The sequence below is a fragment of the Centroberyx affinis genome, unplaced genomic scaffold (genome assembly GCF_046629955.1).
Source record: "Centroberyx affinis isolate AG114_WGS23_722 - 3 ecotype Tasmania unplaced genomic scaffold, CSIRO-AGI_Caff_v1 ptg002914l_1, whole genome shotgun sequence".
In the NCBI taxonomy this organism is placed as follows: domain Eukaryota; kingdom Metazoa; phylum Chordata; class Actinopteri; order Beryciformes; family Berycidae; genus Centroberyx; species Centroberyx affinis.
This window is the reverse complement of record NW_027281037.1, coordinates 103,489-175,382: the sequence shown is the minus strand read 5'-3', so window position 1 is coordinate 175,382 and position 71,894 is coordinate 103,489. Positions and strand designations below refer to the sequence as shown.

Sequence of the window (71,894 nt, the reverse complement as noted above, 5' to 3'; positions counted from 1 at the left end):
CAATCTAGCAAAGGCCGCACCAGCAGCTTACTTCTAACATACACATGCAATGTTGAATTCACAGCTCACATGAAACTGGTGTTTGCCTAAAAACATTTCATGGTGCTTATGACTGTGACTGGGAGGATGGAGACAAAACAAAGGAAAATGTAGGCCTATATAACAATCAAACAAAAATATCCTTTTGAACTAAAAGCTGAATATGATGTGCATTAATTCCAAGTCAGAGCTAGAGACAGTCCTGTAACTGAAAAGACACAGGTTTCATATCTGCAGCAGCCAATGTGTGTCCATATGCAGCCACACATCCGGTCCAAGTGTCCTTGAGTAAGCCTCAAACCTGTAACTGCTCACTTGTTGTAAGCAGGTACAGATAAGAGCATCAGCTGAAGGCCCACAATTCTAAGGCAAATGTCAGTCCCATAACAGGTTGTATTCTAGGTGTAATACTGAAATTAACAGCAGAGGGAGACACAGATTGTCTGATATGATTTTTTTTACTATCACATACAGAATATACAGAACAGGAGCATGTTTTTTAATTTGTTCTGACTTTCGGGCTTTTGATTTCATTGATTCATGAACTACATGAACAAACACATTTGATCCTTCATAGAAAAGGTCTTATTTCAATCACTCCACATCCTCTCTCTACAGTATGTTGGCCTCACAGGAGTAAGGCTGCAGTATCTGAAGTGTAACAATCAGTTTAATAGCTTTTCTGAACCAGGGGTAGAAAAGGGCATAGATCGCAGGATTTAAACAGGAGTTAACATAGAACAGATAGACCACGAATGCCGCAGATGAAGCACTGACCAAGGTGTTCTGGCCTGCCAGAGAGACACAGTAATATGGACAGAAACATATTAGAAACACAGCTATGACAATACCAAGAGTCCTGGCTGCTTTCCTCTCAGATTTCTTAACAGTCACTGAAACCTGAAGTGTGACAGCTGCAATGTGGGACCGCATGGCACGAGCCTGAGACACAGCCACCACAAATACTCTCATATACAGAACTATGATGACAGTAACGGGAGCAATAAAGCCAATAAAAATGTCAACAGCTCCTGCATTGTCGTTAATAACAACCACACACTCTCCAACGCAGGAATTATACCTGCCTGGTTTTGTTAGCTGATCCATTAGAATTAGACTGCAATACAAAAAAGCACAGCACCAACACAGAAAAACACAGATTTGAACTCTTCCGGGAGTGACTTTGGTGGGGTAACGCAGAGGGTCACAAATAGCCACATAGCGGTCAACTGATATGAGCACCATGTTTCCTACTGAGACAGTGATGATGGTGAAGACAACAAAGTAAGACACACTACACATGAGGTCACCCAGAAACCAACAGCCCCCTGTAAAGAGGATACCAAGCGGCATCGAGAGGCCCGTGAGGAGGTCCGAGACAGCCAGGGAGAGGAGGAGGAGGTTGGTGGGGGTGTGGAGCTGCCTGGAGTGAAACAGGAGCATTATATTCATGAATTTGAATTTGTAGTATATGAATATCAGTAATATATTTTATCACTAGATGTAGCAGATATCAAGCATTATAAAAAGCAGCATACAAAAGCATTATTTAGAAACTTAGTTCTTCTCATCAATGGTACAACAGTTTCTATGTTCTAGGTCATGATCCTTTTCTTTTTGAAAGTCTTGTATATGACAAAATCTATGGCTGCCTGTAGTGGGAGATGGAGATGATGACCAGCAGGTTCACAGCCACAGAGAGCAGAGAGACAGAGGACAACAGAATATTGAGGAGTATGGCTTCGGAGGGAGGATGCATCGGCTTCCTGCAGGAGGTGTTGAGGAGGTGTGGAAAGCAGAGTTCCGCTCCTGCCAAGGTCTCCATCATCAGAGAGAGAGGAGGAGAGGAGAAGCTGCTGAGGTCTGGCAACTTTCTGACCAAAGGTATCTATCATACAGCTGGTTTATCTCCCCCCCCCCCACCCCCACCCATTGTTTCCTTCCTCTCTTTCTCTTAGAGACTGAAATCCCTCCCCTCTCTCTCTGCCTTTCCTCTCCATCTCTATCTTCATCACTCTCTGCTATACTCTGTCTCTCTTCTTCCTCATTTCTCTTATTCCCCCTCGTCTTTTTTCCTCACTCCTCCTTCCTTACACATCCTTTGGCTCTCTCATTACACCCACTCAATCCTTTCTGACCTCACTTTCTCCTCCCTTTCTTTCTTCTTCCTCCTCATCCCCTCTCTTCCTCTGATGTAAAATGTGTCTGACAGAAAGCCTTTCCTTTCCATAAAGTAAAGCTCTGCAGTGGGCTTTGGAGTGGCCTGGTTTTCAAGCTTCTGTATGGCTCTCTCTAAGCCTGCTGCCCTTGACTTCTCCGAGGACCTACGCTCGCTTGAGCTACCATCATTGCTGTCAAAGACTCCCAGGAAGCCATCGACGCACCCGAGAACTGCAAACCCCAGCTTTGCATTGCCTAAGAAGCTCAGAGGCTCAAAGTGGTTGCTACCCAAGGCAATGACCTCACCCCAAGGACTCTAATAAAGAGGGCGATATATATGTCCCCTCTGCCCCCACAGTGCTCATCTACCCTGAGTTGGGCTTACCAGTTTGACCCAGGCCCTCTGTTTTTTGGGCACCACCTAATGGAAGGACAAACTCTAATGGTGAAGACATGCAAATAAGAAATGAGGCATAATTCCTAAATGCCTGGTGTCAGAGCAACCGAATTTCACATACATGTTTGAGAATGGCCCAGATGTGTGTCAGAACACATTTGGTCATGTTGAATATGGCCACAATCAGGACTAATTGGCAATTTTTCAAATGGCAACATGTCAGGCACCATTTTACCTGCATGTTCTTGTCATGGCAGCTGCCTGGCAGCTCGTTTCTCTCCCTCTCTCTCTCTGTCGGTGTGTGGTGGGCGTATAGGTTGGACCTGCATTCCGCAGGTGTGTCCGTCAATCTACCTGACTACTTATTCCCTGCTGTGCCTGCAGTCTTGGTCAGATCGTAGTTTCTAGTGTGCTGTTTGCCAGCCGCTAGACTGTGTAGTAACTGCACCCACACCGTCATTGTCATCACACATCTGGAAAGGCCTTGCATCCTGTGTGAACCTCTTCCCTGATAACGGATCAAGAAAGTGGTTGGAAAGTGGTTGGATCATAAAGGAGGCCACTGACCTCTTGGTAAATCACTCCATTTTCACTCTCCAGAGCTGGTATCAAGGAACAGACCTGGTAAATAACCATAAAACTCCAACAGTCAGCCCTGTTTTTCTTAATCCCCAAAGAGACAGAGAGTCTGAGATGAGAGACATTGGAATGTGTCCAAAATCAGAAGAAATCTTTGATACAGACTCATGAAACCTTGTGGTGGACTCTAATGTATATGTCTAATTTTATGTGTAACTGTGGTGTTTTATATAATAGTTATTTACATTATTCAATTTCTTTATCTTTACATGGGGCTTAGATAGCCATGTTTGATATAAAGTGTTCAGGAATTTGTGCTGAGTTTAATAATGTTAATGTTACGACAGTCAATTATATTGGATAGATCTGGGAACCAAAATTAGGGTTTCATGCATATGTAATGAGCCGTAACACTAGACATGCCAGCCCACGCACACACCCCTCAACCGATCACAACAAAACCAAACACACACATTTCCAATGCGGATTTCATGCACTTTATGTGGTCGCGACACGTGTGCTAACAGAGTCTGACTACAACTTTGTTCCAAAGTTTGTCTCCAAAGAGAGACTCAACTGCATCATCATCACAAGCCTGTTTTATCCTAAACAGTGAAGAGAGCCTTGCTGCCTGCCTATCTGCCTGACAAATACACACACACACCAGTACGTGTCTGTGTGTCCTGCCTGCTACAACCTCGATATCCTGCTGAGTTTAACTCTGAAGAATCATCGGAACCTCCAGAGTGGGTCGGCGTCAGCCTTGAGAGACCCACAGCCCTGTCCAGCAGCCTGCCTGCTCCAGCCTGCGTGCTTCACTCTGTTGCGGCCTGCTGAGATCAACTGAAGAGACGTCGGATCTTCATCCTCCAGCACCTCGTCGAGCCGAGACTCCTCACAGACTCCCGGCCTCAGCGTGCTTCATCTCCCTCCGGACCTCCGCTGGTGTCGTATGTACTGATCATTGTCCGCTGGGCATCATATCATACATCACACATAGCTATTCCATTACATTCACATATCTCACACATATCACACATTTATTACGGCTCCCTATAGTTGTAGTAACCATTCAGTTATTCAAGGATTCCAGATAAGTTTTCCAGATAATTATACTGTCGCCCCTTTATTTCTATCTCGCTGACTCATGTCTTCCACTGCTCATCTTTCATGATTGTGTCTGCTAAAATGTTGGTTTAATTATCAATATTGCATATTCACATGATCATCTATTCCTATTGCCATTGATTCATCACAATTCATAGGTATACCTCTTGTATATACTGAACTATATTCACTTGTATTTACCTGATTATTGAGTGTGCTTTAGTTTAGTAATAAATATATTATTTTGCATAAAGTCACCTCCTGTGCTCATTGCGTGGGTTTAAATTCAAACATGCCGATAATTCACTCCTTCAGATGAGACCTGTTGATGCTGTCTGTTATCTGGTGCCCCGTTCTTAATTCTCATTGAAGCTAACTCTAAATTATATTGATATCAGACACCATTAATACCTATCACCACTACAACTGTTGGTTAGTGACCAATTTAGTAAACGTCTTTACCTTTCAAGCCAAGTTACTCTTGAAGTTCTTGTCATAGCTCTGATTGAGTTTCCTATTGTTCGTTCTAATTCATCGTCTCCTTGTCACAGACTGCCTCCGCTGCCACTCTACCTGAGCCATGCCAGCCACAGCTCCTACAGCCCGACCCAAGCCTGGAGACGCCGCTGCGCACTCTGCCTCAACTGCCGCTCCATGTAAACAGAGCCCCCTTGAAACACCTGCTGTGATACAACTTCTACTGCAATTAAACTTTTACCGTATCCTGTGGGCAGCCTGCCATGTGACACATGTGACTTGTCAAATAAATGTCGGAAGCACAATTCCTGAAGTGATTTGAATTTTTTTTATATTGTGAAGAGATTAGCCCAATGAATCAGACCCATGGAAAGCTATGCAAGTTACGCTTCCCATAAAGTCTGACATCTATGCATTGAAAACAACTGCATAGAGTTACTTTGACTTCTCAGGATGGTGTGTGTGGGTCTTGTCTCTCTCTCACCAATGTATTCAGGATGACAGACAATTTTCTGCTTCTTGTGCATGGAAGCAGAACTTCAAAATAAAAGCCCCCCATACGCTGGGCTTACTCACACCTCATTGCAATAATATAGGCTAATACTTCAATGGTCAGGGCCTATGGGTGGTCTAGCTAGCATAGCATTCCATGGGTCTGACTCACTGGGCTATAGAGAGATGAAACATGAACGGATATATGTTGTTGAAATGTTTTTTTCTTTATCCCCAGGCTCTAAACTATTGGAACAGAAAGGATATGAGTGTAGTTCCGGTCAGAGTTCCGGTTATATACTCTCAACAGGAGGTTGCCCCGAATCAGGATGGATTCGACGAAAGATTTGTCTGACTTCAGCCATTTTCGGTAACCCAGAGACTCCTATATCTTATATCCTGATATAGCATTGCCCTCCTAGACTGTAAGTGTACAAAAAACACTATGATTTCTGAAATCCTCATACGTTCATTAGCAAACATGTCAAAATTGTAATGATATGTCAAAAACTGAGCATACACACAGAAAAATAAAGGTGCGAACCTGAACCTGGAACTAGAAATGGTTCTTCGGAGAGATGCCATAGAAGAACCATTTCCGGTTCTTTAAAGAACCATTTCTGCACTCCTTTGCTTAGACACCCGCATTGTGATTTTGTTTATCTGCCCTTGTATAGCCTCATTTGCAATTGCACAATATATACTATGGAGGGGTTTGGTTATTTTCCACATTTATGCCGTCACCCACCACCCAATAACTAAGAATTAAGGTTCTTTGGGATATTAAAAGTTGAGTGGATCCCCGGATCAGTTTCAGCCTGGCAGGGTACAACAGGAACGTCTGGAATCCCAGCTTCTTCTCTGCCTCGATGGATGTGGAGAATTCGCAATGACGAGTGATCGTGTAGTTGCTGTAGTCTGCCGAGAAGAGAATGTCTTTGCCGCCGAGTTTCAGGGGAGAGCGTCGGGCGGCCTGAAGAATCCGGTCGCGGTCAGAAAACCGTAACATGTTACAGGTGAGCGTTCTGGATGAAAAGGAAGAGTTGTCATGCTGAGGTCCAATACGGTGAGCTCTCATGATTTCAATATTCTGGTCACCCAAAGAAGGAAACCATTTGGGAAGGGATGTGGTTATGTACCAGCAGGTGTTGGAGCCCTCCGTGCCCTCAGGTATCCCTCGGATTCAGATGTCACTGCGGCGACTCCGGTCCTCCAGATCAGCAACCTTTGCTTCCAACTCTGTTATCTTACACCTGTTGTCATTACTGGTCTTCTCTGTGGTGTCCATACGCTTAGAAAGAAATGAAGCGTCTGATCGTAGTTTAGACACATCCTTCGTGCAGGTGGAGATGTCGTGGCGCATTTTGTCAAGTGTATCGTTCAGTTCTGTGAAGTTGGATTCCATGAATTGACGCAGTTCGGCCATGGCTAGCTTGATTGTGCTAGCTACCTTATCCTCCATACCACTGCCGGGTTTGCTCGATGTTTCACTCGAATTCGTGTCGGTTTGCTTGGACATTGTCAAGTCATAGGTCCAGCTGAAGCTGGATATTTTGATGTACTACACAGAAAATTAAAGGTGCAAACTGGAACCAGAAATGGTTCTTCTATGGCATCACTCTGAAGAACCATTTTCGGTTCCAGTTTGCACCTTTAATTTTCTGTGTAGTACATCAAAATATCCAGCTTCAGCTGGACCTATGACTTGACAATGTCAAACGTTCAACCATACTACTGTTGCATCAGACCATAAAGACCATCACATGCAACCTCTTGAGGAAATTTAGATAGAGAAAGAAAAAGAAATAGAAATAGAGCCTTCATGAAGAATTAGAAAAATAAACAAAGTCAATGTGGATGACATGGTGGACTAAAAGGAACTAAACTATAATGTATGAATACTGTTGGTTTTAATTATCGTCAAAAATGCCCATGTACCACAGCATTTTGCCTATGTATCAAGGCATGCACACACACACTCTGCCTGACTCATTAATGCCTATGAGGCTGTATTTGCTTCCAAGCACTGAAACAAACATCCAGTTTTGCGTAATGACTGTGTAGTGTGTATTTCTACTGAAGGAGTCTGCTCACACAACTCCATGATGACAACGCCAGTCTCAGAGGTATCACTCCAATTAGAGGTGTTAAGAAAATAAAGTTCAAACATAAACACATGATACAGTCTCTTCACTTTAAAAACATAAACAAACAAAACACAGCCACCACCCAGCCACAGGAGGACATCAGACAGGAGGGCCAAGTGAAGAGGAAGAGGTGCAAGATCTGCCCAGCTGCCAAAGACAGAAAAGTCAGCTGGGGTTCCCAGTGCACCAGGCCTGTGTGCAAGGAGCACAAACATGTAGTTGTCATTTGTGACATTTGTGAGGCATACATTCGGTCACATTCACCACAGTTCTCTACAGTTCACTACAGTTACACTACAGTTCAATATCAGTGTTATCGGTTATCAGTGATATCTGAATGTTATGTGTGACAAAGTGACAGATATACATATTTAAAATATTAAATGTATTATTGTTTGGTCCAAATCACTGCTAAAATAATTATTTTAACAAAATTATTATTATAGTATGTCTTTATGTTTTCTGCTAAGAGTTCAATATTAATTTCAAGGCCTTGTAACTGCAACTTTATCCTTAAACATATCAGACTAACATTAGGCACATACTTCTGTGAGGTAAGCATTTAACAACTAGAGCAAAAAATAAAACAATAAAAAATTATCCATAACTTGAAGATCTGCAGTCCCTCGAAAGGGGCCTGGTGATCCAAGTGCCCTGCACACTGATGGACTGTTAGTTATTAGGATTGTTGAAATCTATTCTTTTACTGGCTTTTCTCTACATTATGTTATTTCCAAAGGATGCTATCTGCTATCTGTAACGTTATTAAGACAATCTAGACTCAGAAAACATTATCACTTGGACATTAATTTGACATCAATGATAAACTGTAAACTGTAAAAAGAAAATGCTTTATTTTACAGCCCGCTAATTATGGTGTAAGCAGTTTTTAATTATGGGTAACCAATAAAATAACAATGCTGTAGTTACAGGGTAACAAAACAAGAAGTCCCGGATTGAAGGGGTAACAATTTTGTAATTATGAGAGATTTATAAGGTAGTTATGGTATAACTGTTTTCATAATTACTGCATACTTCAAAAATGTATTACAGGGTACAACAATGTAATTGGGGGGACAAAACAAATGTTATCGGTGTTTGTTCCCTGTAAGTACAAGGTGTGTGGGCTGTAAAATAAAGCAGTGCTGAGAGGACACGTGACCTGAAGCCAAGATGGCTGCATAGCTCTGTCGCTCTTGCCCTGTCTTTCCCCAATCATCTAATTAAGCATATTAGTTCAACTTTTTTCTCTGTTTTAAACACAAACATTAAAAAATGCAGTCGCAGAGAAACAAACTGCGGACATCCAAGCAAACCGACACTAATTTGAGTGAAACATCGAGCTATGTGTGTGTGAGAACTTATTGTGGCAATATCCAAACTTGAATTATAATTTATTTATTTTACAATGTGGGTATTTCTCTTCTTCCAATTTCACTTATGTCTTAATCCACAATGTTGCCCTAGTTTAATTAGGTTACTGCAGCAATTTCCTTTTAAACTACTGGACTGTACTTCTGCTATCAGGTTGGATAGCTTATTTCTTACTAGGGGAATGGGCATTGTTGATTGGGCTTAGCCAGCTTTCTCAGTGCGAAGTGTCTGATTGTAAGGGGTTTTACTTGGTTATTTGATATACCACCAATGGTAGTTATGTTTTTGTTTCTGGTGTTACTACTTCTTGTAACTCAGAAGGTGTTATTGTTCACAAGTATGTTTGGTGGCACGGGAATGGGATTGTTTACTTTATGGCCTCAAATGTATTATTTTCTAGCTTGCTTATTAATAGGCAGAATTGTATATAGGGGAGTGTGGCATATACTGTCTACCTGGGCCTTGGCACTTAATTTGATGACCTCAGCCATTTTTTGGCCGAGAACTGGTGCGTTTTACTCTCTCTTGCAGCTGACAGTGTTATTTCCATCATAACTACATTGCAGTTTGTTAGTTTCAATACAAATTGGCTCAATAATCCAGTCAAGCGTACTGCTTGTTTAGACCTTCTACGTAGACATCAAGTGGATGTAGCGTTCATACAGGAATCTCATTTGAGAAGCAATGATGTCTCCCGTTTTAGTAACAGAAACTATTATGTGGCTGCTTCAAGCTCTTTTACATCCAAAACCAGAGGTTCTTTAGTGGTGTTGAGGCGTACCTTGTCACTAACCATCTTGGAAAGCCATGGGGGTGGAGATGGTCGTGTCTCCTACATCAAAACAATCCTTGCTGGAAGAAAGGTGGCATTCGTATCCATTTATGCTCCCAATGATTTTGACCCCGACTTTTTTATATATCTAACAGACCTTTTATCCAATATGCAGGAGTTTTCCCTAATATTGAGAGCGGATATGAATGCCACTGTTAACCCCGCTCTTGATTGTTCAAGCTATCTAAGCCAGCACTCCCAGAATGCTTCTTAAACCACTCTGAATAAACTTATCACAGACCTCAGCCTTGTGGATACATTCCGTGCTCTTAACCCTTCAGTGTGACCCAATACAGTTTCTATTCACATAGACATAGGACTTATTCTTGCCTAAACCAAATAAGGACCCCGCTCTATGTAATAGCTATAGGCCCTTACGCAATTTATGTGCCGAAGTAAACGCATACGCCAAAGTCTTGGCCTCCAGAATTGGGACACATATGACCAAACTTGTGCATCATGACCAAACCGGTTTTATAAAGTCCTGTCTGGCGGGAGACAACATTCGCAGACTACTTCACGTGTTACACTTTTCAAAAGATATTAAAACACCCTGTTCTGTATTGTCGCTTGATGCAGAAAAAGCCTTCAATCGGCTCGAGTGGCAATACCTATGGGAGGTGCTTGAGAAGTTTGGCTAGCAGCAAACAACATGAGGGTCCCGCCAGGGCCGGCCGCTGTCTCCTCTTCTATTTTCTCTTTCTCTAGAACCTCTAGCCAAAAGTATAATACAACATCCCCTTATTGAACCCTTCACTTTTTTTTTTCTTTTTTTTTACACACCATTCTCTGTCCTTATTTGCAGATGATATACTACTGTATGTCAATAATGCCCCCTCCTCAATCCCTCACATTTTGGATGTCTTTGCCCAATTTAGCTCTCTCTGGTTATAAAATCAATTGGTCCAAGTCCCAACTAATGCCTCTTAATCCATCCTTAAAGCCATCTACACTTCCACCTCATATTCCAGTGGTTAAATCTTTCAAGTATCTAGGCGTTGATATCCATCCCTCTTTACAATCTATTTCCATGAAGAACTTCCAAAACATCCTCAGACGAGTAGAGGAAGACTTGGATAGATGGACAAAATTACCTAACTGTTTGTCAGCTCGGGTCTCCATAATCAAAATGGATATTCTCCCCATAAATAAAGTAGTTCCCTCCCCCAATTGGCTATTGGGACAAATTAAACAAAGTCATTTCTAAGTTTGTGTGGGTGTGGTAAACGGCCACGTATTAAGATGTCCACATTGCAAAGAACTAAAAGTGATGGTGGCTTAGCTGTCCCGAATTTTAAATTGTATTTTTGGTCGTATGTGTTGCGTCCTGTGTCAACATGGCTTGACCCCAATGCTCAGGTCTCATGGAGACCAATAGAAGAGAACCTTGCCTCATCGGTTACAGGACCTTGTTTATTCAGCTTTGCCTCCTAAACTTGCTACACGTCAGCTTGGTCCAATTATGTCCTTTTTACTGTCAACATGGCGGTTAGTAGAAAATCATACTCAGACCTCCTTAAAATGGCACACTCATAGCCCCATATTTAATAACTTCAATCTTATTACAGGAGGAGCCCCCTTTCAGTTTTCACAATGGTCTGCAAAAGGTGTTGATACTTTGTCAGATGTATGGGATGATAAAGGTATGAGATCATTGAATGACTTGTGTTCTGTGTATAATGTCCCTAGAAGCTCAATTTTCTTTTACCTTCGGCTCAGGTTAGCAATGCAAACTTATGGGATCCCGTGGGGTGTAGCTTTAACAACTCATTCACTCCATTCTCTACTAGACGTGGGAGGTCGAACTAGAGGCTTAGTATCTAGGATATATTTACTCTTAAATTCTGTCTGCAAACATCTGGCAGTCCATCAAGTCTGGAGTGTGGATCTTGGCTGTTCTGTGGATGACATTTGCTGGTTAACAGTCTGGGACAATTTAGATGGTACTTCCAAAAATCCCAACCACAAACTGATACACTTTATTTTTGCATAGGATGTATCTCACTCCCAGGAAGCTCCATCTGATGAAGTTCATATCCTCTCCTCACTGTGAGCTCTGTCCTAATGGGGACACAGGGACTTTTCTGCACATGTATTGGAATTGTCCAGGGGTAGTGTATTTCTGGAAAATGGTATCTACAATCTTATCTGACCTACTTGATATTGAAGTGCCATATTGTCCAAAGCTGCTCCTATTGAATGATACCTCCTCTTTAGATCTCTCATTTCATCAGACGCTTGCACTTTTTGTTGGTCTGACAGCAGCAAAAAAAATGTTAGCCCTTCGCTGGCAGCCTCCTCATTCTCTTTCCTGGAATCATTGGCTACAATCTTTATTGGTTACAGCATATGGAGATGTCAGCTGCAAGAATGCATAATGCCAAACAATCAACCATCAATGCCTGGGCTTCCTTTACTGACAGAGTGAAAGATCTTCTGTGCACACGCACTAGGTCATAGACCCTATATGATTATTGTTATGCAGATATTCTGATCTACTAAGGCCAATTGTAATGTGGATGGGGTGCCGCCAGGGGTGGGGGGTGGGGGTTAATTGTTGTGTATTTGTTGTGTATGTTGTTGTTAACCATATCAAACAATAAAAAAGTTGATAACAAAATAAAATAAAGCAATGCTTGTTCCCCTCTTGTTCACAGTAATTATAGGGTAAGAACAAGGTTGCCCCACAGTAAATACAGTTTAACAGAAAATCACATATGTCCATCTAACTGCTTTGGTAATCGATGTTAGGACAGGAGATCCTAGACCAGCTGTTTGGTGACATTTCTGTTACATTATCGCATACACAAAAAATATGGAACTTAGACACATAGTAACAGACTTAATTAGATAATTATATAATATAATAATATACAGTATGTTGAGATGAAATATCAAATATGTCAATTTTATAATATAAAATGTAAAATAAAAACCTTCATAATCCTAAATTTGGCTTTTAGGGGGAGTCGTTTCGGTAATGCTTCATATTAAGATCCTTGTAATAAGCGTTAATTAATAGGTAATAAGGTCATAAGTCCTTATAAGGTGCATAATACTGATAATAAGCATCATAAACATGTTTACTGTTAGATTATAAGACATTTACAAGCACTTATAAGAAACTTGTTAACAATTTATAGACTGCTTAAGAACGTTAATAAAAGCCTTATGAGTTTCTTATAATTGTTTATAATAGCATTACAAACACATTTGAGTTTAACTAACTTGCCTATTATGTCATTGTTAAACTTTACTAAGCTTTTTTGTTGCTTTATTAAGATTAGTACATACTTTATTATGCATTTATTAGCAGTTAACTATGCACTTATTAACAGTTAACTATGCTTTTTGCAGGTACCGGATCTAAAGCGAGAACAAGGCCTTATTAAGGTTAATAAATCCTTTATTATGCATTTATTAACAGTTAACTATGCTTTTCGCAGCTCCCCCATCTGGAATTAGCACTACGTGTGGTCAAGGTTGATAAAATGTGAATAAAAAATTACATATACAATGTTTTAGAGGTGAAGCACAAAAAAACACTTTAAGACAGCTATTTTGAAGAGAGGTGGGACTTAGCGCTGACTGCTAAAACTAGGTAGAGCGCAGAGAGAACATGTGGAAGCAGCAGAGAAAGGACTATCCGTCCTGAAAACACCATCATAATATTCCTAACTGGGTTGACAACATGTTAGATCTGTGTGAATGCTGTTAAGGTAAAGCATGACTTTATTATTTTAAAGTCCCACTGAAACGGAAGTTAGAGCGTCTTTAGCTTCTGTACTGTGATGTATTTCCCAGTGAAACGGAATATTTGAGCGGTCTCCAGTTACAAGAGGGATTTAAATCAAATCCTTCGCATTTGATTGGACCGCTAAACAGTGGATATCCAAACACACATCTCTTCCTATCTCTCTCCATATTGCTCTGTCAGCTACGACCAAGAAACGGTGAAGTGCGGTTTTATATGACCGGTGTGGCACGACATATTTTGTTTTACAGGAAGAAAACATGATTGGATTTTGATATAAGAATACAAAGAAATTGATTTTTTTGGTATTTTTTGCATATATTGTTAAATAGGTGCACAATATGACCGGGGATGTGATCTAAAAGGGTTAAAAATGCATTTTTGATTTCATCTCGACTTTAAGTGTGGTACTGTAGCTAAATGTTATGGTTTAAACCTAAAGAAATGCTAATCGCGGCTAGCGTTATTAGCATAGCAATCGCGTTGGCCATTTGTTTATGTGAACGAGATCAGATAGCCTGTAAGCTAATAATAGATTATGATACATCCTTGTGTTATGTACTTGATTTTTAGTTGGATTTTATGCATATAGGAACTGGACTGTTGTACCGCATAGGGAGAGAAAGGAGCAGGAAATCCTCCGTGGGCCAGGAGGACAACACAACTTTTTCCAGCTGTTTCCACATGCTTCGCTTCGGGAGGACAGCGTTTGCCTGTTTGGATCCGCCTGCAGTCGGTCTCACTCGCCATTTTCCTGCATCGCCCTCATCAGGTCTACCATCACAGACTCTGTCATCAAGTCGTGAGGTCTGTGCACTTGCATTGCGTTATTTTTGTTTTTGCCTTGCTCGGAGCAAGTGAAGTGGACGCAATATCATCTTCATCTTAAAGGCCTCTACGCACTCCAGCAACGACTCAGGCCTGCAACGATTATTTAATTTGGACATTTTTATTTATTTTAGTAGGCCTACTATTATTCCAAAGACTGTGTTGTTGAGTGTATGTGTATCCACAATGGCTGTATTTCATTTGAGAATAAGCTAAAGAAAGTAAGATCGGGCAGTTAATTTTAAGGTACACACTTTGCCTCTGTGGAATGTAAAAGATTGATATTGGAATATCTGGGTATTTGCTTTGATAATTGGAAGTTGTTTTTTATTTTCTGTTTTTATATTTCACATCTTGCTAGTTGCATAACTAAAGGCAATTGGTTTGCATTTAAAGTATCTGGTGTTGAGTTGTGGTCATTTTATACAGTCACATATTTCAAAGGGGGGCATTGAGTTCAGGTTAATGGCAGTTAATGTGGCTGCCATTTACGTGAAAATGATGGAAAGTAAAAAATAAAAATGTTTTTAAAGAGCTGTCTTAAAGTGTTTTTTTGTGCTTCACCTCTAAAACATTGTATATGTAATTTTTTATTCACATTTTATCAACCTTGACCACATGTAGTGCTCATTCCAGATGGGGGAGCTGCGAAAAGCATAGTTAACTGTTAATAAGTGAATAATAACAGATTTATTAACCTTAATAAGGCCTTGTTCTCGCTTTAGATCCAGTAGCTGCAAAAAGCATAATTAACTGTTAATAAGTGCATAATAAAGGATTTATTAACCTTAATAAGGCCTTGTTCTCGCTTTAGATCCAGTAGCTGCAAAAAGCATAGTTAACTGTTAATAAGTGCATAGTTAACTGCTAATAAATGCATAATAAAGTATGTACTAATCTTAATAAAGCAACTTAAAAAGCTTAGTAAAGGCTTAACAATGACATAATAGTGTTAGTTAACTCAATAAATGTGTTTGTAATGATTTTATAAACAATTATAAGAAACTCATAAGGCTTTTATTAGCGTTCTTAAGCAGTCTCTAAATTGTTAACAAGTTTCTTATAAGTGCTTATAAATGTCTTATAATCTAACAATAAACGTGTTTATGATGCTATTATTAACACTTATATAGTCTTATTAACACATAATCACAAAATAGTGTTAATAAGCACCTTATAAGGACTTATAAGGGCCTTATTACCTATTAATGAACGCTTATTACAAGGACCTTAATATAAAGCGTTACCGAAGTATAAAGTAGCATCAAATGGAAATACTCAAGTAAAGTACAAGTATCTAAAAATTATACTTAAGTACAGTACTTAAGTAAATGTACTTAGTTACTTTCCACCGCTGCTGTGAATCTAAGTATTACAGGTACATTATATATAGGTTTTCAAGTTGAAGGAGTAATTATACGCACATCACGTAGGTGCAAGGCTATCAGAAGAATTGTGTCAATGAATAAAAGGAGTAACACCTGCACACTCGCTCCATGCCACAAAAGTTTACTGTTGACGTTTCGATCCTACTTGGATCTTCGTCAGTTCAGAAAAGTTTGAAAAATAGAAACCATGCCCATATATATACATCATACACTCCCATATGCTGACAAGCTCTATGGTGGCAGGTGTGGTTAACCATCCAAACCGCCCAGGGTGATAAACATCCAAAAATACTTAAACAAATCAATAAAGTACATAGAAAACAAATACATAGAGCAAAAAACAGTAGTACAAAAGCCATACTTCAAAAATATCAAACATACATGTATATCAGATATATAAACATAATATCACATACAGAATCCCATATATCAAAAAACTACATAACCTACGTTCAAAAAAAAAATGTTTGTATTCAGTTAAGGAAAAGAAGAAATCTTAAATTCATGTAAGAAGTTGGGTCTTAAACCCTTCTATAAAAAGTCAGCTGGATTGAATCACAATAAGGAAAAAATAAGGAAAAAATAAAGAAAAAAAATAAAAATAAAAATAAAATAAATAAATACATAACAATGGAAAAACATACAATACAGGTATGTGTGGCAGGGTCTAGAAAAATACCCATATATGTAGGGAGAGCCATCATGATACTACCACCATTTTTATTTTTTATTTTAGAGAAAATGTTTGATCTCATACTCTTGGTTCAGACCTCTAGGTGTGAGAGTCTGGAGAGTGAAAATATAAAAACTTTCTCTTTGGAGTAAGAGGGTATTTAGATCACCTCCTCTTCTTGGGGTTCTAACGTGCTCGATGCCAATGTATCTGAGAGAGGCCACTGGGTGGTTTGCCTCTCTGAAATGCACTGCCACCGGGTTACGCTGGTCCTGGGTACGGATGCAGCTCCTGTGCTCTGCTATCCTGGTTTTTAGTGCTCTTTGTGTTTTTCCTACAATGCCAAACCACATGGGCATTTTATAAGGTAGATTGCATTTCTTGTAGAACAAGATATAATGCCCCTGACTTTCATTGTTTTTCCTGTTGTCGGGTGGGTGTATGTGGTACATTTATATGTAAAATTGCACTGAGTGCATGAACCACACCAATAATTTCCCGGTGGAAGATCAAGGAAAGTAGTGTTTTTAGCAGGGATGAGATCAGATTTCACCAGCATGTCCCGGGCAGCATTTACCCAACTTCCATTATACCCTCTTTTCTTGAATCTATATTGTAATTCATCTGCTTGTTTCCCATAGTCAGTTTGTTTAGTGCAGATTCTCCTGATACGACTAAACTGGCTGATGGGGAGGCTTTTTTTCTGGTGGAGTGGATGGAATGATTGCTCATATAAGAAAGAACATTTATCGGTTTCTTTTCTATACAGGTCTGTCACCAATGTCCTACCCTCACGTAAAACAAGAATGTCCAAAAAACTGATCTGTTGTACATCATGATTAATGGTGAATTTTATTCATATACATTATATATAGGTCCAAAATCACTGAATTTATCCTTTAATGCACCATGATAAACTCTATCTAACATTCCTAAGTAGGCCTATTGAACAGAAGCATGCATATATAACAGATCTACATAGTCAAGCAGAGGCAGAGAGGTAGCTGCTGCCAGCCTCTTTCTGGCTTCAAAAGAAGAACTTGTTTCTGAAACAAAAAAAAATGTTTTTAGCTTCTTCACAAGATATTCAATATGGGTCTTCAAAGAAAGATTGATTCAAATGCCAAGTATGTGTACCTAGACCCGTTACAATGTTTGGAAAAGCTGGCTGAAGTTTTCTTGGTGTGAGTAAAAAACATTATTTTAGTTGGATGGAAGGGAGTTCAGGCTGGCATGGCTCTACATTACCTGTGCTGCCCCAAGGCTGCAGTTGGTCCTATTCAATGGCACATGCAGACAACAAATGTTTCTCTTTCACCTGAAAAAGGTATTGTGGAAGAAAATAAAAGTCTAACTCTAAATGTTTGCTGTAAGTTTTGTAATGATATTGTACATGATCTGACATGCACATACATCAAAAAGCTTAAGCATTGCTCTGCAAAATAAATCAATTTGAAATTTCAGACCATCTCACACATGTCTATGACGTCACCCTGGGTCCAGCAACCCAAACGATCAGTCTAGCAAAGGCCGCACCAGCAGCTTACTTCTAACATACACATGCAATGTTGAATTCACAGCTCACATGAAACTGGTGTTCGCCTAAAAACCTTTCATGGTGCTTATGGCCGTGACTGGGAGGATGGAGACAAAACACAGGAAAATGTAGGCCTATATAACAATCAAACAAAAATATCCTTTTGAACTAAAAGCTGAATATGATGTGCATTAATTCCAAGTCAGAGCTAGAGACAGTCCTGTAACTGAAAAGACACAGGTTTCATATCTGCAGCAGCCAATGTGTGTCCATATGCAGCCACACATCCTGTCCAAGTGTCCTTGAGTAAGCCTCAAACCTGTAACTGCTCACTTGTTGTAAGCAGGTACAGATAAGTGAAGGCCCACAATTCTAAGGCAAATGTCAGTCCCATAACAGGTTGTATTCTAGGTGTAATACTGAAATTAACAGTAGAGGGAGACACAGATTGTCTGATATGATTTTTTTTTTACTATCACATACAGAATATACAGAACAGGAGCATGTTTTTTAATTTATTCTGACTTTTGGGCTTTTGATTTAATTGATTCATGAACTACATGAACAAACACATTTGATCCTTCATAGAAAAGGTCTTATTTCAATCACTCCACATCCTCTCTCTACAGTATGTTGGCCTCACAGGAGTAAGGCTGCAGTATCTGAAGTGTAACAATCAGTTTAATAGCTTTTCTGAACCAGGGGTAGAAAAGGGCATAGATCACAGGATTTAAACAGGAGTTAACATAGAACAGATAGACCACGAATGCCGCAGATGAAGCACTGACCAAGGTGTTCTGGCCTGCCAGAGAGACACAGTAATATGGACAGAAACATATTAGAAACACAGCTATGACAATACCAAGAGTCTTGGCTGCTTTCCTCTCAGATTTCTTAACAGTCACTGAAACCTGAAGTGTGACAGCTGCAATGTGGGACCGCATGGCACGAGCCTGAGACACAGCCACCACAAATACTCTCATATACAGAACTATGATGATAGTAACTGGAGCAATAAAGCCAATAAAAATGTCAACAGCTCCTGCATTGTCGTTAATAACAACCACACACTCTCCAACGCAGGAATTATACCTGCCTGGTTGTGTTAGTTGATCCATTAGAATTAGACTGCAATACAAAAAAGCACAGCCCCAACACAGAAAAACACAGATTTTAACTCTTCCGGGAGTGACTTTGGTGGGGTAACACAGAGGGTCACAAATAGCCACGTAGCGGTCAACTGATATGAGCACCATATTTCCTATTGAGACAGCGATGATGGTAAAGACAACAAAGTAAGACACACTACACATGAGGTCACCCAGAAACCAACAGCCCCCTGTAAAGAGGATACCAAGCGGCATCGAGAGGCCCGTGAGGAGGTCCGAGACAGCCAGGGAGAGGAGGAGGAGGTTGGTGGGGGTGTGGAGCTGCCTGGAGTGAAACAGGAGCATTATATTCATGAATTTGAATTTGTAGTATATGAATATCAGTAATATATTTTATCACTAGATGTAGCAGATATCAAGCATTATAAAAAGCAGCATACAAAAGCATTATTTAGAAACTTAGTTCTTCTCATCAATGGTACGACAGTTTCTATGTTCTAGGTCATGATCCTTTTCTTTTTGAAAGTCTTGTATATGACAAAATCTATGGCTGCCTGTAGTGGGAGATGGAGATGATGACCAGCAGGTTCAGAACCACAGTGAGCAGAGAGACAGAGGACAACAGAATATGGAGGAGTATGGCTTCGGAGGGAGGATGCATCGGCTTCCTGCAGGAGGTGTTGAGGAGGTGTGGAAAGCAGAGTTCCGCTCCTGCCAAGGTCTCCATCATCAGAGAGAGAGGAGGAGAGGAGAAGCTGCTGAGGTCTGGCAACTTTCTGACCAAAGGTATCTATCATACAGCTGGTTTATCAGCAGGAAGCCATCGACGCACCCGAGAACTGCAAATCCAAGCTTTGCATTGCCTAAGAAGCTCAGAGGCTCAAAGTGGTTGCTACCCAAGGCAATGACCTCGCCCCAAGGACTCTAATAAAGAGGGCGATACATATGTCCCCTCTGCCCCCACAGTGCTCCTCTACCCTGAGTTGGGCTTACCAGTTTGACCCAGGCCCTCTGTCTTTTGGGCACCACCTAATGGAAGGACAAACTCTGATGGGCAAGACATGCAAATAAGAAATGAGGCATAATTCATAAATGCCTGATGTCAGAGCAACCAAATTTCACATACATGTTTGAGATGTAGAACTATTCCAAAATGATTAATCAAGCTTATACTGTCACTGTCAAATCATTTGACCAATGGGCATGGATCCTGCTAAAGGGGTCCAAGCACATAGTGCTGGAACCCTGTTGTCAGGGTTCCCACACCTTCTTAAACATCAAATACTTTCCAGGCCCTCAAATTCAAGGACCCCACGCGGCATAGTTTGAGGCACGGATCAAGGTTAATTACTGTTACAAAACTGAGAATATTCGACTTCAATCACACATGCACACACGTGACCGTCGCACTTTCTCAAGGCAGGTGGTGCGTGAAACAAGGACACACAGACGGCGGGAGACACACATGCAGACAGCCTAACGTTAAGTAAAAAAAAATATCAAAAGAACTTCAGTTTCTATTCTTGCACAAAATATATAAATTCAAGCACTTTCAGTGACCCATGCCTTCTATTTTCAAAAACTTTCAAGGCCTTGATTTTTTTTTTCTCAAATTGACAAACTTTCAAGGATTTCATGGACCCGTGGGGACCTTGTGTTGTATTCGTTGGAATTCTTTATTTTTTTCTTCTTTTTCTCCACTAAAAGTGTCTGCAGCTCAGAAGCAACCATATTTGGCAGGTGTGCTCTTATGGCCCCCCACTACTCATGCAAAACATGCCAAATGATGGCACTATAGTGCATATATTCACGTTTTGGTCTGTAACTCTCATCACACCACAAGTTCAACTGATGCCAAACATTGTACACAAAAAACTTTTCCCTAAGGCTTTTCATTGTTCTTACTATCAATACCAAATTTGGCAAACATGTTTAAAGGATTGAGTTACACTAACACATTAAAGTAGCCCAACTAGATGATGAACGAATGATACAGCTGCAGTTAACTGACCAACTTAACAGAGTAACTGGCTAAGCAGAAAAATGGTCATAACTCATTGACTGTGTCTCCAATCCAATCTTCATAAAACTTGGGCATATCTCCTGTAGAAGAAATCAACCTTGTTTGCATTATTATGCAAAAATTGGCCAATACAGGGTGTCACTAATGCTTTTGCTGATTCTTGTTAAGCCTGTTAAAGCTAGAGCTTTGAAACTCGTAACATCCAAAAGGAAGCGCTACAATCATCAAACTCAAAATGAAAAAAAAAGAAAAATGAGTTCTTAACACTTCTTAACACTTGACATGCCAGCTAAAATCAGTTTCTTAGACACTTTACCAGATATCCGGTCTTCACTTAGTTGTTGAATGGATTCAGCCAATCAAAAGTGGGAGTTGCTCCATGTAAACAGAGCCCCCACAACTTCTACTGCAATTAAACCTTTACCGTATGCTGTGGGCAGCCCGCCAACATATGTGACTTGTCAAATAAATGTCGGAAGCACAATTCCTGAAGTGATTTGAATTTTTTTTATATTGTGAAGAGATTAGCCCAGTGAGTCAGACCCATGGAAAGCTATGCAAGTTACGCTTCCCATTAAAGTCTGACATCTATGCATTGGCAAATTACAAAATATGTCTCCCAGCGAAAGCAACTGCATAGAGTTACTTTGACTTCTCAGGATGGTGTGTGTGGGTCTTGACTCTCTCTCTCAACAATGTATTCAGGATGACAGACAATTTTCTGCTTCTTGTGCATGGAAGCTGAATTTCAAAATAAAAGCCCCCCATACACTTGGCTTACTCACACCTCATTACAATAATATAGGCTAATACTTCCATGGTCAGGGCCTACGGGTGGTGTAGCTAGCATAGCATTCCATGGGTCTGACTCATTGGGCTATAGAGAGATGAAACATGAACAGATACATGTCATTGAAATGTTTTTTCTGAGAGAATTTCCTCCTCGTGTTCGGAACTTGCTAACAACTCCATCAAGTGGAAGTGCTCTCCCCAGGCTCTAAACTATGGGAACAGAAAGGATATGAGTGTAGTTCCGGTCAGAGTTCTGGTTATACTCTCAGGGAGAGTATAACCAGAATAAGAGGATAAGAGGAGGTTGCTCCGAATCAGGATGGATTCGATGAAAGATTTGTTTGACTTCAGCCATTTTTGGTAACCCAGAGACTCCTATATCTTATATCCTCATATAGCATTGCCCTCCTAGACTGTAAGATGCTGAAAAAAAACAATATGATTTCTGCCTTTTCTTGAGGTCTTCCATCTTCTCTTGCAGTTCAGAGCAGTCTGGACAAAAGTCCTCAGCTGAGCACAACAAATGTATCCATATTTGCGCTGTTGCTAGGTGCGAATTAAGTTAGAGTTTTGTGTAGATGTGTATTGGGAATATCTGGTAAGCATTTGTTTGTTGCACAACACTGTATTAGTGCTGACCAGCTGGTTAGCTAGTCAGCAACTCAGCTAACGTCAGATGACGTTGTCGTGATCTGCTTTTTATTTCTCCTCACAAGAAGCGCTCCAGGCAGCGCTTTTTCCTCACAAAAAATGCTATGTGTGAATGCATTTATTGTAATTTACACTATATAACAGTTCCAGTCAACAATTTTTTTTTTTTTTTTACGGGCAGCCACAGGTCCTATGAGGTGGGGGCCCTACGCAACTTGTGTAGTCTGCGTATAGGGCACACCAGCACTGGTCGGAATCCAGACGGCTGTTACGGAGGCGGTTCAGTGGGTGACACCGTTGGGGAGAGTAACCTCTGTTTGTCACGGGTAGGTGTGGTGAGGACCCAAACGCAGGACAGCGAGGCAGGTGATGATCAAAACCCCAAGACTGGGTGTTTACTGAACATATAACAGGTGACACAGGAAACCAAAAAACTAGAACTCTTCACACAAACAGACAGTAGTAACAGAACACAAGTAACAGAACAATGAACCGACGAAGACTGACTGGGGAACAAGACTAATATACACATGGGAGGTGATTACAAATTAGACACAGCTGGGGCAGACAGGAAACAAGGTACACATAGAACTAAGAGAACTAGACAGGGAAACAGACAAAGGAATACAAAACCTAGACCAGCCAAAAAGTCACAACCATGACAGTACCCCCCCCTCTAGGGACGGCTCTTGACGTCCCACAAGGTCCATGAGGAAGGGGGACTCGAGAGGGGCGCTGGGGATCGAGACGGGAGGTCAGACGGACAGGCAGGGAAAGGGGTTGAAACCCCCCGGAGCTTTCTTCCAATGCCGGGACAAGAGAGGGTAGGCTTGAGAGCGCTGGGAAGACAGACAAATGGGCAGGGAAATGGGCTGAAACCCCCCGGAGCTGTATTCCACTGCCGGGACACGAGAGGGTAGGCTTGAGAACGCTGGGAAGACAGAAGCAGGCAGGGAAAGGGGCTGAAACTCCCCGGAGCTTCCTTCCACTGCCGGGACGAGAGGGTAGGGTTGCGAGCACAGGTCAAACAGACAAGCAGGGCTCACCTGGAGAAGGTAGGCTGTGTGGTAGCTGGGTGCTCTCCGCTGGGTCCAGGCTGGTCGGTTCATTCTGTCATGGGTAGGTCTGGTGAGGACCCAAATGCAGGACAGCGAGGCAGGTGATGATCAAAACCCCAAGACTGGGTGTTTACTGAACATATAACAGGTGACACAGGAAACCAAAAAAATAGAACTCTTCACACAAACAGACAGTAGTAACAGAACACAAGTAACAGAACAACGAACTGACGAAGACTGACTGGGGAACAAGGCTAATATACACATGGGGGGTGATTACACATTAGACACAGCTAAGGCAGACAGGAAACAAGGTACACGTAGAACTAAGAGAAATAGACAGGGAAACAGACAAAGAAATACAAAACCTAGACCAGCCAAAAAGTCACACTCATGACACTGTTGGGCTTTGATAGGGGCAGGTTTGGTTATTAGCAATCAATAACTAATAATCGTGGAATTATTAATATTCATACAATTATTGACGGGAGTCAATATTAACGGGGCACCACCCTGAAATCAGGGACCAATAACCGGACCTTTAATATAGTCTCAAAATGGCTGTTCGCCCCCAAATAACAGTGTTTAAGTACCACTGTACATTTATGAGTGAACAGTGAAGGGTCAATTCGTACACAGGCCTTCACAACCAGCCGTTATTACAACACATATGCACAAGAAATCACAGACAAGTTCTCTTAAAAGTATAACAGAGTTTATTTAAATTTAGCAATATAAATCAATAATCAATAACACTCCAGTTAATCAACAACTATTACACAACTATAACTATAGGTCTAAAGCAAGCACGCACGCATAAAGACACAAACAGCATATGGCACGTATGGATATGTGTGTATGTGTGTGTCTGCGTGTGGGGGAGGGAGAGAAGAGAGAGAGAGGGAGAGAGAGAGAGCAAGATGGCGGACTTGACCATGTGAGTAGGACGTCTTGCGCGCGCGAGAGAGAGAGAGCAAGATGGCAGACGAGATCACGTGAGTGGAACGTCTCACGAGAGAGAGAGAGAGAGAGAGAGAGAGAGAGGGAGAGAGGGAGAGAGAGAACAAGATGGCGGACGTGACTGCACAGGCTGAACAAAGGGGGCTTTGGAACCAAGATGGGGTGGGAGTTAGGCAGCTAAACCAACACCATCTAATCCTTAGGTAGCAATGAATGTCTAATGAGATGTGGGTGTGTATGTGTATGTGGTAATTAGTAAGAGGGAGGGAGAGAGAATAGAGGGGAGCACTCAGGGTAAACCTAGAGATTCTACTCGCCATCTAGAGACACACCAATAGCCTTTTACCACACAGGAACTTGGGATACGACTTGAGGGTGGTACACCGGGTTACTGGTCTTTGAACTGGTAAAATGCAGTATATTGGCTCCATGCGGTGGCTATTAACACAGATGCACGTTCAGCAACATGCAATTGAACACAATCAGCTTCACGTTAACACAATCAAATCAAGCAGCAAGCATAATGATTGAGGTATCTTCACACAGCATAATATGGACGTGGCGGTCCGAATTATAGCTTCTGATCAGTCAAGCTTATTTCAACACACCTATTCTAGTCTCTGCCCAGAACCAGAAGCCTCTTACTTGGGAAATCACTCTTGAGTGATTGATGTGTGTTTCAGTCCGTCTTATCGATCCGGTGGGGTCCTCCCTGGTGGGTCGGTGGAACAGCTATCTCTCCTTGCACGGAGCACGGCTTTCCTCGTAGACAGCGAAGCATGTCAGCCAGGGGTCGACTTGATTGAAGAAACATATCCTTACGTCGTCTTCTTGGAGGGAAAGAGTGTCCTTAGCTGTATTCTCTTCCAGTCCACTTCTGCAGGTCTACTACACGCACCGTTACTCATACAGTGCGTTTGAGGAGTTAGAATGCCGGATACACAAACAGCTAGTAACCAGAAAAAACTGGTGCCCCGTCTCCACCATCTCCTTCCCCCACCCGGGGGGCGGAGATGCAGGGAGACAGTGGCTGTGAAGTGGTGGGGGACAGAGAGGATCCATCCTAGTCCTCCTCAGAGTCCGCCACACCTAGAGCTTTGATGGCCTGCTGGAGAGGAATCTCCTCTCCCAGCTTGCCGTCCTCCTCCACCAGGAAATGGGCCAGACGGTCCCGCTTCTCCTGCTGAGGTAGGCCGGCGCAGCTTTGGCAGGGGGTAGAGGCTTTCAGACCCGGGCGTGCGTGCTGCTCGCCCACAACACCCACCGAGTGTGGGTGTCGTGCCCGGCGAGGTGGCCAGGAAAGGAAGGGCAGCGATGAGCTGGAGCTGAAGCATCACTCATTTTGAAGTCGTAGTAGTAGTTAACGTAGTTGAATTCAGTCGAGCTGAATAAAAATGGGAGCAGAGCCGTGGGCGTGTAGGCCTTATATAGGAGGGTTGCCCACCAGCCCTCATCCTGATTGGACGAGAGCGTGCAAGCCATGGGTAAACCAATAGCGAAGCTGTTAGAAGCCTATGCGAAATAGAACTGGTGGGCTAGAGTCTATGGTGCTGGGGCACAATGGGGACCAGCCCCGAGTCAGTCGGTCAGTGGTATGTCACTCATGTATTAACACTTAGGGCATTTTCACACCTATAGTTTGTTTGCTCTGGTCTGAATCAGTTGATGAGTTTGTAAACTTGAGCGTTTTTCCCCTTGGTTCGGTTTCTTTTCACACAGAGAAAAATCCAAGCGAATCAAAATGCATCACTACAAACCACGTGAGAACTTTCACTCCGCTTATTGGTCAGATGTGTCTGGGGCGGGAGCAAGGAAGTAAATACAGGCAGAAGGTCCTGTGTTCTGGACTAGTGCACATTGCTAAGCAACGTGGAGCAACGGCAGAGTTGACATTTGCTCATAACTGTTGTAATTATCTGGGCAATATACCAGGCAAAACTGTACCAGCAGAATGCCAAATGCACTTTGAGGAAAATGTCTTGAAAATGCTATACTGGCTATGCCTGGCTATACCTGCTATACCTAGCTACAGGAGCCGTTTAGCTCAAACTTGCAGAGTAAATTGAGTACACCTGGTAGTTGGGTCGGATTGAGGTCGGATCACGTTCCCACCACAAACAAACCGCTCCAGAGTTTGTTTGGGACCGGACCAAGACCACCTCCTCTAAAGGCTCTCGGTGCGGTTGTTTTGGTCCGCACCCAAGTGTGATTACTGTGTTCACACCTGCCCAAACAAATCGCACCAAGGGGGAAAACAAACCAGAATCAGATTTAATCGGACTAAAAGGACAGGTGTGAAAATGCCCTTAGTATGTAGCATTGGTTCACGCCCCTCACTCTATTGATAGGTGGTGTTAAGGTTTGTTTTCTTGGACCCAAATGAGACGAAGGCAGCAAAATTGAGTGGTGTAAATGATCCGGGCCGAGCTGGCTGACGGGCAGACGAGCAGATGAGCAGATGAGCAGGCAGGCAAGCAGATGAACTAACAGGCAGGCTAGTAGACAAGCAGATGGGCAGGCAGGCAAGCAGATGAGCTGACAGGCTGGCTGGAGAGGCGTGGGCAGGCAGAGAGACACACAGAGAAATCCACAAGTTAGGCGGAACAATCTGGCGGTGAGTGGATGGAAAGCCAGGGATGATTTACTGTGGGCTGATGAGATGATGGGAAGCAGGTGAGCAGACTGGAGATGAGCTGATTGCAGGCAGGTGTGTAGGACGAGCTGGGAGCCAGGAGAATGAGGGGAGACCACGCCCACACACAAACAAGACAGAGAGAGACACAGACAAGGGAGCACTGGGAACACAGAGAAAGGGAAACACAAAGAAAACACAAGGGCTAGGCTGGGAGCAGCTCTGGAGGACGACCAAAGTGGCGGAGCAGCTCTGAAGGCCAGCGATGTAGGCGGGACTGCCCTGGAGGCTGTCGACGTAGGCTGGGCCGCTCTGGAGGTCGGCGATGTAGGCTGGGCCACTCTTGAGGTCGGCGACGAAGGCTGGGCTGCTCTGGAGATCGGCGACGCAGCTGGATGTCAGGGAATGCAGCCGACACCAGAAGATCCGGCTGCAGGTTGGGGCAGGCTGCTGGATAAGCAACCGGCGTCTGGAGTTACTGGAGTCACCGGAGACACGGTAGACACTGGAGTTACTGGTGTGGACCGGAGACTGGAATGCAGGACCGGAGACCGGTGGCAGGAATGTGGGACCGGAGGCCAGTGGCAGGAGAGCAGGAACTGTACTGGTGTTATTGGAGCCACTGGTGTAGACCGGAGATTGAAATGCAAGACCAAGGCCGGAGAATGGAGTGCTGGACCGGAGGCCAGAGACTTAAATGCAGGTCCGGAGGACAGAGACTGGAGTACAGGACCAGAGGCCGGAGACTGGAATGCGGGACCTGGCTGCAGAGCAGGCTGTGTCAGCTGGGAGCCCGGCAGGTGAGCCAGTGAGGCCAGGAAAATGGGGGTTGCTGAAACACAGCCAAAGGAGTCTACAGCAGAACAGGAACTGAGGAATCATTGGATTGCTGCAGCACAGGCTCAGGGGAATTTTGCAGCTCAGGAACAGAAGACTGCTGCAGCTCAGCAGGAACAGGAGATTGCTGCATTTCAGTGGGGGCAGGAGGTTGCTGCAGCTCAGCGGGTGATAGCTGCAGCTCAGCAGGGACAGGAGATTGCGGCAGCTCAGTGGGGGCAGGAGGTTGCTGCAGCTCAGCGGGGGCAGGAGATTGCTGCAGCACAGCAGGGACAGGAGATTGCTGCAGCTCTGCAGGATCAAGGGACTGCTGCAGCTCTACAGAAACAAGAGAATTCTGTAGCTCCACAGGAACAGGGGACTGCTGCAGCTCAGCGGGGACAGGAGGTTGCTGCAGCTCAGCGAGGGACAGGAAATTGCTGGAGCTCAGCAGGAACAGGAGACTGCTGCAGCTCAGCATGGACAAGAGGTTGCTGCAGCTCAGCGGGGACAGAACATTGCTGTAGCTCAGCGGGAACAGGAGGTTGTTGCAGCTCAGCAGGGACAGGAGATTGCTGCAGCTCAGCGTGGACAGGTGACTGCTGCAGCACAGCAGGGACAGGAGATTGCTGCAGCTCCCCAGGAACAAGGGACTGCTGCAGCTCCACTGGTACAGGAGGCTGCTGCAGCTCAGCAGGGGCAGGAGATTGCTCAGCAGGGACAGGAGGTTGCTGCAGCTCAGCAGGGACATGAGATTACTACATCTCAGCAGGGACAGGAGATTGCAGCAGGTCAGCAGGGACAGGGCGTTTATGCTGTGCAGGAACAGGAGACCGCCTCACCTCAGGGACAGGGAGCTTTCGTGGTGCAAGAACAGGAGACCGCCGCAGCTTAGGGACAGGGAGCTTTTGTGGTGCAGGAACAGAGGACTGCCACTGCCCAGGAAGAACAGGGGATTGCTGCTGCTCAGCAGGAAATGGGGATTGCTACAGCCCATCTGGAACAGGTTGGAACTCTGGAGACTCTGAGACGCTGGGGAGCGAAGACTCTGTGACGCTTGGCAACGGAGACTCTGAGGTCCTGGGGAGCGAAGACTCTGAGGTGATGGGGAACAGAGACTCTGAGGCACTGGGGAAGGGAGACTCTGAGGTGCTGGGGAATGGAGACTCTGAGGCACTGGGGAACAGAGACTCTGAGGCGCTGGACTGTTGAGAAAGCCAATGGCGTCGGGAGCCATGGGGACCTCGCCTCCTTTTGGAGATTCCACGGTTCCCCGTGGAAATGGCTAGGTGAGTCCCTTCATAAGGTGACCGCTGGACGTCATGGTGGCTCCTCAGCTGCTCCACAGTAGACTCCTGGGGTTCAGGAAATGCCGGGCCAGGACAGGTAGGAACAAGACGGGCAGGGAGCGGGCTAACCGGCTCAGGACAGGAGGGCTGTAGGCTCAAGAACCCGAGCTTAACCGACTGGAGTGCAGGCTGAAGGCTAGCAGGTCCAAGGCTAGCAGACTGGGAGACAGGCTGGTGGCTAGCAGGCCCAAAGTTAGCAAACTGGGAGGCAGGCTGAAGGCTAGGAGGTCTAAGGCTAGCAGACTGGGAGACAGGCTGGAGACTAGCAGACCCAGCACACAAGGCTGCTAAACGGGCAAGGTATGCAGACAGGGAAAGGGGCTGAAATGCCCCAGAGCTTTCTTCCACTGCCGGGACACGAGAGGGTTGGGGCTTGAGTGCACTGGGGACTAAGAGCGCAGGAGAGACAGACAAGCAGGCAGGGAAAAGGGCTGAAACCCCCTGGAGCTTTCTTCCACTGCCGGGACACGAGAGGGTTGGGGCTTGAGTGCGCTGGGGAGCCCTGGAGGTAAATGACCACGGTCTCTCGCGGAGAGTGTCAGTGTCTGCTGGGTCCATTGTGGCCATATTGTTTTGTTAAGGTTTGTTTTCTTGGACCCAAATGCAGACACATACACAAGGTGGATGTAAAAGGAAAAAGGTTTATTGGAAGGTGGGTGGTTGGTTTGGGGGGAATGAGACGAAGGCAGCGAGGTAGAGTGGTGTAGATGATCCGGACCGAGCTGGCTGACGGGCAGACGAGCAGATGAGCAGGCAGACAAGCAGATGAACTAACAGGCAGGCTAGTAGACAAGCAGATGAGCTGACAGGCTGGCTGGTAGACAAGCAGATGAGTAGGCACGCAGGCGGACAAGCAGATGAGCTGACAGGCTGGCTGAAGAGGTGTGGGCAGACAGAGAGACACACAGAGAAATCCACAAGTTAGGGGGAACAATCTGGCGGTGAGTGGATGGAAAGCCAGGGATGATATACTGTGGGCTGATGAGATGATGGGTGAGCAGACTGGAGATGAGCTGATTGCAGCTAGGTGTGTAGGATGAGCTGGAAGCCAGGAGAACGAAGGGAGACCACGCCCACACAAACAAGACAGACAGAGAGACAGACAGGGGAGCGCTGGGAACACAGAGAAATCAGAATCAGAATAAAGTTTATTGCCAAGTAAGTTTTCACAGTACAAGGAATTTGCTTTGGCATGGAGGTGCATACAATAAACATAAAAATAATAAAATAAAATAAAATAAAAATAATAATAATACAATTAAAAATATAATAAAAAATATAATAAGAAATAAGAAATAAAAATATATACAAATATATATGTGCAATATAACAATATAACTGTTTTGTTTTTTTTCAAGTGAATGAAATGTACAGTTTGTACAGGTATGTGCAAAATTTTTTCCAAAGAATGTGCAAAGGTATGGGGGGGGGGGGATAAGGGACTGTGTCAGTGGGGGTCCCGGGCCTTGTTGATGAGGCCAGCTGCAGACGGGAAGAAACTGTTCTTGTGGCGTGAGGTTTTGGTCCTGATGGACCGCAGCCTCCTACCAGAGGGGAGTGTTTCAAATAGTTTGTGTCCAGGGTGAGAGGGGTCGGCCACAATCTTTATTGCTCGCCTCAGGGTCCTGGAGGCGTACAGGTCCTGGAGGGAAGGTAGATTGCAGCCAATCACCTTCTCAGCAGAGCGAATGATACGCTGCAGTCTGCCCTTGTCCTTGGCAGTGGCAGCAGCTGGTCACCAGATGGTGATGGAGGAGGTGAGGATGGACTCAATGATGGAGGTGTAGAAGTGCACCATCATCGTCTTCGGCAGGTTGAACTTCCTCAGCTGCCGCAGGCAGTACATCCTCTGCTGTGCTTTTTTGGTGAGGGAGCTGATGTTCAGCTCCCACTTGAGGTCCTGGGTGATGATGGAGCCCAGGAAGCGGAAGGACTCCACAGTGTCGACTGGGGAGTCTCTCAGGGTGATGGGGGTGAGTGGGGCTGGGTTCTTCCTGTAGTCCACAACCATCTCCACTGTCTTCACAGCGTTGAGCTCTAGGTTGTTCAGTCCGCACCAGGACACCATGCGGTCAATCTCCTGCCTGTAGGCTGACTCATCCCCACCAGAGATGAGCCCAATGAGGGTGGTGTCGTCCGCGAACTCCAGGAGCTTGACAGACTGGTGACTAGAGGTGCAGCTGTTGGTGTACAGGGAGAAGAGTAGAGGGGAAAGAACGCAGCCTTGGGGGGAACCGGTGCTGATGGTCCGGGAGTCAGAGACATGTTTTCCCAGCTTCACGTGCTACTTTCTGTCCGACAGAAAGTCTGTGATCCACCTGCAGGTGGAGTCAGGCACAGTCAGCTGGGAGAGCTTGTCCTGTAGCAGAGCCGGGATGATCGTGTTAAAGGCAGAGCTGAAGGGAAACACAAAGAAAACACAAGGGCTAGGCTGGGACCATGACAGGTGGGAGTGGAAGGGACCATATCTGGCTGACCTGTAGCACAATATTGCAGTCAATTCATGCTATGGCACGGCATGTTGTCATCGTCACGGCAGGGAGTGAAGTAATCGAGCTTCGCCTCCTAAGCCAATAGAGTCCCGTTAGAGGGTTAGGGTTACCCTACCGCTCGATGAGTTGCTGAAGCCTTAAGTGGATGTACAGCAGAGGGCTGCTCGCTATTTATAGAGCAATAGGGTTATAGCCCCATAGGGTTGAATAGGCTCATCCTGATTGGCTAAGCATGTAAGGTGACTAGATGAGTGGCTAAGCCAATAGAGGCCTGTTAGAGGGCTCCACCTGTGATCATAGAACTAGAGTCACAATGCGTAACTATCGTTCCTCCACCTCTCAAATCCCAATTTAACCCCTGTGTTCTAGGGATGCACTGATCGATCAGCCAGCGAAATCGGCCGATATTCACTCTAAATATGAAATCAGAGAATTTCAATATTTCTTTCTTAAGGCCGATAAGAAGAACCAATCAATGACACTAACCCAAACCAACTAAAGCAAAACGATTTAATTTAGAATAGTCCTACATGAAGCCTATTTCTGGAAAAAAATCAAGGACTATCTTAAGGGAATAGTTCACCCAAAAATCAATCATTGAAATCTGGTCATTATCTGCTCACCCTCATGTCATGTGTTAAAACCAGTTGATATATCCACATGACACGCAGTGAGTTAGGTAACAGTTCCAAAAAGGGCAAAAATTACCATAAAATTACTCTGACTTTAAACTCAGAATTCTGACTTTATTATCAGAAGTCTGAATTAAAACTCAGAATTCTGAGTTCATTCTCATAATTTTTAAATTAATCTCAGAACTCAAATAAATGTTTCACATGTGGCCCTAATCCTCTTCCGTATTCTCCCAAGTCCACTACACAGGTCTATTTTCCGGAGAGGAGAGGCTTTTTGCTAGCAACATTAGTATGAAAACAACCTGTTACGTCAGAGTTGGAGAGGGAGGGGGGGGAAATTAGGTGAGGAGGTGAGGAGGAATTAGAGAGAGAACGGGAGGAGAGGGTGAAATGGAAGAGCGAAAGCATGAGTAAGGAGGGAGGAGGGATTAGGAAGGGAGGAGAGAGGAAAGGAGACAAGAGGTGAGCAGGGAGGTGAGGAAGAAGAGAGACAGGGCAGCATAGTGGGTGATGAAGATGGAGATGATGAGGATGATGCAGATAGCGAGGGAAGGAGGAGGGACATCAGTCTCCACGAATTAGACAATGAGAGAGAGAGGGAGGGGAGAGAGAGATAAATCAGATGTGTGATAGAGAGCTTTGGTCAGAAAGTTGCCAGACCTCAGCAGCTTCTCCTCTCCTCCTCTCTCTCTGACGATGGAGACACTAGCAGGAGCTGAACTCTGCTTTCCACACCTCCTCAACACCTCCTGCAGGAAGCCGATGCTTCCTCCCTCCGATGCCATACTCCTCAATATTCTGTTGTCCTCTGTCTCTCTGCTCACTGTGGTTCTGAACCTGCTGGTCATCATCTCCATCTCCCACTACAGGCAGCCATAGATTTTATCAATACAATTCTTTATTAAAATTGTAGACATATATATAAAGAAATGGTTGTTGGACTAGAACATAAATATTCTTACATCTTGGACTTTAGTGAGAAGAAACAAGTTGCATAATAATGCTTTTGTATTTTTTTAGAATGCTTAATAATGTTACGGCCAAGGCCGTACCCCCAGAAGATTCCCTAGTGTTTCCTTGTGTTTCCCCTTCCCTGTGTTCCCAGTGCTCCCCTGTCTGTCTGTCTCTCTCTCTGTCTATGTTTTGTTTGTGTGTGTATTGGCATGGGCGTGGTCTCCCTTCCTTGTTCTCCTGGCTCCCGGTGTTCAACCGTATTTGGTGACCCATCAGATTCTGTGACCTGCAGTGTTAGCTAGGTTGGTTAGGTTTAGGCATGAGGAGTTAGATGGTTAGGGCTAGGGTAAGAATATCAGGGCAGGTCACAGAATCTGATGGGTCACCAAATTCAGTGTAACACCAGTGAGAGCTCGTGGTTTCATGTGAGTTTGGTGCGTTAAGTCTGGTTCAGTTGCAGTGACAAGTCGAGTAGTGTGTGGTCCCTCATCTGGCGTAGTCGTAAAGTGTGTGATCCCCAGTTTTTCAGTCGTCATAAAAAATCTGCAGAAACCAGTCAGTTAGTGTATACACCCAGTCTTTTCATAATCTGTTAGGATTTTAAAAGTTGTGTGGTGTATCCCCAGCTTTAGTCTGACCTCCTAGTGATTTTGTCTCTTCGTGTTTCATGCTCCTAACCACCCTCTCTCATGTCCCAGGACCATCACCCGCCTGCCTGTCTTCCTGCTTGTTTCCCTGCCTGCCTGCCAGCCACCTCCTAGCCTCCAAGTTTCCCCTGTCTGCCACACTTCCCCTCATCCCACGCTCACGCCAAGCCCCGCTCCTCCTTACCATCACTCCCCCCTGCTGCCACTGGATTCCCGTTCCCTGCCATCAGCCCCTCATCCAGATCCTCCTTTTACAATAAAACCTTTTTCCTTACCAACACCACTCTGTCCGTGTCCTGCGTTTTGGTCCCTCCCGTGTTCGTAACAGATAACTGCATCTAGTGATAAAATATACTACTGATACTACAAATATTTTTGAATGTAATGCTCCTGTTTCACTCCAGGCAGCTCCACACCCCAACCAACATCCTCCTCCTCTCCCTGGCTATCTCGGACCTCCTCACGGGCCTCCACCTCCCGGGTGTAATCCTGAACAAAGAGACCTGCTGGTTGATTGGTGACATCATGTGTACTGTGGCTCACTTGGACCTCTTCACCATCATCTCTGTCTCAGTAGGAAACATGGTGCTCATATCAGTCGACCGCTATGTGGCCATTTGTGACCCTCTGTGTTACCCCACCAAAGTCACTCCTGGAAGAGTTAAAATCTGTGTTTTTCTGTGTTGGGGCTGTGCTTTTTTGTATAGCAGCCTGATTCTAATGGATCACCTAACACACCCGGGCAGGTATAATTCCTGCGTTGGAGAGTGTGTGGCTGTCATCGGATACACTGCAGAAGCTGTTGACTTTGTTTTTTCCTTTATTGTTCCCATTACTGTCATCATAGTTCTGTATATGAGAGTATTTGTGGTGGCTGTGTCTCAGGCTCGTGCCATGCGGTCCCACATTGCAGCTGTCACACTCCGGGTTTCAGTGACTGCTAAGAAATCTGAGAGGAAAGCAGCCAGGACTCTTGGTATTGTCATAGCTGTGTTTCTAATATGTTTCTCTCCATATTACTGTCTCTCTCTGGAAGGCCAGAACACCTTCGTCAGTGCTTCATCGGTATTAGTTGGCTGTCTGTTCTATGTTAACTCCTGTTTAAATCCTGTGATCTATGCCTTTTTCTACCCCTGGTTCAGAAAAGCTATTAAACACATTGTTACACTTCAGATACTGCAGCCTCACTCCTGCGAGGCCAACATACTGTAGAGAGAGGATGTAGAGTGAAATCAGACTTTTTCTGTCAAGAGAGAAATGTATTTGCTCATTCTGTTGTTGAGTCAATGAATTCAACAGGCCAAACATGTAGACAAAGTAAACAATATGCCCCAGTTTTTTTTTGTTTCTTTTTTTTTTGCATATTCTGTATGTGATAGAAATCTGTACTGATCATAGCACACTTAAATTCCCTGTCTCTGAGGAGCAAACGCCAAGCTAGAAATCTTAATGCTGACCTATATTTTCACAGTCATGTTAATCATGTCACAAAGTCATTTTTTACCATCTGAAGAACATAAGAACATAAAATTTAAGAGGCTTTATATCTCAAGCAGACTCTGAGAAACTAGTGTATGCCTTCATTACAAGCAGACAGATTTCTGTAATGGCCCTTTAACTGGTCTCACTAAGAAGACTAACTAACTAATTCAAAATACCACTCATCACATTAAACCACTTCTTAGATCCCTTCACTGGCTCCCCATACATTTTAGAATTGATTTTAAAGTTATATTACTTGGATATAAAGCAGTCTGAGGACCTCAGACTGGCAGAGTCAGTATCATTTTTTAAATCTCTTCCTAAAACTTACTGTTATCATTAGGCCTGTTTGTAACCTGTGGCTTCTATTCGCTTCTCAACCCTGTTGCCATGCCTGTTATTTTATTCCATTTGTTGTTATAAATATGGCTGGATCCGTTTACCTTACCTTTTGCTTTTTAGTGTTTTATTTTCATTATATATTTTTGTATTACTTTTACCTCACTGATTTCTCACTGATCTGTCCTTTGTTCTTTTCTCTCTTGATTGTGAAGCACTTTGTGACATTATTTTGTTTGTGAAGCACTTTGTAACTTTGTTTTTAAAAGTGCTATATAAATAAAGATGATTATTCTTATAAAGCACTCAATGGCCTTGCACCAGTTTCAATCAGAGATATGCTTGTTGTATATGAGCCAAAGATAGACCTTGGGTCATCTATTCCCTGTGTAAGTTCAAAGTAGGGGAAGCTGCTTTACAAGTAAATTGAAATAATTTATATTTACATTAGCTTTTGATGAACCCTTTTTTTGTTGATGCTGTTTTTGTGTGTATATATATATATATATGCTCATTTCATGTATTAGTGAAGATGATGTATTGGTATACTGTACATATGTTTATAAATGTATTTAGTTATTGCCCTCGCAGGCCTTGAATGTGTATTTCTTCTTTATTTTACTCATTAATTTTGGTTTGCAAAGCACATTGTGGTGACTTGTTTGAAATGTAATAATTGAGCTTCGCCTCCTAAGCCAATAGAGGCCCGTTAGAGGGCTCCGCCTGTGATCATATAACTAGAGTCACAAATGCGCAACTATCGTTCCTCTACCTCCCAAATCAACCCCTGTGTGTTGGGGATGGTGTGATGAGGACCCAAATGCAGGACACGGACAAGGCGGTGCTGGCAAGGAAAAAGGTTTATTTGCAGGGAAGGTGCAGGACTTGATGTGGCACGCGGGAAGCGTGGCAGGCAGACAGGGGAACACAGGCAGACGGGCGATGATCCACGGTGGTTTAGGCGGGCAGGCAGGGAGACGAGCAGGGAAACAGGCAGGCGGGTGATGGTCCACGGTTGTAGAAGCAGATGAGCTGACAGGCTGGCAGGTAGACAAGCAGGCGGAGAGACAGACAAATCCTGGACACAGGAGAAACACGATGAGATGACAGGCATGAAGGAACACAAGAACAAACTCTGATATGATAGATACAGAGTGACCGAGAGAGTGTCTACCATGACTTAGGCAGAACAATCTGGCGATGAGTGGATGGAGAGCCGGGGTAGATATACTGTGGGATGATGAAATGATGAGAGGCAGGTGAGAAAAACTGGTGATGAGCAGATAGCCGACTGGTGTGCAGAACGAGCTGAGCTGGGAGCCAGCAGAACAGGGAAGGGAGACCACGCCCACACACAAACAAGATGTTGGTCGAGTGTATCCTATGCTAAAGGAGCTAAGTAAGGAAGCATTGAAGCACCTTTCCTTAGAACAGCTCTTATCATGGCAGCTGAGTGAGCTCAGCTGCCAGCTAAACGCTAAGTGATGAGGCTCAGGTGTGTAGGTGAAGCAGGAGCTGGGGAGAGAGGGAGCCACACCCACACTACACACTGACAGACAGACCAGGAGGTGGAGACACAAGGGAGGCAGGGAACACAGAGAAACACAAACACAAGGGCAGGCAGAAACCATGACAGGACCATCCTTTACGAAAGGAATGGAAATAATGCCGTCCCACAATTCCTTGGCAGCAAGCGACGCACCATCCGGCCGTTCATGAAAACAAACGATCATGACCGACAAGGGACGCAGATCATCATGCAAGTTACCGTTGCTTATTAAGCATTTTCCTTTTTTTTTTATTTTTATTTTTTTTATTTATCAACAAATTACAGGACATTACAGGACAAATTACAGTACATTACAAGACAGCACAAGGTGTTTCATCACAGGTGGATAACAAAAGTATTAACAAAACAACAACAAAAACACAAAGACGTGACAAACGGTGGGGGAGGGAGGGGGGAGACCAGTCGTCATGGGCAGTGTTGAGCATGCACATTGTGTTATTGAGTTATTGTATTGGGGTTGGAAAAATCTGAGTGGGTTGGTGTAGAGAGGAATCAGCTCTGAATGAACTGCAGGAAAGGAAACCAAGTCTTATGGAATGGGGTCATATTGTCTTTTAGGGTTGAGGTGAGCTTTTCTAGGTTTGAGTGGTCTGTTAACAGATTGAACCAGTGGTTGATTGATAATTTTGTTCTGTCTTTCTAGTTGAGTAATATGGTTTTCTTGGCCACGGTTAATGCAATTAAGATGAATGTTTGGAGATGTTGTGGGATTGTAAGTGAGGAGAGGTCGCCTAGCAGAGAGATGGAAGGGGAGAGGGGAATGCTGAGGTTAAGGATCTCGGATAGCTCTCTCATGACCTCAGACCAAAATAGCCTAACTGTGGTGCAGAGCCAGAATGCATAGAAGTGGTTGTCTATTGTAGTTGGACAGTGTGTACAGGTGTTGCTGTCTGTAAAGCCCATATGATACATTTTGTGAGTGGTGATGTGTGCTCTGTGTAGAACCTTGTATTGAATTAGCTGAATTTTTGATGTTGTTGGATGACATGGAGAATGTGTTGAGTAATATGGTTTGCCAATTAATGTCTGATTGATGTATATTCAAGTCTGATGTCCATTTGTCTATTGGTATTGAAACAGTATTGTCATGGTGTGAAAAGAGTTTGTATATCTGTGATGGCAATTTTTTGGGTTGGAATGAATTTAAATTAGTTTTAGTAGTAAGGGAGGAGTGAGGTTGTGGAAGTTATGAATATCAATTTTCTTTTTTATGGTCTCTTTCAACTGTATGTACTGGTAGTGACAATGGTGGGGTAGGTTGTATGTTTGTTTAAGAAGGTCAAAGGTCATGAGAGAGCTGCCACTGAAAAGGTGCCCCAGGCTGGTTATGCCAGATAGGGGTGAGAAAAGAAGGAGATAGTTTGAGGTTGAGTATGTTGTTTGCTTTCCACCAGGTAGTGAGAGTGGTATTTATGGTGTTAAATTTGAAACAGCTGTGGGTTTTGACTGATTTATCTATGAAAGCAATATACTGAATGGGGAGATCCTTACAAATGATCCGTTCAATATTGAGCCAAGCAGAATTGGACTTGATTGTCCAGTGTCGGATAAGCTGGTGGGAGAGGAAGTAATGGTAAAAATTTGGTGCATCTAGCCCGCCGTACTGTTTGGGTTTTTGGAGTGTAGTTATTTTGATCCTGGGCCTTTTGCCTTTCCAGTAAAATGTATTGACTGCTGAATTTAGAGAGGAGAACCAGCCCAGGGGTGGGATAACAGGGGTCATGGAAAATAGATAGTTTACTTTCGGGAGAATGTTAATTTTAACAGTGGAAATGCAGCCAATTAAAAAGAGTGGGAGTTTATTCCATCTATCCAGGTCTTCTTTGATGTTGTGTAGTAATGGAGTAAAATTGAGTTTGAATATATCATTTGGGTTTGTTGAAACATGGATTCCGAGGTATTTAATGGGTTGAGTTGTGTGCTTATAGGGTAAGTCCCCAACCTCAGCATTCCAGTCTAAGTGACTTAGAGGCAGAATTTCGTACTTAGACCAGTTGATGGAGTAGCCAGAAACCTTGCCAAAACTGTTAATCAGCTTTTGGACTGACGGAAGGGAGGTTGAGGGAGTTGTTAGATATAACAAGCTGTCATCAGCATATAGACTGATTTTGTGATGGTGTGAATTGGTTTTAATGCCTGAAATGCTGTCATTCTGTCTTACGGCAGAGGCAAGTGGTTCTATGAAAAGTGCAAAAAGTAGTGGTGATAATAGGCATCCTTGTCGAGTACCTCTGTTTAGGTTGAATGATTTAGATATTTGTCCATTGGTGATTACAGATGCCGAAGGTGTGTTAGGATCTTAATCCAGTTGATGAAGTAGGAGCCAAAGCCGAAATGGTTAAGGGAGGTGAAGAGAAATGGCCAGCCTACCCTGTCAAACGCCTTTTCAGCATCCAGAGTTAATGTTATCGCAGGATTTTTGATCTCTGCATCAGTTTTGGTTTTATATAGCTGTATTATGTTAAATAATCTTTGCATGTTTTCTGAGGAATGTCTCCCTTTGATGAAGCCAGTCTGATCCTGGTGCACACATGATGAAATTACAGATTCTAGTCTTAATGCCAAAGCCTTGCTTATAATTTTAACATCAGTGTTTATTAAAGATGGGGGGCGGTATAGCACTGTGTAGGGTCTTTGTTTGGTTTAAAGACAAGTGTGATCAGGGCAGTGTTCGTGTGGTGGGGAATTTTAAAACTGTGGAGGATTTCAGAAATCATTTTGAGAAATAAGGGTGAAAGAAGGGACCAGAAATGTTTATAAAATTCTGCTGGGTATCCGTCTAAACCTGGGGACTTGTTGTTGGGCATGAGTAATAGTGCTTTCCTCAGTTCATCCGCAGTGAGTGGTTTATCCAAGTTCTCTGCTTGGGTTGTGGAAAGTTTCGGGAGGGAAACATTCCTCAGAAAAGCATCGGCTTCTGTAGATGTGGTGTCATGGTCTGGGGTGTATAGTTTGGAGTAGTAATGTCTGAATGTTTCATTTATTGCAGTGTGGTCTTATGTAGTCTTTCCGGAGATATCTTCTATTGATGTGATGTTACATTTTTCAGTTTGTTGTTTCAATTGATTAGCCAGTAGTTTACCTCTTTTACTGCCAAATTCAAAATGTTGTTGACGGAGTCTAAGAAGGTCGTATTCTGTTTTTTTGTTAAGAAGACTATTGAGTTAGTGTTTGGTTTTGAGTAATTCTTTGTTGATTGTGTTTGTAGGCATTTGAGAGGCCAGGATGTCCAGTCTCTTCACCTCCTGCTGTAAAAAAAGTTCTCTTGTGGTTTCGTTTTTTTTTTTTTTTGTGGAATATGCTATTATTCTACCTCTTAGAACTGCTTTTGCTGTTTCCCAGAGAGTGCTTGCGGTTATATCGGGGTTGCTGTTGGTTTCTAGAAAGGATGCCCATTCTTGTTCAAAGTATTTGATCAAATCTGGGTCTTTTAGGAGTGAGGTGTTAAAGCGCCATCAAGGTGGGGGATGTGGGTGAATTCCTGTTAGTAATTTGAGGGTGATGGGAGCATGGTCTGATATAATAATACTGTGGATGTTGGATCTTATTACTCTATGCGTGAGTGAGTTATTGATCAGAAAATAGTCAATGCGGGAGTATGTTTTGTGATGTGGGGAGTAGTAGGAATATTCTCTATTGTCTGGGTTGTGAAGTCTCCAGATATCCGTCAGTCCACATTCCGACATATATTGTTTACTTGTAGATGAGGAGTGGAAGGGCTTATGGGAGGATGAAATAGAAGAGCGGTCAAGATCTGAATTCAATACAGCGTTAAATTAATTAATTAAAGTTATTAAGCATTTTCCATCTTATGCCATAACTTGCTAATATGCTTGTATGCTTTGAACAATATGTTAAACCCATAGGCGAACTATGAACGTTACGCTACTGTTGTAAAATGATCAAAGTGAAGTTAACGTTGTAGCGTAATCTATGCTCAGTTTGCATTAGTTATTTCTTCCTTCTGAGCGTTGTTGTATTGCCAGCCTTTCGGAATATCATTCAGTCACAGATGTTGAAACCCTTGCCTTACTGTAATGAAGGCCTGTATCAGCCAGAACAACTTCAAAGCACAATCAAGTCAACATTTCAAGGTGTTTACCGAGTTGTGTGGTGGTTCTTAAGCTATAATATGTATAGGCTTATAATTAGATGATTAATCAGCATATTAACCATAACACAGAAGTCTGTCTTTCAAGAAAAAGGGATATGAGACGTTTTTAGCCAGATGATGTTTTTAATTCAACATGTCTGAAACTTAAGAATGATGATATGTACAGTAGATTTGTAGGCCTAACATGTAATGCCTATCTTGCATGAATTTAACAATTATTTTCATACAATCAAACTAATTGGGATTCATGTCGATAAATATGAGTGGACAGGAGGGTGAGCGTGAGCAACCATTCTCAATGTGACAACCATTTCCTTTCACTTTTGTGACTGGTAGCCTATATTCATTTTTTATTTCAATTCCAACCTTGGTAATATTTTTAGTAATATTTTTCACCAGGTTGTCCATGTTTATATAGCCTGCATGAAACAACACGGTAACAACGCACGGGGCGAAGTATCCAAGATGCGCTTTTAGTAGTCCATCTTTGGGACATTGTGGTTTCACCACAGCAGACCCAAGTCATTAACATCTGCCGTCACATACTTACGTAGTCTAGTGTAAGTGCAGTCGGATTCTCTTAGCACCGCGGTTGTCTTTTCCTAAGCCCTTATGAATTCTCCTTCACATCTTTCCTTGACCTCATGACGTTTTCCAACAAGGTCAAGGAAAAGTGGTTAGGAATAGGAGTTAGGAGGTATTTTTTTGACTATTCGACCGCAGCCAGAGAGAGACAGACAGGGGAGCACTGGGAACACAGGGAAAGGGAAACATAAGGAAAACACAAGGGCTAGGCTGGGACCATGACACTGTGTTCTAGGGATGCACTGATCGATCGGCCCGCAAACGAAATTGGCCGATATTCACTCTAAATATGAAATCAGAGAATTTCAATATTTCTTTCTTAAGGCCGCTAAGAAGAACCAATCAATGGCACTAACCCAAACCAACTAAAGCAAAACGATTTAATTTAGAATAGTCCTACATGAAGCCTATTTCTGGGAAAAAATCAAGGACTATCTTAAGGGAATAGTTCACCCAAAAATCAGTCATTAAAATCTGCTCGTTATCTGCTCACCCTCATGTCATGTGTTAAAACCGGTTAAGCTGATATATCCACATGACACACAGTGAGTTAGCTAACATGTCAGCCTTCTGCCAGGGCTTTATTCTTTACAGTTCCAAAAAGGGCAAAAATGACCATAAAATTACTCTGACTTTAAACTCAGAATTCTGACTTTATTATCAGAAGTCTGAATTAAAACTCAGAATTCTGAGTTCATTCTCATAATTTTGAGATTAATCTCAGAACTCAAATAAATGTTTCACATGTGGCCCTAATCCTCATCCGTATTCTCCCAAGTCCACTGCACAGGTATATTTTCCGGAGAGGAGAGGCTTTTTGCTAGCCACATTAGTATGAAAACAACCTGTTACATCAGAGTTTGAGAGGGAGGGGGGGGAAATTAGGTGAGGAGGTGAGGAGGAATTAGAGAGAAAACGGGAGGGGAGGGTGAAATGGAAGAGCGAAAGCATGAGTAGGGAGGGAGGAGGGATTAGGAAGGGAGGAGGAGAGAGGAAAGGAGACAAGGGGTGAGTAGGGAGGTGAGGAAGAAGAGAGACAGGGCAGCATAGAGGGTGATGAAGATGGAGGTGATGAGGATGACGCAGATAGCGAGGGCAGGAGGAGGGACATCAGTCTCCACGAATTAAACAATGAGAGAGAGAGGGGGGAGAGAGAGATAAATCAGATGTGTGATAGAGAGCTTTGGTCAGAAAGTTGCCAGACCTCAGCAGCTTCTCCTCTCCTCCTCTCTCTCTGACGATGGAGACCCTAGCAGGAGCTGAACTCTGCTTTCCACACCTCCTCAACACCTCCTGTAGGAAGCCGATGCATCCTCCCTCCGAAGCCATACTCCTCTATATTCTGTTGTCCTCTGTCTCTCTGATCGCTGTGGTTCTGAACCTGCTGGTCATCATCTCCATCTCCCACTACAGGCAGCCATAGATTTTATCAATACAATTCTTTATTAAAATTGTAGACATATATATAAAGAAATGGTTGTTGGACTAGAACATAAATATTCTTACATCTTGGACTTTAGTGAGAAGAAACAAGTTGCATAATAATGCTTTTGTATTTTTTTAGAATGCTTGATAATGTTACGGCCATGGCCGTACCCCCAGAAGATTCCCTAATGTTTCCTTGTGTTTCCCCTTCCCTGTGTTCCCAGTGCTCCCCTGTCTGTCTGTCTCTCTCTCTGTCTATGTTTTGTTTGTGTGTGTATTGGCGTGGGCGTGGTCTCCCTTCCTCGTTCTCCTGGCTCCCTGCTCTGCTCATCCCGCACACCTGTCTGCAATCGGCTCATCACCTCTCCCAGTCTGCTCACCTGCCTCTCATCAGCTCATCTGCGAGATTGTCAGATTGTTGTTTCAACCTCAGTGGTAGATACGCTTCCAGGCCAACTTAGTTTGAACTCCTAGGGTGCATCCCAAGTCTCTTAAATTGCATCCACGCTTCCCTCACTTACGTCTTTTCCTTGCGTCTTAGTCCCTCCCACCGAGGATGCATGGAGAGATGCAAGGAAACCATGCAAGGAGAGGAAACAAGGAAATATGTTTTTAGAGAAATTAGAAGTCCTTTCCTCTGAAGTGTCATGTGAAGCGACGTCATGACGTAATTAACATCATGGCGTTCAGCTGAAAGTCTTCCGGGAAGGCTGCTCTCATGTCTCCTCGCTCATAGCTCCTCAGAGTTCCCCACTCGCTCCTCGATCCTCGCTCCACGGAGCAGAAATAAGAGCTCTGGGACGACCTTCAAAATGGCGGACCAGAACGACTTCCGGTTCAAGCGAGGAGCGAGAAAATGTCAAATAAGAGACTTGAAATGAACCCCTCGTGATTTTGTCGCTTCGTGTTTCATGTTCTAACCAGCCTGCCTGTCTTCCTGCCTGTCTTCCTGCTTGTCTCCCTGCCTCCCTGCCAGCCACCTCCTACCCTCCAAGCTACCCCCTGCCTGCCATGCTTCCCCTCATTCCACGCTCACGCCAAGCCCCGCTCCTCCTTACCATCACTCCCCCCTGCTGCCACCGGATTCCCGTTCCCTGCCATCAGCCCCTCATCCAGATCCTCCTTTTACAATAAAACCTTTTTCCTTACCGACACCATTCTGTCCGAGTCCTGCGTTTGGGTCCCTCCCGTGTCCGTAACAGATAACTGCATCTAGAGATTAAAATATACTTCTGATCCTACAAATATTTTTGTAGTATCAGTATGCTCCTGTTTCACTCCAGGCAGCTCCACACCCCCACCAACATCCTCCTCCTGTCCCTGGCTATCTCGGACCTCCTCACAGGCCTCCAACTCCCGGGTGAAATCCTCATCAAAGAGACCTGCTGGTTGATCGGTGACATCATGTGTACTGTGGCTTACTTGGACCTCTTCACCATCGTCTCTGTCTCAGTAGGAAACATGGTGCTCATATCAGTTGACCGCTATGTGGCCATTTGTGACCCTCTGTGTTACCCCACCAAAGTCACTCCTGGAAGAGTTAAAATCTGTGTTTTTCTGTGTTGGGGCTGTGCTTTTTTGTATAGCAGCCTGATTCTAATGGATCACCTAACACACCCGGGCAGGTATAATTCCTGCGTTGGAGAGTGTGTGGCTGTCATCGGATACACTGCAGAAGCTGTTGACCTTGTTTTTTCCTTTATCGTTCCCATTACTGTCATCATAGTTCTGTATATGAGAGTATTTGTGGTGGCTGTGTCTCAGGCTCGTGCCATGCGGTCCCACATTGCAGCTGTCACACTCCGGGTTTCAGTGACTGCTAAGAAATCTGAGAGGAAAGCAGCCAGGACTCTTGGTATTGTCATAGCTGTGTTTCTAATATGTTTCTCTCCATATTACTGTCTCTCTCTGGCAGGCCAGAACACCTTTGTCAGTGCTTCATCTGTGGTATTAGTTGACTGTCTGTTCTATGTTAACTCCTGTTTAAATCCTGTGATCTATGCCTTTTTCTACCCCTGGTTCAGAAAAGCTATTAAACACATTGTTACACTTCAGATACTGCAGCCTCACTCCTGCGAGGCCAACATACTGTAGAGAGAGGATGTGGAGTGAAATCAGACTTTTTCTGTCAAGAGAGAAACGTATTTGCTCATGCTGTTGTTGAGTCAATGAATTCAACAGGCCAAACATGTGGACAAAGTAAACAATATGCCCCAGTTTTGTTTTGTTTTTTGCATATTCTGTATGTGATAGAAATCTGTACTGATCATAGCACACTTAAATTCCCTGTCTTTGAGGAGCAAACGCCAAGCTAGAAATCTTAATGCTGACCTATATTTTCACAGTCATGTTAATCATGGCACAAAGTCATTTTTTACCATCTGAAAAACATAAGAACATAAAATATAAGAGGCTTTATATCTCAAGCAGACTCTGAGAAACTAGTATATGCCTTCATTACAAGCAGACAGATTTCTGTAATGGCCCTTTAACTAGTCTCACTAAGCAAACTAACTAATGTGGCTTCTCAACCCTGTTGCCTGGCCTGTTATTTTATTCCATTTGTTGTTATAACTATGGCTGGATCTGTTTACCTTACCTTTTGCTTTTTAGTGTTTTATTTTCATTTTTATTACTTTTACCTCACTGATTCCCAGTGTTGGGCAAGTTACTGAAAATTAGTAATTAGTTACAGTTACTAGTTACTTCTCTCAAAAAGTAATTGAATTACTTTTCCAATTACTGCATAATAAAAGTAATTAGTAGGGAAAGTAACTTTTGCGTTACTTTTAAATGTCTGCTTCAATTCTCTTATTACACATAGCTATATTATTTTAGTGTTGCTGTGGCACAGTGTGGGACAAGACAACTGTCAAATTTGATCAATCATTGTACCCATTATCACTATGATGAAAAGTAAGTAGTGGAACAAATAAAACACAATAGATATGTTTTGATAGGCGTATTTATTGTAGCCTCGACAGGCCTTCAAATCAAGCATTAGGACACTGTGTGGGCTAAGTTACTGGACCGGTAGCAGTGTTGCCAACTCTTTTCCAAGGAAAGTAGCTATTGGCTGCTCAGAAAGTCGCTAGAAGTCGCCAGATGATGTCATACGATAATTTGCATATCAATATATAATGCTGCACTTGTTATGCACGCTGCGGAGTAGCCCGTTTTAATATAAGCGCTGACTCCGCCCACCCGGGCCAGTTTCAGCGTACGCCTGTAACAATTACAAGTGGACCATATCCTACAGCCCCTGCTGTGGGAAGCGCTGTGATCATCAGACTCTCTGGGTTAGACAAGCAAGTAGAGAAAACCGGCATCAGCCAAACCAATTTATTGCCAAATGCTTTGGGATTCAACACATTAACATTGCTTCCCATGAAAAAGTCGGCAGATTTGTCGCTAGTCGCTAGTTTTTGAGAAATAAAGTCTCCAGGGAGGTCGGTAGTCTTTTCATTCACTTGCACTACCGTGAAGTCGGATGATCATAAACCGGATAATCCAATAACGAGTAATGAGCCCATTTAAATTTCAGTAACTGTAATTGCGTTATTAATTTGAAAAAGTAATTTGTTACATTACTAGTTACTGCCAAAAGTGGTGTTATTCCCAACACTGCTGATTCCTCACTGATCTGTCCTGTTCTTTTATCTCTCTTGATTGTGAAGCACTTTGTGACTTTATTTTGTTTGTGAAGCACACTGTAACTTTGTTTTGAAAAGTGCTGTATAAGATGATTATTTTTTATAAAGCACTCAGTGGCCTTGCACCAGTTTAAATCAGAGATATGCTTGTTGTATATGAGCCAAAGATAGACCTCAGGTCCTCTATTCCCTGTGTAATTTCAAAGCAGGGGAAGCTGCTTTACATGTAAATTTAAATCATTCATATTTACATTAGCGTACGTGCTGCTCGTCCAGACACTCGAAGCACCGAGTGTGGGTGTCATGCCTGGCGAGGTAGCCAGGACAGGAAGGGCAGTGATGAGCTGGAGCTGAAGCCTCACTCATTTCGAAGTCGTAGTAGTAGCAGTAGTTAGCGTAGTTGAATTCAGTCGAGCTGAATAAAAATGGGAGCAGAGCAGTGGGTGTGTAGGCTTTATATAGGAGGGTCGCCCACTGGCCCTCATCCTGATTGGACGAGAGCGTAGATGAAAAAAGTTTAGCAAGCGTGCTAGCACGCCATGGTTAAACCAATAGTTAAGCTGTTAGAAGGCGAAGCCTATGCAAAATAGAATTGGTGGGCTAGAGTCTATGGTGCTGGGGCACAATGGGGACCAGCGTCGGTCAGTGATATGTCACTCATGTATTAACACTTAGTGTGTAGCGTTGGTTCACGCCCCTCATTCTATTGATAGGTGGTGTTAAGGTTTGTTTTCTTGGACCCAAATACAGACACAGACACAAGATGGATGGACAAGGAAAAAGGTTTATTGGAAGGTGGGTGGTTGGTTTGGGGGGGAATGAGACGAAGGCAGCGAGGTGGAGTGGTGTAGATGATCCGGATCGAGCTGGCTGACAGGTAGACGAGCAGATGAGCAGGCAGGCAAGCAGATGAACTAATAGGCAGGTTAGTAGACAAGCAGATGAGTAGGCAGGAAAGCGGACAAGCAGATGAACTGACTGGCTGGAGAGGCGTGGGCAGGCGGAGAGACACACAGAGAAATCCACAACGGACGAAAGTGGCCCGGGGGCTGGACAGGGGCGGAGCGGGAAATCTCAGGCAGACAGCCTGGAAGCAGGACAGAGGCTGAGCAGGAAGCCTCAGGCGGATGGCCTGGAGGCAGGACAGAGGCAGAGCAGGAAGCCTCAGGCGGATGGCCTGGAGGCAGGACAGAGGCCGAGCAGGAAACCTCAGGCGGATGACCACAGTGGCAGAGCAGCTCTGGAGGATGGGCATGAGGATGACCAGAGTGGCAGAGCAGCTCTGGAGGACAGGGTGGAGGACAACCATACTGGTGGACTGGCTATGTCAGCTGGGAGCCCGGCAGGCGAGCCGGTGAGGCCAGGGAAACAGGGGGTTGCTGAAACAGAGCCAAAGGAGACTGCAGCAGAACAGGAACTAAGGACTCATTAGATTGCTGCAGCAAAAGAACAGGTCAGCAGGAACAGGGGACTGGGGACAAGAACAGCTCAGCAGGAACAGGGGACTGCTGCGAATCAGGGTGGGGGGACTTTTGGAATCAGGAACAGAAGACTGCTGCAGCTCAGCAGGAACAGGAGATTGCTGCAGCTCTACAGGAACAGGAGATTGCTGCAGCTCTGCAGAAAGAGGGGACTGCTGCAGCACAGCAGGGATAGGAGATTGCTGCAGCTCCGCAGGAACAGGGGATAGCTGCAGCTCAGCAGGAACTGGGCACTGCGGCAGCTCAGCGGGGACAAGAGGTTGCTGCAGCCCAGCAGGGACAGGAGGTTGCTGTAGCTCAGCAGCGACAGGAGGTTGCGGCAGCTCAGCGGGGACAGGAGGTTGCTGCAGCCCAGCAGGGACAGGAGGTTGCTGTAGCTCAGCAGCGACAGGAGGTTGCTGCAGCTCAGCAGGGACAGGAGATGGCTGCAGCTCAGGAACAGAAGGCTTTTGCAGCTCAGCAGGAACAGGGGATTGCTGCAACTCAGCAGGAACAGGAAACTGCTGCAACTCCACAGGAACAGGAGACTGCTGCGGCTAAGCAGGAACACGGGATTGGTGCAGCTCAGCAGGAACAGGAGACTGCTGTGGCTCTGCAAGAACAGGGGACTGCTGCGGGTGAGCAGGGACAGGAGGTTGCTGCAGCTCAGCAGGGACAGGAGATTGCTGCATCTCAGCAGGGACAGGAGATTGCAGCAGCTCAGCAGGGACAGGGAGCTTACGAGGTGCAAGAAGAAGAGACCACTGCAGCTGAGGGACGGGGAGCTTTCGTGGCACATGAACAGAGGACCGCCGCAGCTCAGGCAGAACAGGGGATTGCTGTTGCTTGGCAGGAACTGAGGATTGCTGCAGCCCATCCGGAACAGGCTGGAACTCAGCAGTGGTGCTGGGCAGCAGACACTCTGTGACGCTGGGCAGCAGAGACTCTGAGACGCTGGGGAGCGAAGACTCTGAGGTGCTGGGGAATGGAGACTCTGTGGCGCTGGGGAACGGAGACTCTGAGGTGCTGGGGAACGGAGACTCTGAGGCGCTGGACTGCTGAGAAAGCCAATGTTGTCGAGAGCCATGGGGACCTTGCCTCCTTTTAGAGACTCCACAGTTCCCTGTGGAAATGGCTAGGTGAGTCCCTTCATAGGGTGACCACTGGATGTCATGGTGGCTCCTCAGCTGCTCCACAGTAGACTCCTGGGGTTCAGGAAATGCCAGGCCAGGACAGGCAGGAACAAGACGGGCAGGGATCTGGCTAACCGGCTCAGGACAGGAGGGCTGTAGGCTCAAGAACCCAAGCTTAACCGACTGGAGTGCAGGCTGAAGGCTAGCAGATCCAAGGCTATCAGACTGGGATTCAGGCTGAAGGCTAGGAGGCCCAAGGCTAGCAGACTGGGAGACAGGCTGGAGACTAGCAGGCCCAGCATACGAGGCTGGTAAATGGGCAAGGTACACAGGCAGGGAAAGGGGCTGAACCCCCCCCCTTCTTCCACTGCCGGGACACGAGACGGTTGGGGCTTGAGTGTGCTGGGGACTGAGAGTGCAGGAGAGACAGACAAGCGGGCAGGGAACGGGGCTGAAACCCCCCAGAGCTTTCTTCCACTGCCGGGACATGAGAGGGTTGGGGCTTGAGTGTGCTGGGGAGCCCTGGAGGTAAATGACCACAAAGTCTCAATCACGTCACAGAGAGTGTCAGTGTCTGCTGGGTACATTGTGGCCAGACTGTTCTGTTAAGGTTTGTTTTGGACCCAAATGTAGACACAGACACAAGGTGGATGGAAAAGGAAAAAGGTTTGTTGGAAGGTGGGTGGTTGGTTTGGGGGGAATGAGATGAAGGCAGCGAGGTGGAGTGGTGTAGATGATCCGGACTGAGCTGGCTGACGGGCAGACGAGAAGATGAGCAGGCAAGCAAGCAGATGAGCAGGCAGGCAAGCAGATGAGCTGACAGGCTGGCTGGTAGAGAAGCAGATGGGCTGAATGCAGGCAGGTGTGTAGGGTGAGCTGGGAGCCAGGAGAACGAGGGGAGACCACGCCCACACACAAACAAGACAGAGAGAGAGCCAGACAGGGGAGCACTGGGAACACAGAGAAACGGAAACACAAGGAAAACACAAGGGCTAGGCTGGGACCATGACAGGTAGGAGTGGAAGGGACCATATCTGGCTGACCTGTAGCACAGCATTGCAGTCAATTCATGCTATGGCACGGCGTTGTGGTTGTCCGCCAGAAGCTCTGTCTTAATTTGACTTTTTATCCAGTTTTAAGCCGCATTTTTACGATACACTTTTAAGATCTTGGTCGTTTTTAACTACATCTTTTAATCGGTTGAAGGATTTTAGTCATCGGACGTCACGATCTTAAGTTATCGGACTGCTTCAGAGTCTTTGCTGCATCTCGCTCCCGGTGGATCAAGACCTTCTTGTGGCTTTTCATGACTGACACAAGTGATCGAGTCCTACTGTACTACTGCTTCGACACCAAACTTCTGCAGTGGGCCCAGTTCTGGGCCCGTGCCGGTACGTTTTACCCTGTGAAACCTCCATCTGTGCACCAATACCACTACCAAACCAGATCTTCAGCGTCATGACTCCACTTACCTCAGCTGAATCCGAGCTATGCAGTGTGAGATCCGAGCTCCATTCCATTGAGAGCCTCCTACATGATGTCCTCCAGCGGCAATCCCTGCTCTCCTCCCAGCTGGTTGGGCTACAACGAGACGGTCCCTCCAGCACTGAAAGTCCCATTCCCGGCCCATCCGCTCTCCATCCTCCTTCCTGGGCATCCGTCACGAAGAAGGGGAGAAGGATTTCTCTCCCTCTGTTCTCTCAAACTTCTTTGCTCCACTTGAGGAGCTAACTGAGCTAGTGGCTGTTTGCTCGCAGAGTGCTCCGCAGCAGTCTGCCCCGGTCCGCCCTAACACAACGAGGAAGCGTCGATTTTCCCCCACGACCCCGCTGGAATCCCATGGAAAACGTCGCCGACACCTTTCTCCTCCTGCTGTATCCAACTCCAACTCAAAGTCCGAGTGCTCTCCTCGTAGCCTCCAGCCATCGACCCACCTGCTCAACGGAGTACTGGACACACCTGTGGCTAGTGGTGACGTCACCTCCAGCGGCGCCACCCCTCAACTACCTCTTTCACCCAAACTCGCCGTCTTCAGCGGGGGCTGTAAGAGCAGACAACCTGAAATCCTTATTATTGGTGATTCCATAGTTAGATCCGTTGAGCTTCCAGGCGCCATCACTTACTGTCTTCCTGGTTGCAAAGTTGCAGACATTGTTGAACTGTCACCAGTGCTTACAGACCTCCACCCCTCAGCTCATACACTAATTGTTCACGTGGGTACCAATGATGTCATGGATAAAAAATCAGTTATACTCCGCGATCATCTAGAGTCCCTTGCTATCACAATCCAGAGCCTGCGTTTTTTCTGGCCCCATTCCTACACTTTCACGTAGCCCTGAACGTTTCAGCCGTCTATTTAGTCTTCATGAATGGCTAAAAACCTTTTGCACTGCAACTGGGCAGGGTTTTATTAGCCACTTTGACTACTTCTGGACTAGACCGGACCTTTATAAACCAGATGGCCTGCACCCCAACATCAAGGGTGTTAAACAACTGACTAATAACCTCATCCAGCACATTGCTTTTAATTCCGATTGATGCCGACCTCAGCATGACCCCGCTCTAGAATCCTCTCCCGTCCACTATGATGAGCATCTCTCTCTGGGTCCTGCTGAACACTATGCCATGTCACAGCCCTCTATCTCTCTGGCTGAGTCTGGTCCTCCATCCGTCCATCCTATCTCTGTCATATCCAACAATCTCACTCAATCTACTGAGACTAGGTCTACCCCTACCGTTATAAATACAGCTGACTTAAGTTCACCACAAGACCTTCAGTCACGTCATGGTTTAAAACTGTTGCACTTAAATATTAGGAGTCTGTGTTCATGTATTGATTGATGACGCCTCCCCTGACATATTTGTCCTGACAGAATCTTGGCTTACGGGGAAAGTCTCTAACTCAGACATAGCAATTGGTGGTTACAAGTTATTTAGAATGGATAGGAAATCGAAAGGGGGGGGGGGGGGTATTGATTTATGTTAAAGAACACTTAGTTGCACGTGAACTTGCTGCCTCCTCAGTACCTAAGAAATTTGAATATATTGTTTTAAATATCTGCCTGGGGGGTGATGTTCACTTAAAAGTTATTGGCATTTACCGTCCTCCTTCTGCAACAAATATGGCCCTGGAGGAAATAGGCAAACTGATGTCATCATACGCCTCTTCTGAGTTAATTGTTTTGGGTGATCTAAACTTGGATTGGTTATCCGGGAACTCCTCTAGGCTAAAAGAACTGTGCCTAGAATTAAATTTATCTCAGTTGATTTCTTTTCCCACGAGACCAAATGTAAAAAATCAGTCTAAATCGACTTTAATTGACCTTATACTAACAAATAGACCACTCAAATACCCATACAGTGGCGTTTTTGCACAGGACATTAGTGATCACTGCCCAATCGCATGTGTTAGAATGGTCAAAGGACATAAACCTAAAGCGCGTGTTATCAGGAAACGTAATTTTAAAAGTTTTGTTGAACAGGGTTTTTTACATGACTTATTTCATGCAGACTTAGACAAAATCTGCTCAATTCCTGATTCCGAGCTAGCTTTGGATCAGTTTTCTTATATTTTTAATTCTCTTACTGAGAAACATGCCCCCTACAAGAATTTTAGAATAAAAAATCGTTCCAATCCTTGGTTTTCTATAGAGCTTACCGAAGCCCTTCATATCAAAGATTTGGCCTGGTCGAAAGCCAGATATACTGACAATCCAACAGACTGGTTGCACTTCAGGCAACTGCGGAATAGGTGCATCAGCATGATCAGAAAAGCTAAATCTGATCATGACTTGTCCTCTCTTGCGAGCTCCAACGGAGATGCAGCCAGTTTTTGGAAAACCATGAACTCACTAAAAACCAGGCCTACCTCCTCTCTCCCTCCACAGATTGGCAGTGAAAATGATCTAATTTTAAACAAACCAGATATGTGTGAGGCTTTTAACCATCATTTCGTAACCTCTGGCCATCTATTTGATAGACTGTCTGCCAATATGGTTCCAATAAACCAATCTCCTAGTCTGGTAACTGAGAACTCATCCAATTCTTGCCTCTCTAATAACAGATTTTCACTTAGACCTGTAACTGAAATTGAAGTTTTTAATGCACTTACGCACTTAAGCACAAAGAAGTCAAAGGGTGAGGATGGTCTTGATCCTTATCTCCTGCGTCTCAGTGCTCATATTATTGCCTCCCCACTCGCTCATATATTCAATTTAACATTTATCTCTGGTAAAATCCCCAGTGTATGGAAAGCTGCACAGGTTGTTCCATTGCTTAAAGGTGGTAATACGAGTGACTTAAATAACTATCGTCCAATATCAAAACTATGCTGCTTAGTCAAAATCCTTGAATCCTTAGTTAATTATCAGTTACGGGCTTTCCTGGAGGCATACAACATTCTTCATCCACAACAATCTGGGTTCAGACCAGGGCATAGTACGGTTACAGCAGCAACACTCGTAGTAAATAATATTGTTAACTGTCTTGATAACCGTCAGCACTGTGTCGCACTTTTCATCGACCATTCAAAGGCATTTGATACTGTGGATGACAATATTTTAATAAACAAGCTATCCTCCATAGGATTGGACGAGCTCACAGTCAACTGGTTTTTTAATTATCTCTCAGGGAGAACACAGGCTGTTGTTGCTGACGGTTTTAGATCCAGCTCACTTGTAATTGGTAAAGGTGTCCCACAGGGGTCGATTCTGGGTCCACTTGTATTTACTCTGTATATTAACAACATGGCACCCTCTTCTCCACATTGTGACGTCCATTATTATGCAGATGACACAATCCTGTATGCTACTGGCCCCACGCTTAGAATGGCCGCTGCAAATCTGCAGTCTGCTTTTGACGCATTTCAGATGTCTCTTACTGGCCACAAGCTTGTCTTGAACTCTGACAAGACAAAATGTATGTTGTTTTCCAGGTCTCATGGGACTGATGCCAGTATAGGTATTCATACTCTGCAGGGTGCGCAAATTGAAATTGTTGATTCTTATAAATATTTGGGCATTTGGCTAGACAATAGGCTTTCATTTCAGACCCATGTGGAACACCTAACCAAAAAGCTGAGGGGAAAGATTGGATTCTTGTACAGAAACAAGTCCTGTTTTTCTACTATCAGTAGACAGACCATTGTGCAATCAACAATAATGTCTGTTCTTGACTATGGTGATGTCCTGTATATGCATGCCTCGCCAACTACCTTGAAGCCTCTTGATGCGGTATTTCATAGTGCTCTGCGTTTTATCACTGGTGATGGGTTTCTCACTCATCACTGTCTCTTATATGAAAAAGTGGGTTGGCCCTCCCTTACCATTCGAAGAGAGCAACATTGTCTTTTATTTGTTTACAAAGCTTTGTCTGGCAAGCTTCCACTGTATTTGTCCTCGCTCTTGAGTTTCAGTGCTACAGGGTATCATACTCGCTGGCAGACACACATTAGATTAGACACACCACGTATGAACAGTGAGGCAGGAAAGACCGCTTTCAGTTTTTACGCTCCTGATAGATGGAATATGATGCAGGACTCTCTTAAACTGGACCGATTTGTTTCCATGGATAATTTCAGGGCGCTTTTAGAGGATGCACTATGTGGGGATTGCATGTGCTTCTCATAGTCTTGTTGTTATTTGAACCTGGGAATTTCATGTGATTTTATATTGTTTTATATGTTTTTTTTTTTGTTTTTGTTTCTGTTTTTGTTTTTTTTGTATGTTTTTGTTTTTTGTACTGTAATGTTTGTAATGTGTTTTTATCTTGTGCTGTAATCAGGGCGTCCTTGAAAAAGAGAGCTTGCTCTCAATGGCCCTCCCTGTATAAATAAAGGTTTACATACATACATACATGTTGTCATCGTCACGGCAGGGAGTGAAGTAATCGAGCTTCGCCTCCGAAGCCGATAGAGTCCCGTTAGAGGGTTAGGGTTACCCTACCGCTTGACGAGCTGCTGAAGACTTAAGTGGATGTACAGCAGAGGGCTGCTCGCTATTTATAGAGCAATAGGGTTTTAGCCTCATAGGGTTGAATAGGCTCATCCTGATTGGCTAAGCATGTAAGGTGACTAGATGAGAGGCTAAGCCAATAGAGGCCTGTTAGAGGGCTCCGCCTGTGATCATAGAACTAGAGTCATAATGCGTAACCATCCTTCCTCCACCTCCCAAATCCCAATTTAACCCGTGTTCTATGGATGCACTGATCGATTGGCCCACGATCGAAATCGGACGATATTCACTCTAAATATGAAATCAGAGAATTTCAATATTTATTTCTTAAGGCCGATAAGAAGAACCAATCAATGACACTAACCCAAACCAACTAAAGCAAAACGATTTAATTTTGAATAGTCCTACACTAAGCCTATTTCTGGAAAGAAATCAAGGACTATCTTAAGGGAATAGTTCACCCAAAAATCAATCATTAAAATCTGGTTGTTATCTGCTCAAGTTGACATATCCACATGACACACAATGAGTTAGCTAACATGTCAGCCTTCTGCCAGGGCTTTATTCTATAAAGTTCCAATAAGGCAAAAATGACCATAAAATGACTCTGCCTTTATTCTCAAAAGTCTGAATTAAAACTCTGAGTTCATTCTCATAATTTTGAGATTAATCCCAGAACTCAAATAAATGTTTCACATTTGGCCCTAATCCGCTTCTGTATTCTCCCAAGTCCACTGCAGAGGTCAATTTTCCGGAGAGGAGAGGCTTTTTGCTAGCCACATTAGTATGAAAACAACCTGTTACATCAGAGTTGGAGAGGGAGGAGGGGGAAATTAGGAGAGGAGGTGAGGAGGAATTAGAGAGAAAACGGGAGGAGAGGGTGAAATGGAAGAGCGAAAGCATGAGAAGGGAGGGAGGAGGGATGAGGAAGGGAGGAGGAGAGAGGAAAGGAGACAAGAGGTGAGTAGGGAGGTGAGGAAGAAGAGAGACAGGGCAGCATAGTGGGTGATGAAGATGGAGATGATGAGGATGACGCAGATAGCGAGGGAAGGAGGAGGGACATCGGTCTCCACGAATTAGACAATGAGAGAGAGAGGGAGGGGAGAGAGAGATAAATCAGCTGTATGATAGAGAGCTTTGGTCAGAAAGTTGCCAGACCTCAGCACCTTCTCCTCTCCTCCTCTCTCTCTGATGATGGAGACCCTGGCAGGAGCTGAACTCTGCTTTCCACACCTCCTCAACACCTCCTGCAGGAAGCCGATGCATCCTCCCTCCGAAGCCATACTCCTCTATATTCTGTTGTCCTCTGTCTCTCTGCTCGCTGTGGTTCTGAACCTGCTGGTCATCATCTCCATCTCCCACTACAGGCAACCATAGATTTTATCAATACAATTCTTCTTTATTAAAATTGTAGACATACAGTACTGTGCAAAAGTCTTAAGCACATGTAAAAGAAAAAAAGGAAAGCGAAGAAGCAGTCTACTGAGACACTAATGCAGAAAAAAATGAACAAATATCTAAGACAATTTATATAAAAACTCTTGGGTGCCTAAGACTTTTGCACAGTACTTTGGCCTATATAAAGAATGGTTGTTGGATCAGAACATATCCTTACATCTTGGACTTTAGTGAGAATAAACAAGTTGCATAATAATGCTTTTGTATTTTTTTTTTTAGAATGCTTTATAATGTTACGGCCATGGCCGTACCCCCAGAAGATTCCTTAGTGTTTCCTTGTGTTTCCCCTTCCCTGTGTTCCCAGTGCTCCCCTGTCTGTCTCTCTCTGGGTCTATGTTTTGTTTGTTTTTGTGTGTATTGGCGTGGGCGTGGTCTCCCTTCCTCGTTCTCCTGGCTCCCGGTGTTCTACCGTATTTGGTGACCCATCAGATTCTGTGACCTGAAGTGTTGGCTAGGTTGGTTAGGTTTAGGCCTGAGGAGTGAGATGGTTGGGGCTAGGGTAAGAATATCAGAGCAGGTCACAGAATCTGATGGGTCACCAAATTCGGTGTAACGCCGGCATCTTGTAGCGTACCGCGAGAGCTTGTGGTTTCATGTGAGTTTAGTACATTCAGTTTGGTTCAAGTCGAGTAATCGTAAAGTGTGTCACCCCCAGTTTTTCCGTCGTCATAAAAAATCTGCAGAAACTAGTCGGTTAATAGGGGAGCGCCGGTACGAAAGTAACGTGCCACGAAAGTAACACGGACCTTTTCTCGAAGCAGACAGGAGCAGAAGTGACGTGAAGAAGTCAGTGTGTGTGTGTGTGTGTGTGTGTGTGTGTGTGTGTGTGAGTGTGTGTGTGTGTGTGTGTGTGTATCTCTGACAGCTATCCATATAGCAAAAATAATTTGAATCGGTGCTGCCTTCCCAAAGTTATTGAATGAAAACCAATTTGTCATGCGTTAAGTAAAAATACGGAAGCGGGACTTTTTTCGAATTATGTTTTATTCTTTCAAGTATCAATATCCAACTTTATGTGGATTTCTTAATGCTATTACTGTCTCTTTCAGAATAGTTTTCAAGAGACAGGCTACCACGTTTAGCATGCTATCCAGGCTGAATGGAGAGCAGACAGCGGAGGGACGAAAGTAACAATGATATTGTAATGCTGCGTTATGGACATTGAAGCTGGCGGGGGGATTTATTAGAGACAGGAAGGGGCTACATACAAAATGTTGTGTTCATGTGTTGCCGGCATATTTCATTGGAGGGACGTATTCACCGTAGTGGGTAATTGGCCCAGGTAAGAAAGTAAAGACTAGGAAAGAAGAGTGTGTGGTATTGTTTTTCTCCTGAGCTGCTAAAGTTACTAAAGTTGCTAAATTGTTAGCTTACCTTATGAGGATAACAGGCTAGTCAGTGAGACTGGCCGCCCTTTTTGTTGTTTTCTGGGAGCACCTCCAACTCCGATAGACTGTTGTGGAATAAATCTGGGCTCGCTTGAGCTAGCAAAAGGAATTACTGTCTCACTCTCCTTCTTTCTGACGACGCCACAGCGCTACATTATATTTTCATAGCTAAGCTGTTAAGCTGAAATAGAATTGTCAACCTCAGCCACCAAATACTTTGGTAGAAAATGAGAAAATAGAATGCTTGTTGCCATTCATTTGTATCATGCGTCAAAATATTGTGTTAATGCAACATTGGTAACTTGATGCAAAGAATATTTAGGCTATGTAGCCTAATATGTTGACTTGGTGAATTGGCACAAATATAAAACTGGGTCTACAATATTCGTTGTTAAAAGTAAACAGTATTAGATCACAAAAAAATAATCACAAGACGCATCTTCACACGCTTTCTGACAGCTGTTACTTTCGCACCGCAGCTGTGTTACGTTTGTCCCACACGGGAGGTGCGAAGGTAACACAGCGCAAGTTGTGTTCTCCGTCTGTTTATGTCCAGATCATTTTACTCAGAAACATACGGAAAGTTGCATCTGACACATGCATGTTGTTTCTTATGTAATATGGTATGTATTACTCTCACCATACCGAAGTAAACTGGGAAAAGTAAAAAAGTGTTACTTTCGTGCCAGCGCTCCCCTACACCCGGTCTTTTCATAATCTGTTAGGATTTTAAAAGTTGTGTGGTGTATCCCCAGCTTAGTTTGACCTCCTAGTGATTTTGTCTCTTCGTGTTTCATGTTTCTAACCAGCCTCTCTCGTGTCCCAGGACCATCACCCGCCTGCTTGTCATCCTGTTTGTCTCCCTGCCTGCCTGCCAGCCACCTCCTACCCTCCAAGCTCCCCCCTGCCTGCCACACTTCCCCTCATCCCACGCTCACGCCAAGCCCCGCTCCTCCTTACCATCACTCCCCCCTGCTGCCACCGGATTCCCGTTCCCTGCCATCAGCCCCTCATCCAGATCCTCCTTTTACAATAAAACCTTTTTCCTTACCGACACCACTCTGTGTCCTGCGTTTGGGTCCCTCCCATGTCCGTAAAACAGATAACTGAATCTAGTGATTAAAATATACTTATGATACTACAAATATTTTTGAAAGTAATGCTCCTGTTTCACTCCAGGCAGCTCCACACCCCCACCAACCTCATCCTCCTCTCCCTGGCTATCTCGGACCTCCTCACGGGCCTCCACTTCCCGGGTGTAATCCTCAACAAAGCGAGCTGCTGGTTGATCGGTGACATCATGTGTACTGTGGCTCACTTGGACTTCTTCACCATCATCTCTGTCTCAGTAGGAAACATGGTGCTCATATCAGTTGACCGCTATATGGCCATTTGTGACCCTCTGCGTTACCCCACCAAAGTCACTCACAGAAGAGTTAAAATCTGTGTTTTTCTGTGTTGGTGCTGTGCTTTTTTGTATAGCAGTCTGATTCTAATGGATCACCTAACACAACCAGGCAGGTATAATTCCTGCGTTGGAGACTGTGTGGTTGTCATTAACGACAATGCAGAAGCTGTTGACCTTGTTTTTGCCTTTATTGTTCCCATTACTGTCATCATAGTTCTGTATATGAGAGTATTTGTGGTGGCTGTGTCTCAGGCTCGTGCCATGCGGTCCCACATTGCAGCTGTCACACTCCGGGTTTCAGTGACTGCTAAGAAATCTGAGAGGAAAGCAGCCAGGACTCTTGGTATTGTCATAGCTGTGTTTCTAATATGTTTATGTCCATATTACTGTGTCTCTCTGGTAGGCCAGAACACCTTCGTCAGTGCTTCATCTGCAACATTAGTGGTCTGTCTGTTCTCTGTTAACTCCTGTTTAAATCCTGCGATCTATGCCTTTTTCTACCCCTGGTTCAGAAAAGCTATTAAACACATTGTTACTCTTCAGATACTGCAGCCTTACTCCTGCGAGGCCAACATACTGTACAGAGAAGCTGTGGAGGAGAAATCAGACTTTTTTCTGTCAAGAGAGAAATGTATTTGCTAATTCTTTTTGTTCGGTCAATAAATTCAACAGGCCAAACATGTGGACAAAGTAAACAATATGCCACAGTTTTTTGGTTGTTGTTTTTTTGCATATTCTGTATGTGATAGAAATCTGTACTGATGATAGCACACCTAAATTCCCTGTCTCTGAGGAGCAAAGCTGGAAATCTTGATGCTGACCTATATTTTCACAGTCATGTTAATCATGGTACAAAGTCATTTTTTACCATCTGAAAAACATAAGAACATAAAATATAAGAGGCTTTATATCTCAAGCAGACTCTGAGAAACTACAAGCAGACATAGATTTCTGTAATGGACCTTTAGCTGGTCTCACAAAGAAGAACGTATAGAGACATTACAACTAATTCAAAATAGTCCAGGCATTTTACCCCAAAATGTGGGTCAACCTCTCACAAATTGCAACAAAACCAAACTCAATGGATTTTATGTCCTCAATATGTTCTGAATGAGAGAAAAATAGTCCTAAGGAATTGTATGAAGGGAAAGTTTTGAAAATCACCTAAATATGGTCCTACCAAAACGCCTTTTTAGCCTTTTTTACAATGTAAGTCTACTGTTCAAACCATGCCCACTTTGAACTTTAACTATTCTTTCATATTGTAAGCTAGAAACTCCTTTCAAACTTTAAACAGGTCACCACTTTTAGTACTTTATTACTTCTCTTTAGCTTTTTGATACCTTTTGTACTTTTTGAGAAATCGCAGTTTAAGTTTTATACGTTTTTCAACCTTTATAATGGGATCCTATGGAGCCAGCCTACAGTGCGTGATGTCACAATTCACTCTAGCAGACTGTACAGGCTGTACTTTTTACTAAATTCACACATTTTAAAACTGTGACAGTTCACACAACTTTCATACTACATACACATATTATACATAAAACCCTTCTACAATCATATATAATATCACATTTCAGGGGTTTGTGGGGATGAGAAATCCAATTTTGAGTTGATTTTGTAATTAACCTTAATCCTACCGACTGGGGTACCCGCAGACCCCAGAGGTATACTTTTTGTCATATCTCACAGGTGTTTTTATTCTATCATTCCAATTTTTCATGACTTTGTCAATCAATTTGTTCCTAATGACTTCATATAATTAGTGCTTTTTAAAAATACCAATGTATTGTGGTCCTGGGGGCCCCAGTCAAAAGCATCCAATTCCGCCTATGCAGTTTTAATAGAGGGTTAGGGTTAGGATATTGTTCTTTTTGCATCTAACCCTAACCCTAACCCTCGACTGACATAGTAAATGAGCAGCACAAGTACATCTGTATCATCGCTTTTCACGATGATGTTTTGATATCTGTCAGAGAGGTGAATTGCATGCAGCACCATTCTGGTGTCAGCTTCCTCTTGTGTGCTGTACAATTCAGGCAAGCAGTGGACACCTGTGTGGTCAACCATCCTGACCTGGCCATTTTCAAATCCACCTGCTAATATAATGGAATCTTGGTCTTTGAGTTTCTTAGGTGCTGCACTGACGATGTAGTTTGAAACAAACAAGCAAAGGGCTTCTTTGTTACCACAGCTCTGCAAGTACAGTCCATAATTTGGAACATTTCCGGTTTCTGTGATGTGATGTGTTCTGCTGTCTCTTATGTTTCCTCTTCTCTCCCTCTCAAGACACTTCATTGAAAGCAGGTGGATTTGAAAATGACCAGGAGGATTAGATGAAATGAAAGTGCATTATAGTAGATTTTACAGGAGAGCCAAAACAAATTTTGATCAAACTTGGATCAGCTGCTGTTACCACATACTAAGCACAATATTTTAACTTTTTGTGTTATCAGATTGAGCATTACTATAAAAACAATACTGCTACAGTTTAAGTTGAATTATATTTGTTAACTTTTTTAAAAATGGCAAAAGATTGAAATATGCCTTTTTGGCACAAACATTGTCCCAATACAGCCATGCAGAATATGGGCGTATGTAAGTAAACAATTGTAAAGCACATTCATTTTAATACAAATCTAGAAATTACACTTCAATCAACGTTGACATATAAAACAAGATCAGAATGAATATCTTTATCTTGAAATAATGCTCAGCAACTTTTCTCCAGGCTACATGGAACATATCAAATTGATTGATAGGCCTACATTTTTTTCTGTTAAAAACTTTTAATAAACCTTTTTAATGAACCTCTATAGACATAAGAAAATACTTTTGATTCTAAACTACTACTTTTTTTTCTTTTGCTAGTATAATACATTTTTGTATGTGTCCCAGGACACATCACTAATTGATGTGTCATGGGACACGTTCACAGACCTGTAAAACTCCTCATAACACTGAGGGAGAACTTCAGCTACCAGCAGTCTGACTATCAGAGCTCATCTTGACCAGTTCACACTCCTAACATTATAAAATAACATTTTGAATCTATAGGCCTAAGTTTTTAATGGGAATATGAACATATTTACATTAATCAAATATTGACCTAGAATATTAATTAGGATATGAATAGGATACTAAAAATTATGTGATCATGCTGCCATGCTAGCATTACTTACGTCAGCATGCATTTTGAGTTGACCTAAGGGCTGTTAGAATCCGCTACCCACAATGCTTGCTCAGTGTCAAAAGTAGTTTTGCTTGGTGTCAAAAGGGTGTAAGTGCAGTTACACCCTTTTGACATCAAGCAAAACCCTACTTTTACTGTTACGGCTTTCAGTTTTTGTTGTTAAAACTTATGGGTCATGATTCTATTCACTTCTCAACCCTGTTGCCTTGCCTGTTATTTTATTCCATTGTTGTTATGGCTGGATCTGTTTACCTTACCTTTTGCTTAGTGTTTTGTTTTCAACACTTTGCTTTTTTTTATTATATATTTTTGTATCACTTTTACCTCACTGATTCCACACTGATCTGTCCTTTGTTCTTTTACCTCTCTTGATTGTGAAGCACATTGTGACTTTATTTTGTTTGTGCACATTGTAACTTTGTTTTGAAAAGTGTTAAATAAATAAAGATGATTATTCTTATAAACCACTCAATGGCCTTGCACCAGTTTAAATCAGAGATATGCTTGTTGTAAATGAGCCAAAGATAGACCTCAGGTCATCTATTTCCTGTGTAAGTTCAAAGCAGGGGAAGCTGCTTTACAGGTAAATTGAAATCATTTATATTTACATTAGCTTTTGATGAACCCTTCTTTTGTTGTTGCTGTTTTTGATAGGATTATCTCTTGATAGGATTATCTCACTGTTACTGTATACATACATACATACATACATACATATATATATATATGTACATATATATATCATATATATCATATATATATATATATATATGTATATATATATATATGTATATATATATATATATATATGTGTGTGTGTATATAAATGTATTTAGTTATTTTAGTTATTGCCCTTGCCTTTGTAGGCCTTGAATGTGTATTTGTTTTTTATTTTACTTATTAATTTTAATTTGCAAAGCACATTGTGATGTCTTGTGTTTGAAATGTAATAAATTGAAATGACTTGACTATGATGTCTATCAGACTGTGTCTCCCTCTGCTGTTCATTGTCAGTATTAAATCTAGAATACAACCTGTTATGGGACTGACATTTGCCTTGGCACTGTGGGCCTTTAGGTGATGCTCTTATCTGTACCTGCTTATAACAAGTGAGCAGTCACAGGTTCAGTGTCTTGGACAGGATGTGTGGCTGCATGGACACACATTGGCTGCTGCAGATATAAAACCTGTGTCTTTTCAGAGACAGGACTGTCTCTAGCTCTGACTTGGAATTAATGTATCATATTCAGCTTTAGATCAGGACGGATTATCTCACTGTTACTGCAGTCGTTCTTTTACTGTAAACATTTTGTGTTTGTGTTGTTTCCATCTTCCCAGCTACAGTCATAAGCACCATGACATGTTTTTGGGCAAACACCCAGTTTCACATAACTTGCATTAACATTGATATTGTGTGTATACAGTGCGTACAAAATCTTTACATAATACAAATAATTAATAATTTTCTTTTCCACCAGAATATGTGTTCCTTGTTGAGGGGAAACTGTCTGCATGCAATTGTATAGGACCAATAGCATGGTTTCTTCTATGGTTCTATGTCAATACTGCTGTAAAAAAAAACAACAACAACAACAATAAAACCATCATAACCATTAGGCCAATCATGTAATGGTTTGCAAAATGGTTAGAACAATTCTGGTCTGATGTCTGATCTTTGGAAGTTTATTTAATACTAATGCAAAGGATTTTTGATTTTTGATCATTTACCAAAATTCACTGTATAAATGACAAAGTTTTTTCCCCTTTAAGTAGGCTTTTAAAAGTATCGCTGGTATATTACTTGGTATCAAATCGAAGAGATAATCAGTGGTGTCGTCCATCCCAGCTGCACTGCACATAACAGTCGTTTCACGTTGAGCCCGAGCTTGGTATTTGTCAGACTGGCCTGGAATTAACTAATCGGAGTTAATCAACACTCTATTGCCCGCCCTCCCCACTTTCTTGTCCTATTAGGTTCCAGAGGTGCGCTCAGTACGACCAATAGGAGTTGATCTTTCTGAAACCGCGGAAGGAGCGCATACAAAATATGGTTGTGATATATGAAACATTATGCTCTAAATCCATAAAGTGGTCAGCATTTATGGCAAGGCAAGTCGTTGTAGTCATTACCTTAATTCTGGGCTTTGGTTGGAAAAGGCTTGGAGTTACTGTTATTCGACACCCGACTGGACAGCAGCAGCAGACTGTATGCTACTGACTCGACACACTAGACAAGGTGCCTTAGGTAGGCTACTATAGTTTATGTAGAAAACTGACAAAAAAAACGCTTCGCTTAGTCATGAGTCTTTGGCATAATTGGCTATACTCCCGTAGATACCCCGTATAGCCTACTTGAGCGTCACGTCATTCAAAAATCTGGCAGTTTAACGTTTGCTTGTAAATATATATATATATATATATATTTTACAGTCTGTGGGTAAAACACGACTTAATACCTTGCACGAACGGGTTTATGATAAATTCGGCATACAAATAATCCACTAAGCAGCGCTCATTTTCAGGAATTTTTGATTTTAACAATTGCAACTGTTTCCCCTCACTTTTCATTGACCAAACACGACGTGTTGCATGAACCAATTAAAAGAATATATCTGTATGGAAACAATGTGCTGCTTGGTGGATTGTCTATATGCCGACTTCACCAGAAGAAAGTAATGATTCGTAAAAGGTCTTAAATTATGTCCTGTCGTATTCATTCTGCCCATCATCCGGGGCCAAACTAAACTAACTGATTTTTGAACGGAGTGTGGCGTGAACTCCTTCGTGACCTTATGAGATAAAGGCACGTATCGGGGGTAAATGGCAATAGACTCTCACATCTTACGGAGCCTTTTTTCCCCTCTCTCCAGGAATAATTACAGAACATGAATAGATCCACGTTGGTGTTGCAAGGAGCAGCGGGAGAGAGAGCAGACTTTCCCACACTTGATTCAGACAAATGCCTCATCTGCCTGAGTCCCTTTGGAGAGCAGCCTGTGGCCTCTCTGGAGACCTGCCAGCATGTCTTCTGTCTTGAATGTATTCTCCAATGGTGCCAGGTAAACGTGCATTTCACTTATTCTTCCTGTCTAGCTAAACATGTCCATCAGTCATTTCGTCTCATTATCAATCTTTAAAAATGTTCTAAGTGAAAACCCTGCCACAGGGGTGAGAAAATTCCACTTGTTTCCAGTGCACCTTAAGAAATTTCCAAGAAACAAGTGCCAATATTGATATAACAATAATAATAATAATTAAAACTGCAAGCAGTGATGAGCGGGCCCTCGCCTCTGTGTGCAAGTCGGGGTGTGTTGCAGCCGCGGGACATAAGAATAAATATCATAATAATAATAATAATTCCTTCAGTTTCAATAGGGCTTCGCACGATGTCGTGCTCGGGCCCTAATAATAATAATAATAATCTTTATTTGTGTAGCACGTTTCATACAACAAATGCAGCTCAAAGTGCTTTACAACAAAGAAATTACATGCATCAAGTGCTTCACACAAAACTTGATAATAGTGAAAATAACATAAAGATGAGAATAGAACACATAGAATGCATCTTCACATGAAAATAGACATAGAATGAGCATAAAAACAGGGATAGAATGCCATAATTAATGTAAGATAAGATGGAGACTAAAACCCACTTGATAATAATAGTAAAAATAAGATACAAATGAGGAATGCATAACATAAGATGGAAAATAAAACCCACTGATTAATGATAATAAAAATAAAGTAAAAAAAAAAAATAGAGTACATAGAATGCATAAAGTCAAGTAAAATACAACATTTTAAAAGAAGTGCAGCAGTGCATAAGTGCGAAGCAAAGTGCAAAAAAGAGTTCCAGGCCTGTATCAGGAAAGTCAGAGCTAGTTAAAGGCTAAAGTGAAGAGATACGTTTTTAGCTTTCTTTTAAAAATATTTAGTGAGCTGCTTCCCTGATATCTATAGGTAGTGTGTTCCATAGCTTTGGGGCGTAATTGACAAAGGCTGCATCCCCGATGCAGGCAGATCAGTAGTATCAAGATACTTGATAAAAAAAAAAAATCTCGGAACAGGTCGATTTGCATTAAAAACAGGTGCAATTATCTCACCTCATTGACTGATTTTGTTCATCAGTAAGGCTCAGTAGTGGATGAAGTAACTTGTTAACTTGGACATGTTTTGAAATGCAGCCCCTTTCCAGATTCCTTTGTGTTACATTACTATAGATAGTCTCTCCCACTAGCCTACCTCTTCCATCCCAACTATGTGAGTCAAGCAGTAAAACACTATTATCTCCATAAGCTAAACCGTATGACTGTCCTTTGAAATTTAATTGAAATTTTATTACATTTGGGTTTCTGACTTGGATATCAGACTGCCAACACTTGCCCGGTGGATCGGATCAGCTTCACCTTCATCTACCAGAGACAGCGTCCTGGAGGGGACATTCAAAAGAAGGTGATTGTTTGCAGTATGTGTATTTATTTTTTTTAAAAACTGTGAACGGTGTCAGTGGTTGAACCGTCTCTGCTCCTGCAGATCGAAGCGAGGAAGCCGAGGAAGGCTGCTGATGAAGAGGAGGAGGGGAGAGATGGTGTTTGCTGTGAGGAGTGTGGACGGAGCGACAGAAGGGACCGTCTGCTAGTCTGCATGCACTGTGACTCAGGGTATGGCTGAACTAACACATTACAGTACTATTATATTGGCAAATTACAGTATTATTTCATTTGATCAGCATTTTCCGTTTGTCATGATGATTAAAGGGAAATTCCACCCTCTGATACTCTTTATACAGTTATATATCATCAATCTGTGATTTTCAATACATTCCAGGAGTTATTTTGTAAACCCACTTTCTCTCAACCTGCCTCGTCTACTTCTACTTCAGTTAGTAATTTACTACATTTCCCAGAATGCCTTTCAACAACCCACAGAGAAGGGATGAGAACTTGGTGCTTTCAGTATGTTTAGGTGGAGAAAACAATAGCAATGGGAAGGTAAGGGAAAGAGAGTGAGTTTTTCTTGTCAAGAAAGAGTCAGTGTCACCCCTTCTCCCAAACTGAAACATGTCCTGTGCAGTGCATTCTGGTCTCTCTCCTGCTCCTGTGGTGGAGAAACTGGTCTCTCTCCTCTTCTACGATGGATTTCTCTCTGTATGATTGTTGAACGTCTCTTGGTGCAAAACGGCAGCTCCAGAAAGAAGCCCTCGCTCTGAGGGACTGACACCAAAACCTGACGTTTCCTGCTGAGGTTTTATATCCTGAAACATTTTCTCATATCAAACTCCACTGGAGCTGCTGGAAATATCTGGAGGTGATGTTGCGTTGTCTACATTTGCACAGGACGCTGCTATTTCATCTATCCCAGAAGTGTGGTTGTATGTTTCCAGGTATCATATGGACTGCTTGACGTCTTCACTAAACACACCTGAAGGTGACTGGATTTGTCCAGAGTGTGAAGTCAGTCCTCCTCACACAGGTAAAGCTGCCTAGTTATGACATTTTGATATGTACATATATATATATATATACACACGTATATATATATATATATATATATATTTATATATTCAAACTTTATTTCAGACTCAGGGTCCAGATAAAAAAAGAACAAACAGGACATCACATACAATGAGTTACATACAAAGGATCAATAAAAGATCATGGTTTAAAATATATATTAATGTCTTACAAAGAGACAACTGTACCAATGTCTCCACAGCTGGGATTGGTAGCGTATAGAACTAAACCTTATGTTTGATAAAACCAAGATGATTTCATTTACAGTCATTAAGCCGGCAAATAAATTTATACATGAGATTTCTTGAAACAGCTTGGAAAGTATTGACTCCTGTAGCCACAAACATTTCACTTGCACTACACCATCTAGGTCTTTTAAGTAATATTCTCATGGCATCATTATAAGCTACTTGAAGTCTCTGTAAGCTTGCTTTTTTGTAGTTTGACCACAGGTGTGCAGTATAGAGCGGTGTACAATATGCTCTAAACAGAGACACCTTCACTCCATCTGTACACATACTGAACTTGCTTGTGCATACATTCTGCGGCATTGCCTATATATATCATCATCATCTGTCATTTGTTCTGTAATAAAATGTCCAAGATATTTTATCTTATTACAGACCCCAAGATTATTATATGTATATATATATATATATGTACACATAAATATATTTTTTTTTGTGTTATTTGTTGTTAAACATTTTTCATGTTTCATTTCATGGTGACTTTAAAATGTGTCCTTCTACAGACGGCTCCATAGTGGAGGAGGAGGTTAGTGATGGAGAGCTGACAGACCTTGTAGCTGAAGCAGCTGACTGTGCGTTCACCACCAGTCGCCTTCGGCCCTCCGCTGTAAATCAGCCCAGTGGCTCCGCTGGACGACGACACAGCCAGAGGATCCAGAGCAGAGCCAGCAGCCGGTCCGACCCCCCGTCCCACCCCTCCTGGGTCAGTCTGACATTTCACAGAATAGCATCCATTCATTCTCCAGACAGCATGAATGAAAAAAATCATAGGTCCCCATTCTCAATATGTGATAATGTTATAGCTCCATGTCAAGTTTATTTGTATAGCTCTTAACCACAGTTACAGCTTCGGCTTCACAAATACGAATAAAACGACACCCCCTAGTCTTTGACCCTTAATGAGAACAAGGAAAAAAAACATGAGAGAAACCCTTTTATAATGAATGTGTCAGAGGTGAGGACTCAAGTCACATGCCGTGGACTCAAGTCAGACTCGAGTCACAGTTTTAATTGCTTGAGACTTGACTTGATGCATGAAGAGAAGACTTGAGACTTGGGTTCTGGCGGCTTGGGACTTGACTCTGACTTGTACTCTGATGACTTGAAAAGGTTTCTAAAGTCTTGACTTGAGATCTTGTGTCTGTGTAAATGACTTAGATTGAAAGTGATGAGATTTGTTCCAATGAATTTGTGAATTTAAATTCTGTTTTCTGAATTTGTATGGAATGATTGAATTTATTGAAGTTGAAAGTGATTATAGAAATCAAACTCATGATGCTCTTACCAAGTTTTTATCCTATTAAAACCATATTGCATTGAAAAGTCCTAGATATTTGGTTGAGATATTAAATTGATACTGGACTCTGGATTTGTTCTGACTTTACTTGCTGTTCTACATTTAGACTTGTGCCTCAAGACTTGAGACTGACTTGGGACTCGAGCGAAGTTGACTTGGTCTCACCTCTGGAATGTGTGGATATTTATTACCATGTACATTTGTGATGTTTCAAGCACCAGCTCTTCATTAGTAAGTGAAGATGGACAGTCTGTGCTCTTGCTAATGAATGACGGGTGCTTGAACCATGATTGGGTGAAATATTTACACCACTGAAGCACTTATAAAGTATATGGAGCACTCTTTTTCATTTTGGTCTTTAATTTCAATTCAGCACCTTTCTTGAACTAGGAACGGTACGTTTGAGTTGATTTTATTTTATTGTCATGCACTCTCATCACATTGCAATATTTGTGTGTATAACAAATATGTTCTGAAACCATCATCTCACACCATAACATTGGTGTTTAGCACTGTAAAGAATCGTCAATATCTATTTCTTTTGTTTTTTCTTTCAGCATGTACCTAAATATCTGTTAAGGGCATCAAGGTCTGCAGACACAACAGGTGAACTGGATGCAAGTAGTCATGGTGATACCAGGAATACTTCAGCCAGTAAGTTATCATTTATCAGTTCAGTGCACCTTGACCTTTGTCCAGCGGTTTGAGAGTCTCTACAACCTGACATTTAACATAACTGTGTGTGTATTTCACAGAGTTAAAGAGAAGAAAAAGAAAGAATCATGCAACTTGAACTCTTGACAACAAGCTCCAACATCTTTGCTGAGTAGCCCATGGAAGACGGCGTGTGTCCTCACTCTGCCTGGTACATGTCACAGTAGCTCAAGGTGTTCTTGTTAGAAATGACCACAGTGGGGCAGCATTGTGTTGTAGCAGAGTTGACAATTGGCTGTTGAGGTGTGGCCATGGAAAGGTCATGTGGAAAAACTAAAACTGTCCCTGCCTTCAAGTGCTGTTGGAAATGCATAATCATGAGTTGAACAACCCAACAAAGTGATAAATACGGCTAGAAATTTTTCTTTACAATCCGGGTTGCTGAGATTTGACATTTAGGGACAGAGAGCATGTAAGCCATGTCAATAACCGATGGTAACAATGATGTGATTTATTACTATATGTTATTGTTTGGCATCTCATGTAATAACTTGTGCTGTTCTATGTTTCTATTTTCACTCTAAACTGCTGGGTAAACTTTCACTTTAATTTTTTTTTTTTTTTTTTAAAAGCTATGTTTTCAATAAACTAATCACAACATCAATACATGCTTGTACATTCCTGAAATACATCCCTGTAATATCTCCTAAGTTACAGATGTTACTAGCATAAAGCATAAAGTATGCCAATAAGCCAACTGTAAGCCAGAAAAAAATTATTGATAAAGCATTGTGGTCATCTTTCCTTGACTTACATTTTACATGGAGATCAAAAATGAAAAGTCTGGGTGCGCCCCGGTGGCTCACAGAGTAGAGCGCGTACCACATAAGGCTCAGTCCTTCCCGCAGCGACCCGGGGTCGATTCCAGTCCGTGGTCATTTGCTGCATGTCCTCCCCTCTCTCTCTCCCATACCTTCCTGTCTCTCTCTCACACTATCTCTCTGTCAATAAAGCATAAAAATGCCAAAAATAAATCAAAAGTCAGTTTGTTCTCATACATGTGACATGATTTTCTGGCTTACACATTGCATTTTGCAATGTGTAACCATAGGACAGTA

At 43.2% G+C, this 71,894-nt stretch overlaps 4 protein-coding genes across 4 annotated transcripts; 2 read left to right on the top strand and 2 right to left on the bottom strand.

Moving 5' to 3' along the window:
* Positions 1-651: 651 nt before the first annotated feature.
* Positions 652-1,864, bottom strand: LOC139658461 (trace amine-associated receptor 13c-like). Its single transcript, XM_071536596.1, has 2 exons — positions 1,692-1,864; positions 652-1,462 (listed from the first exon to the last, which is right to left on the bottom strand). The coding sequence occupies exons 1-2, from the start codon at positions 1,862-1,864 to the stop codon at positions 652-654; spliced, it is 984 nt and encodes a 327-aa protein (XP_071392697.1).
* Positions 1,865-18,407: 16,543 nt separating this feature from the next.
* On the bottom strand, positions 18,408-19,620 carry LOC139658462 (trace amine-associated receptor 13c-like). The gene is made up of 2 exons (XM_071536597.1): positions 19,448-19,620; positions 18,408-19,218 (listed from the first exon to the last, which is right to left on the bottom strand). The coding sequence occupies exons 1-2, from the start codon at positions 19,618-19,620 to the stop codon at positions 18,408-18,410; spliced, it is 984 nt and encodes a 327-aa protein (XP_071392698.1).
* Positions 19,621-32,997: 13,377 nt separating this feature from the next.
* On the top strand, positions 32,998-38,060 carry LOC139658459 (trace amine-associated receptor 13c-like). The gene is made up of 3 exons (XM_071536594.1): positions 32,998-33,170; positions 34,307-35,110; positions 38,036-38,060. The coding sequence occupies exons 1-3, from the start codon at positions 32,998-33,000 to the stop codon at positions 38,058-38,060; spliced, it is 1,002 nt and encodes a 333-aa protein (XP_071392695.1).
* A 5,172-nt stretch (positions 38,061-43,232) lies between these two features.
* On the top strand, positions 43,233-45,511 carry LOC139658460 (trace amine-associated receptor 13c-like). The gene is made up of 2 exons (XM_071536595.1): positions 43,233-43,405; positions 44,701-45,511. The coding sequence occupies exons 1-2, from the start codon at positions 43,233-43,235 to the stop codon at positions 45,509-45,511; spliced, it is 984 nt and encodes a 327-aa protein (XP_071392696.1).
* The last annotated feature ends 26,383 nt before the right edge of the window (positions 45,512-71,894 follow it).

Bases quoted from the DNA above. Each gene is read 5' to 3' on its own strand.
- LOC139658459 (XM_071536594.1), top strand. From the start codon at position 32,998: ATGGAGACACTAGCAGGAGCTGAACTCTGCTTTCCACACCTCCTCAAC. The intron at 33,171-34,306 runs GCAGCCATAGAT...GTTTCACTCCAG, and splicing joins ATCTCCATCTCCCACTACAG to GCAGCTCCACACCCCAACCA. The intron at 35,111-38,035 runs GTAGAGAGAGGA...CCTAGCAGAGAG, and splicing joins TCCTGCGAGGCCAACATACT to ATGGAAGGGGAGAGGGGAAT.
- LOC139658462 (XM_071536597.1), bottom strand. From the start codon at position 19,620: ATGGAGACCTTGGCAGGAGCGGAACTCTGCTTTCCACACCTCCTCAAC. The intron at 19,219-19,447 runs GCAGCCATAGAT...GTTTCACTCCAG, and splicing joins ATCTCCATCTCCCACTACAG to GCAGCTCCACACCCCCACCA.
- LOC139658461 (XM_071536596.1), bottom strand. From the start codon at position 1,864: ATGGAGACCTTGGCAGGAGCGGAACTCTGCTTTCCACACCTCCTCAAC. The intron at 1,463-1,691 runs GCAGCCATAGAT...GTTTCACTCCAG, and splicing joins ATCTCCATCTCCCACTACAG to GCAGCTCCACACCCCCACCA.
- LOC139658460 (XM_071536595.1), top strand. From the start codon at position 43,233: ATGGAGACCCTAGCAGGAGCTGAACTCTGCTTTCCACACCTCCTCAAC. The intron at 43,406-44,700 runs GCAGCCATAGAT...GTTTCACTCCAG, and splicing joins ATCTCCATCTCCCACTACAG to GCAGCTCCACACCCCCACCA.